Source organism: Eleutherodactylus coqui, chromosome 7 (assembly GCF_035609145.1).
Source record: "Eleutherodactylus coqui strain aEleCoq1 chromosome 7, aEleCoq1.hap1, whole genome shotgun sequence".
Classification (NCBI taxonomy): Eukaryota; Metazoa; Chordata; class Amphibia; order Anura; family Eleutherodactylidae; genus Eleutherodactylus; species Eleutherodactylus coqui.
Genome location: NC_089843.1, coordinates 213,050,057 through 213,122,145, shown reverse-complemented (window position 1 = coordinate 213,122,145; position 72,089 = coordinate 213,050,057). Strand labels below are relative to the sequence as shown.

The window sequence follows — 72,089 nt, the reverse complement described above, 5'->3', positions numbered from 1 at the left end:
CCCTTCTGAATGGGGCCGCTCGTGCCGGAGAGCTGCTCCTCGTAGCTCCGCCCCGTCACGTGTGCCGATTCCAGCCAATCAGCAGGCTGGAATCGGCAATGGAACGCACAGAGCCCACGGTGCACCATGGGAGAAGACCTGCGGTCCACCGTGGGTGAAGATCCCGGCGGCCATCTTTGCAAGGTAAGTAAGAAGTCACCGGAGCGGGGATTCGGGTAAGTACTATCCGTTTTTTTTTAAACCCCTGCATCGGGTTTGTCTCGCGCCGAACGGGGGGGCTATTGAAAAAAAAAAAAACGTTTCGGCGCGGGACAACCCCTTTAACATGTAATTCTACAATATTATCAATGAACAGTTTGACTAAATTCTTTACATTTGGAAGACGACATCGGCAACAACCTAAATTAGACTATTTTCTGCAAAACAAGGAAACTATGTAATGAAATTTATAAACAAATGCATCCAAAGTCTCTACAAAACTGGTAAAGGTAATAATTTCCTGTTCGGGCGATTCCAGAGAGACGTAGATCAAGCGCAAACATCACAAGCCTCAACATATTACTCAATATTGAAAAGACGGCCACCAGAACCTCCTATAGATCAGCATATTACTAGTGCCTGGGTGTCCAGGAAGAACCGAGTCACGTGTTTCTGGGATTAGTTGAAGACGCAACTCGACAGGTACAACAAAATTTCGCTTTTGGAAGAATACTGGAAGTAAGACTTTAAGTTTCCTCTTTCTGAGAATGAAGCACTAATCAAAGCACAGAAACCACTACCCCTTCTGCTAAAATAGGAACAGGTGGTTCTCCCGAAACCTGAGTACCAAAGCATCTAGAAAAAGCATCGTCTTTCACAACCTTAATATGTTGCAATAAACGTGAAGAGAAAAGACCACCGAGCAGAGACTTAACCCCTCCTTCCCCTAACTATGATGCTTTATTCATAGTACTGGTCTCCCTATACGGGGAAGAGGGGCCTTATGGGCCCCGTAAATCATCAAACAGTGACTCTCTTTTTTTTGGACACGTGATGCGCGCTAACTCACTGGAAACAGTATTGATGCTTGGCAAAGTCAATGGAAAGAGAAGATCAAGACGACAAAGAACAAGAGGGCTGGATACAATCAAGGCCACCACCAACATGGCAATCGCGGAACTGAAAGAAGCCGTGAAACATAGAAACGCACAGAGAACATTGATACATAGAGTGACCGAAGATCGGATGCGACTGAACGGATAATCATCCTTAGGCTCCCCTACATCCCCTATAGTTACGCCAGTGCAATCGAGCCTTCCTGGAGTTCAGTCTTGCTGATTCTAAGTAAATAAGATTCTTATGACAAGCAATCACCATAACTTTATGGTGAGCTTCCTCAAGGAAGTGTCTCCATTTCTCAAAGGCCTATTTTTTATAGCAAATAATATTTTTTGCCGATGTCATAGTTTTGTTCCAATCGTGCAAATATCCTACAAAAGAAGGCGCAAGAGTGTAAATTTGAAAGATTACTGGAACCCTGAGAAAACATCGCTCCCGCACCAATCTCAGAAGCATCCACTTCTAATAAAAAGGCTTGGAGACATCTGGTTGAATCAAAACTGGTACGGTTGAAAATCATTTTTACGGAGAAGTAAAAGCATCCTTAGCGTTGGGGAACCATTTCTTAGTAAGATCAGTGAGAGGATTGACTATCTCTGAAAAACCTAAATTTCCCTGTTATAACTGGCAAACCTTAGAAAAAATTCTAGAGCTTTGAGATTTTTTGGTCTGGAGTTATCAGAGCCCGAGGAGTAATGATATGAAGAGATTTCTTGAACCACTAACACAAACTTTTTTTTCTCGACAAACAGGGAATTAACTTAGGGCGTACTCACCTGGGCATATGGGGGTATACAGTTATATATGCATGTAACATGCGTATTTACTGTGTATTTTAAACCCCCGTAGGCTACGATGAGTGTATTGTTCACAAAAATAGGACATGCTGCTGTTTTTTTTCATATATGTTAAAAAAAAAAATATCTGAATGACCCAATGTAAATCAATGGGCTTTTAGGACTGCGTATTATGCATGTGAAAACTAGGCGCATAACACAGCTCCCATACAGTAAATCAGCTTGAAAAAGGCTTACAAAAAGCCGAAATGCGTTGCGATACCTATCCACTTGCCTTTGTATGTGTATAATAAATTGTTCTATGAAATACACCCCTGCATCGTTGGAATTTCCCTGCTCCTTTGGATATTGGGGTGCCAGGAGTCCAAGGCACCCCACATCAAGTAAGATTTTCACTTGTTGATACAGTTGGATGGAGCGCATCAAGTGAGTTTTTCTGTCTCTTTTAAAATTTACAGCTCCCATACACCCGTTTAAATGAACCCTTATGAAAAGGGACATCAGATGAGTAAATACGTATATTATCAAGGTAAAATAAAATTAAACAACCAATAAGATCACGAAGGATGTAATTTACAAATGACTGAAAGCAGCAGGCATAACTTAGTGTATGGTGCTGTGGGGACGTGACAGGTTTCCTTTAAGACCTACCTCCAGAACACAGAACTCAATGTGTCATTACGACAGTGGAGACAAGTCAGTAGTAGATATAGGAACATGATTAGTAAGAGGCACAATTCTTAAGCCTGAGTTAGAAGCGAACTGCAAGCCGGTATTATTGTATCTTGATGCCACCAGGAAGTACTGGTGGAGCCAAGATTGACAGGGGGGTGAAGCCCCCTGTACGTGATTAGCTGCACAGCTGGCTGGGCTGCAGGTCCTGGCAGCCCACTAGGATATATTTGAAAAGCCAGCGGCCCCTGCTGCAGCCACGCAGCCCCAGCTGCAAGGTCCTTCCAAGGTGGCGGCCCACAAGCCGGCCCCCCTCTCACCGATGTCAGTTTAACATCGCGGCCGGCAGCAGGGAGGCCACAGCGCAAACAACAGCCGGCGGCCGGGGCGGAGTCCTCATCCGCCGGGCGGCCGGGAAACATCACAGAGAAGCGGCACGGGACCAAGCGGTGAGAGTCTGAGGTGCAGCATGTGCATTGCTTTTTGTCTACCCTGCAGGCTTAGAGTGAGGGTTAGTTTTCTCCTTAGACTTAGATTATAAAATGTAAAGGCTGGCATGTTCCAGCTGTAACATGCCAGCATTTACTGCTCATAATCTACGCCTAAAAAGAAAAGGAACCCTCACCCTAAGCCTGTAGGGCCGGCAAAAAGCAATCCACATGCTACTAGGACCTTCAAGTCTTGAGCCAATCGGGAGCTAGGGGTGTCACAGGGGCATTCCTGCATCCAAGCCCTGTCAAACCCCTAGCTTCTGGTGGCATCAAGATACAATAATACCCTGAAAGTCAATTAGATTAATGCCAGAACCAAGATTCAAATAACAGTGACATGAATGTTGTAGTTATCAACTCAACAGGGAGGATAAGCTTGGACAATACCAGCCAAGCAACCTATAGGCCTAGAGCACTTTGCAATACATCTTATTAGATTAAAAAAACCCTCTTATCAACCACTTCTCCTCCTCCACTGTGAAGTAATCATTCACTCTGAAGTTCTGTCTTAAGATGATCAGCTCACTTGAGGGATCAGGGCACATGCAAACATATATGCAGAGAAGAAGGGAGGGGAGGAAGCAGCTGAAAAATGCCTATTTCTCAAGTTATCACCCACTTCTCCTCCCTCTGCATTGGCCATTAATTCTGAAATACAGCTAAATTCTGTCTTAAAGGGGTTGTCCCGCGAAAGCAAGTGGGGGTATACACTTCTGTATGGCCATATTAATGCACTTTGTAATATACATCGTGCATTAAATATGAGCCAAACAGAAGTTATTCACTTACCTGCTCCATTGCTAGCGTCCCCATCTCCATGGTGCCGTCTAATTTCAGCGTCTAATCTCCCGATTAGACGCGCTTGCGCAGTCCGGTCTTCTCCCTTCTGAATGGGGCCGCTCGTGCAGGAGAGCTGCTCCTCGTAGCTCCGCCCCGTCACGTGTGCCGATTCCAGCCAATCAGGAGGCTGGAATTGGCAATGGAATGCACAGAGCCCACGGTGCACCATGGGAGAAGACCTGCGGTCTACCGTGGGTGAAGATCCCGGCGGCCATCTTCGCAAGGTAAGTAAGAAGTCACCGGAGCGCGGGGATTCGGGTAAGTACTATCCGTTTTGTTTTTTTGTTAAACCCCTGCATCGGGTTTGTCTCGCGCCGAACGGGGGGGCTATTGAATAAAAAAAAAAACGTTTCGGCGCGGGACAACCCCTTTAAGACGAATCAGCTCACTGAAGGACCATGTTACATACTGCTCATAGAAGTCTATGGAGAGAGGAGAAGGAAGCAGCTGCAGAGTGAGAGGCTTCTGCTGAAGACTCTTCTATTTTCTTTCACCCAGTGCTGGATTCATAACTCCACTGTTTCAGCACTACTGTATGATGTTTTCCAAACTGTTACTGCCTCTGCAAGTGTGTGCTGTAGAGAGAAAGAGAGCAGGATCTCCTGTTTGTGTGCTGTGCATGGGAGACCGCATAGCAGCTAGCAATGGTGGTGAACAGTGCAAACAAAGGCTCCTGGAAGAACGTCTGCGCATGCGCAATCCACCTTCGGGGGTGCAGCTGCTGACGTACATGTACACACCCAACCGCGAGGGATTTTGGACTGCTTGACAGAATGGAGCATCTTTTTAACCCCTAATGACATGGCCTATTTTGGCGTTGAGGACCAAGTGATTTTTGGTATTTTTCCATCTCCATTTTTCAAAAGCCATAACTTTTTTATTTTTCCGTGGACGCGGCCGTATAAGGGCTTGTTTTTTGCGTGGCGAACTGTAGTTTTATCGTTGCCACTTTTGGGTACATAGACAATATCGTAAAACTTTTATTTTTTTTTATGATAACAGGGAGAGAAAACGCATCAATTCTGACATAGATTTTATTTTTTTATTTTTTTCTGCGGGTCGGTACGGTTACAATGATACCAAAATTGTTATATATTTTTTAGGTTTTTTACACTTTTTTGCAATAAAAAGCCTTTTTTTTGGAAATCTTTTTTTTTCTCTATAGCTGCATTCAAAGTCCTGTAACTTTTTTATTTTTCTATGTACGGAGCTCTATAAGGGCTTATTTTTTGCGAGATGAGCTGTAGTTTTTATTGGTACCATTTTGGGGAATGTACGGCTTTTGTGATTACTTTTATTGCATTTTTTGTGAGTCAAAATGCTATAAATTAGCATTTTGCCTCTGTTTTTTAGCGTTTTTTTAACTTATTAAAAGCGTGTTCAACTTTTTGTACACGTCGTTACGGACGCATCAATACACAATATGTGTGGTTTGAATTTTTTTTGACCTTTTTTATGCTAATATTAGAAAAAAGCATAAAAAAGGGGTCTTTTTACATTTTTTTTTACATTTTTCTTCTCTTTTTTTCACACTATTTGAGTCCCTCTGAGGGACTTGCAGCACTGTGCCTATGATCGCTGTCATAAGGCATGGCAGAGCTACTGCTCTGCCATGCCTTATCGCTTATACAGTGAGCATAGGCATAGGCAATACAGGACGCCAGTGTCTGGCGTCCTGTTGCCATGGTGACAGGCCGGGCTCTCGCGATAACATCGCGAGAGCCGGCCGGAGACACAGAGGGAGCGCAATCCCTCTGTGAACTCTTTCCCTGCCGCGATCTACTTAGATCGCGGCAGGGAGGGGGTTAACAGCGGGACGCCGGCTGTGACTGACAGCCGGCTCCCGCTGCGGGATAGCGCGAGATCAGTTCACAGCCGGCTCCCGCTGCGGGATAGCGCGAGATCAGTCATGATCTTGCGCTACCCCGATGACGTATCGGTACGTCATTTTGCGTGAAGTACCAGGCTCTCATGACGTACCGGTATGTCATATAGTGGGAAGGGGTTAATGGTAAGTAAAAAAAAATATTGGTCACTGTAATAGTTCCATTAATACCACATATGGGTATTGGCCAACGCCTTTAAAAGTCCTGTATATCAAGTTTAATAACTTATTGTAAAAAGTTGCTTTCAAGCCTGGCTTAAATAGATGAAGCCCGCTGTCTTTCAATTCATCCTCTACTGTTCTTGCTAAACTCATTTAATTTTTTAGCATTCCGAAAAGTTTTGCCGCAGGTTGGTTTCTGTAGATGTAGAAGTCTGCTCCACACAGATCATAGCTTACATCTCATGAACTATTGTAATGTGGATCCTGACAGCTTTTATTTATGCTTGATCTCAGTGGGGTGTGAGGGAGTAACTGAGCCATCTTTCCAGACTATTCAGGTTTAGCTCTTGTGCCGTGTTTATCCAAAACAAGATACGACACAATGACGTTTCCCAGCGTAGGAGAGAAGTTACATAGTTTACTGGCATGGCTTTGTTAGAAATGGATAAGTGAGATATACTTGGGGAATGTACGAGAATCGGTGCGAAGGAAAAGTGCAGTAATTGCCCGTGGCAACCAATCAACTTCCAGTTTTCATTTTCAAAAGGGCCTTTGAAAAATGAGAGGTGGAATGTAAATGATAAACAAAGGCCATAGGCAGGTCCACTTTACCTTTGCACGAGATTGATACATTGCTCTCACCAAAAATTGGTCTGATCTAATAATTTTTCTTGTTATAGCTAGGCTCTATATACTGCACATGGAATAGACAGCAAATTGTTCTTCCTGCCTGCAACACACACACACAAAGACATATCATCATGTAGGACGATGAAGAAGTACTGAGTAGTGGACATGTAATTTTAGTAGCTACAACACATAGCAAACAGTCACTTGCTATTGGCACCAGGCATGTATGGCTCTCCCTCCAGCAGCTCACTCCCCTCCCCTATGCATAGACTTCTATGGGGAGCATAAGTCATCTTCATCCTTCACTTCTTATCTCTGTTATTAATGACAACAGGCATTGACAAGCAAAATAGTAGAAAGGGACACACTGGCGAGAGCAATATCGGGATGTGATTGACGCCCCAATGTCGCTCTTACATTCTTTTTGAAGCCCTGGATGCGAGAGGTTTCCGCAGGGAAACAGCCTCCCATCCCTGCAGGGCTGAAAGAATCTCCTGCTGTGGCTTCTGATAGGGCCGGCAGCAGCAGCATGGGAGATGCTTGCAATCCTCTTCCACTGCTGCGACGAGGATTTTCAGGCAGGGGTGGGAGCTTGAAATATAAGCCCCCCCTGAAAATAATCAATAACTGTAGAAAAATAAAAATAAAAAAGAAGAATACAACACCTTAGCAGTGCTGTCATCTCCGGAGCATCTTCTTGCAGGTCCCAGCCCCATTGACATCAATGGGTGAGGATTGCAATTCTCTGCCACTGCAGGGGACTCTCCGCGACGAGGATTTTCGAGGGGTGCTTGAAATATGCCCCGCCCCGAAAATAATCAATATCTGAAGACAAAAAAAAAGAATGCATCACCTGGGAAGTGCCGTCATCTCTGGCATGTCTTCTTGCAGGTCCCGGCACTCTTCTTCTGCTGCTCTTCTGGCCGGGGATTGAAAAGCTCCGCCTCCTGAAGTGCTGCCTCTGATTGGGTAAGCACTATGACCAATCAGAGGCAGCACTGAGCTTTCATTCAATGACGGCTGGGCGTTGCCTCTGATTGGTCACAGCGCTTCAGGAGGCGGAGATTTTCAATCCCAGGCCAGAAGGGCAGCAGAAGAAGAGTGCCGTGACCCGCAAGAAGACATGCCAGAGATGATGGCACTTCCCAGGTGATGCAATCTTTTTTTTGTCTTCAGATATTGATTATTTTCGGGGAGTGGGGGGGGGGGCATATTTCAAGCACCACTCGAAAATCCTCGTCGCGGAGAATCCCCTGCAGTGGCAGAGAACTGCGATCCTCACCCATTGATGTCAATAGGGCTGGCGCTGCTGCCACCGGGCCCCATTGGAAGCAATAGGCGAAATCACAAAAATAATGGACATGCCATGATTTTCTGTTAAGGCTGCATCGCAAGCGTTAAAACATCACAAATGTGCATGGAGCCGCTGGAGGCCATTGGCTTCGTAATTTTGCGATTTCTCAGCACTGGGAAATCGTGCGATTCCCTCGCAAGTGTGAAGCCACCCTTAGTGGCCAGCACTAAATTGATGCGAAATGCTCTCTCGGTTGTATTCTAAATATTTATCCCTTGCTGGATTCCCGCTAAGCCAAGCAATGATCGGCCTGTGTAAGCCTCTATGAACGACTGCCTGTTTACTGTGAATGGAGGAGGATGGGCTGGACGGATTACTGGCCCGCTCCACTTACATGGGCGGATATACACTAAGTGAACCCTTTGGGATTACATGGATTTCTGTATTGATTGCTAATAAACAGTTGGACCATTTTTGTCTTTTACTGACCACGTTCGTAAACATACACTGAGCAAGGAGAAAAAGTACTTGGACCTCTGTGTTAGAGAGGTTGTTTCAAGACCAATACTCCTGTTCCCATGCCTTTTTAGGGCATATGAACATCATAAAGTGGTGTCCACCGCTCAGAACCACTCTTTATGACATGAAGCAGAGAGTAGCTCTGGCTGTTGCAAGAGAAATGCATGACCAGTGGTGACTTTTCCCCGCAAACTTGGTGGTTTGCTGGGAGTGGCAACTGGGGGTGTCAGCTGTTGCCCCTGGTGCCACATTCTAAAAGGGGTCATGTTTGATGGCATTGCCATTTTAATGATTTTTCCAAGAGCTAATTGGCAAAAGGTGTTTCAATTAAGAAAAGGAGATTGGAAGTGTGAGTTTCACAGGTGCTTTTCGCATTACATAAAGGCACACAAAGCCTGGTTACTGACAAATATATTCTTCTCAACAGAGATTGGTTAGTGTGAACCATGCCTCGATGCAAACCATTTTCAGAAAATGTGTTATAGAGATGCAAGAAGCTAAAAGAAAGTACTAAAACTTTGCTAATGACCTACGTGTGAACAAATGCACAGTTAGGCCAGGCTCACACGACCGTATGTTTACTGTAACTCACAGGCAATCAATTATATTGCCTTACGCACTTACACTCGCATTAGCGTGTCGGAATTGAGCAATGCGCGAGGGTAAAATAGAATGCAGTATGTCCTATTTTGCTGCGTATGTACACAAGTCCATTGTCTTCTATGGGCGTGTGTATACACGCGCCCATATGCAATTAAATTGCGTATAGGCAGCAGATATATGTGTCATTGCTAAGCAAAGGCATGGAAAATATAAACAAAAAAAACAGGTTACAGTACATAACTGCGTACATGAGTACACGGTCATGCGCAGTACAATTTCACCACCAAATGCGGACGCACACAGGGCCAGCTTCACAACTGTAAAACGCAGTACCCTCGCAGGGTTTTATCTGTGTGAGCTCGGCATAGACAAATTATCTACCAACAGAGAAAATTCAGGACTGTTGCTGTTCCTCCTAGGAGTAGGCGTCCTGTTAGGGGGCCTTAGCACCGCGAAGCGAGAGTGAGTAAAAAACCAGAATTATGAAACATTGATTTTCAATGTTTTCCTTCACATTTGCGATGTTTTCACTCTTGCGATGTTGCAAGAAAAAAAATGCGTTGTGCCCTATCTTTCTGCGATGTGCGATTTTTTTTTTCTTTACCTCTGATGTTTCCCAATGGAGCCTCCTTTTTATTGCATCGCAAAGCATGAACTTGCGATTTTCGTGCAATATGGAGAAAATTGGCTTCTACCTCATTGGGGTTTTTTGCCTTCCTCTGGGTCAACATTGGGAGGTAATAGGCTAAACTAGATGGACAGATGTCTTTTTTCAGCCTTACATACTATGTTAACCCTTTCCCATCCACTGTCTGACTTCTTCCTACATTCTGATTAAAGCTTGTACAGCTCCAATGTCAGAAGACGTCCGACGGGGTATTCTTACCGTCTATTGATAGCCACTTTGCTGTCGAAGCCTCTCTGGCGCACACACTGGCTTTAGCCAGCAGATGGCACCGTTGTAGAACAGCAAAATGAGAAAACCTTTTAGGAAACCCTGAATTCAAAATTGGATTGGAAAGGGTTCAAGAATGTTCTATTTTTCTGTGTATTTGCGCACGAAATATCCCCTTAAAAGTCAATGGGAGGGGGTTCGTAAATGCGCTTGTAATACACAAGGACATACGTGAAACACTGCGTAACTGTGCAGGAAAAGAACATATCTACCTCCTCTGGTCCCTCTCCCCAGTGGTCATCTCCCATCTCACCACTATATTCAACCTCTCTCTGACCTCTGGCATCTTTCCCTCTTCTTTCAAACACGCCATCATATCCCTACTGCTAAAGAAGCCGACTCTTGATGCGACTGATGCTGCCAACTACCGACCCATCTCTAATCTCCCTTTCATCTCCAAACTACTAGAACGCCTAGTTTACTCCCGTCTTGTAAGCTATCTATAAGAGAACTCTCTCCTCGACCCCCTACAGTCTGACTTCTGACCCCAACACTCGACAGAAACTGCCCTTACAAGGGTATCCAATGACCTACTGACAGCCAAATCGAGGGGCGATTACTCCCTACTGATCCTCCAAGACCTCTCGCAGCATTCGACACTGTTGACCACAAACTCCTCCTCAGTATGCTTTGCTCCATCGGCCTAAGGGCTCATGTCCACGGGCAAAAGAAGAATTAAAATCCGCAGCAGATTTTAACTCTTCTCCTGCCCGCGGATCCGCACCCCATAGGGATGCATTGACCACCCGCAGGTAGATAAATACCCGCGGATGGTCAATAAAAGGGATTTTTTTAAAAATGGAGCATGAAAAAATCTGGACCATGCTCCATTTTCGTGCGGGTCTCCTGCGGGGACGGCTCCCGCGGGCTTCTATTGAAGCCTATGGAAGCCGTCCGGATCCGCGGGAGACCTAAAATAGGAATTTAAAAGAATTTACCCATCCGGAGGGGGCGGGGAAGGTCTTCTCTTCCTCACGGCCGCATCTTTCTTGCTTCGGCTCGGCGGATGTGCCCGGCGCATGCGCGCGGCATGTCGGCGACTTGCCGGCGACGTGCCGCCGACGTGACAAGTTCATCCGCTGGCCGAAAAAGAAGATCCGGCCGCGAGGAAGAGAAGACCTTCCCCGCCCGCTCCGGATGGGTAAATTCTTTTAAATTCCTATTTTCAGCGCTCATGTCCGCGGGGCAGGAGGGACCCGCTGCAGATTCTCCATGTAGAATCCATGGCGGGCCTGATTTTCCCCGTGGACATGAGGCCTAAAGGACACTGCTCTCTCCCGGTTTTCCTCCTACCGTGTTTCCCCGAAAATATGACATTGTCTTATATTAATTTTTTTTCAAATAGGTTTAACTTTTTTTACATGTATAGCTGCCTGGACACTATTTAAATTGACTTTTTTAATTAACTGTTAGCAGGGCTTAATTTTGGAGTAGGGCTTAGATTTCAAGCATCCTCAAAAAGCCTGAAAAATCATTTTGCATCCTCAAAAATTCTGTAAAATCATGCTGTCTTATTTTCAGGGTATGTCTTATTTTCATGGAAACAGGGTACCTATTTGACCACTCATTTAGTGTTTCCTTTGCTGGCTCTACCTACCCTCCTCTTCCTCTTGCTGTTGGGGTCCCACAGGGCTCTGTCCTCGGCCCCCTCCTTTTCTCCATCTACACAGCCCCTATTGGACAAACCATCAGGAGATTTGGCCTGCAATACCACCTCTACGCTGACGACACCCAGCTATACACCTCTTCCCGTGACATCTCTGCACCTTTCCTCCAAAACATCACCGACTGTCTGTCCGCTGTCTCTAACGCCATGTCCTCTCTCTATCTAAAACTAAACCTCTCTAAAACTGACTTACTGGTATTTCCGCCCTCCACTAACCGACCTCCTCCTGACATCTCCATCTCAGTGTGTGGCGCCACCATAACTCCTAGACAACACGCCCGCTGCCTTGGGGTCATATATTCGACACCGAGCTCTTCTTTACCCCCCACATCCAATCTCTGGCCCGAACATGTCAGCTGCACCCCAAGAACATTGCAAGGATCCAATTTTTTTCTCACCGCAGACATGCTAAAACCGCTTACTGTTGCCCTCATCCACTCTCAGCTTGATTATTGCAACTCGTTGCTGATCGGCCTCCCCTGCACCAGACTCTACCCTCTCCAATCCATCCTGAATGCGGCAGCCAGGCTCATCTTCCTGTCCAGCCGCTACTCGGACGCCTCTGCCCTGTGCCGGTCACTGCACTGGCTGCCCGTTACATACAGAATTCAATTTAAACTCGCCACCTTCATCCACAAAGCCCTCCACAGTGCAGCGCCCCCCTATATTGCCTCCCTCATCTCAATCCATCACCCAGCCCGGGCTCTCCGCTCTGCTAACGAAACCTAGACTGCGCACCCCTCTAATTCGAACTTCTCATTCCCGCCTCCAAGACTTCTCCAGAGCAGCACCGGTCCTCTGGAACGCACTACCAAAGGCTACCCGAGCAATCCAGGACTCGCAGAACTTCAGACGTGCTCTAAAAACGCACCTCTTCAGGGAGGCATACCGCATTCCCTAAACAAACCCCTTTGTACTCCGCCTGATAACATGCTCCCTGACCTACTGACTGCAATCCCTGCTAGCCATTATAAACCGCTCCTGCAGTCATACCGATCCTGCCGTCACACGGCTAAATGTCTGACCATTGTCTGTGTGTATAGCATCCCTCACTCTCCACCTCCCCATACCGCGCACATCTCCAGCCCTTTACCTTCTGTATCACCCCATTACTTGTAGTATGTAAGCTCGTTGGAGCAGGACTCTCACCCCTATTGTTTCCATCAATTGATTGCTATGTAACCGCGGTTCTGTAATGTTTGTACTTTTGTCTTTCTGTATTCCCCCTGTCTATGTAAGCGCTGCGGAATATGTTGGCGCTATACAAATAAAGATTATTATTATATCTGGAACACATTAAGACAAATTAACATGATCAAGCAGTGTGTCTTTGTATGCCGTGTGCAAATGCACACGCAAAAAGGTTCACTAAAATACGCCGATACACATGCGAAAAGCATTGTTTGCAAAAACGCTATGCTCAGGCTTGCGCAAATATGCATACGCTCCTGTAAAGCCGGCCATAAACTACTAATGCACAATGTGCATCAGGTAGTCAGAGAAGCAGTTCGACCATCTTTGTTTTCCATGGCTGGAGAGTCGCTTTAAAAGGGTTGGCTACTACCGATTCCCCGAAAATGAGACACTGTCTTATATTAATTTTTGCCCCTAAAGAGGCGCAGTGTCTTATTTTCGGGGGGTGGGGGAGGGCTTATACTCACCTGGTCCGTGGCATCCCAGTGCCTTGTGCTGCTGGTCTCCGGCGGCAGTCTGCAGTGTCCTCTATGCTGATATCCTCTTCTTTCTGGTGACGGGGCTTTGAATACCCCGCCTCCAGCAAAGTGAGTGCTGTGATTGGATCAAGCGCCAGCCAATCAGAGCTGGCACTCGATCATTCACAGCCATTCAGTGAATGACATCGCTGAATGGCTGTGATTGGTTCATCGAGTGCCGGCACTAATTGGCTGGCACTCGACCCAATCACGGCGCTTGCTTTGCTGGAGGCGGGGTATTCAAAGCCCCCTCACCAGAAAGAAGAGGATATCTTAGCTCAGAGGACACGGCAGCTTGCCGCAGCACTGGGGACCATCGCGAAGGACTCAGACGCCGCGGGCCAGGTGAGTATTGATGCTTTTTTTCATGTACTTAAGCTAGGGCTTATTTTCAAGGGAGGGCTTATATTTTAAGCCTCCCCCAAAAACTAGGATAGGGCTTACTTTCAGGGAAAGCCAGTATATACATAAGATGGGCTAGACACTATTTAATGAGGCGCTCGCTAATATTCTCTTGTCCGCAGACGAGATGCCAGCGTGAGAAGCTCCTCCCCCTTGTTACAATTTACATTGCCTGCACAGTGTTACTGTCCTTACACATGGCCGCTGATGGAGGGGTCAGTCCCGCATGTCAACTGTTACTGTGGATTTTCATCACTGCTTTCACCCCTTTCAATGAGCGGGGTGACATCTGCAGTGAATATATATATATATTGACCCAAATTTTCCATGCATGTAACACAGATTTCTCGTTCCTCTGCGCCACCAATGGATTTTAGTCTGATTGAATGGCGCCAATCTGTGTGCAGTAAAACTTCATACGGCTATTTCTAATTAAAAAGTTATGGTGGCAAGGGGGGAAAAAATGGAAAAATGAGTTTGTCATTAAAGCGCGAACACCGAGGGCCGGCTCACACGAGCGTACGTGTAAAACATGGCGTCTTACTGCTGTGTGATCTGCATCTGCGTACTTCACGAACGTTATCACGTGCAGTTTGACTTAACTTTTTTCCCGCGGTCGCTTCGCGGCGTTGCATATAACCGCCCCCCCGTATGGTACAATAGAACGGGCTGCGTTCTTTTTTACGCACGTATTGTACGCAAAAAAAAAACCGCTAGCGTAAACGGGTCAATGCAAATGAACGCACTTCCCCGGACTCCATTCACACGCATAATACGTGCTGAAGTACCGCTGCTGTGCGCCGGCCTTAAAGGGTTAAGGATGCTGTATATATGGCCCTGTAGTACACAGTATATAGTAGGAGACGCGGTACCGCCTCCTCCCCGCACTGTGTACACTGCAGCTGCCCCCCTCTGCAGGGCGGGCCATGTTGGAGACATCATCTCCTCAGCGGCCGCCTCTTCCGCCCTCTCCTCCGCACACTGCCGCCTCCTGTGTAGGTCATGGCGGCCCCCATGTGCTGCCTGCGTACAGGTCAGTGACAGTTCTTCTGTAAGTCCGCGGTGGCAGTGAACGCCATGGCCTTGCGCTATACGATGCTGTCAGGGAGTTGTCTTGTAAATAAAGTTTATTGAAACGAGCGCCACACTAATTTGCCTGAGCTTATACCGGGGATGGGGGCTTCATGTATGGACGTGTATCGTGTCCCAGGGCAGGACTATAAGTGCTGTCGCGATAGTCATGATACTAGGTGGCTGAAAACTGGATAGGTCTTTGCATGTCAACAAAATAAGGGGGTGGGGGGGATTTATAAACGGTTGCCCCTAGCAACCAATCACAGCTCAGCTTCCATTACATATTTTGCTTTTGGAAAATGAAAGCTGCTCTGTGATTGGTTGTTAGGTGCAACAAACGGTTTTCATTGTGGTCTGCTTTAATCTGCACCAGTGCAATAAACATATTTGTGATGTCCCCTTCCTATGAGATGAGGAGGGTCCCGTGTCCCCAGTACTACCCCGATTGTAGGCTATGAGGGGGGGAAAGATGGCTGCCAGCGGATTGTCCCTTTAAGTACAAACCTAAAAGGAGTTTTTCCACTCATAACAACCTCTTTCCACAGGATAGGAAATACATCTGATCGCTGGGACCCCCAGCAAATTCTGACGTCTGCCCCCTGTTGATGAAGCGGTGGTGCACACACCGCCCGCCGGTCCATTGACTTCTATAGGGTGGAAGGAGGTCGATGTGCTTTGGCGATCTTCCTCCGTCCTATAGAAGTGGTCATTCCATTCAGGGTAGCTGGGGGTCCCGGTGGTTGGACCCCCAGAGATAAGATACTTATCCTCTGGATCTGTGGATGGGGGAATAAATGCCTTTCATCAGAAAACCCATTAAAGGCTCACAGGTTGTTGCATCATTAAATTCAGAAAACCGTAGTTTTTTATTTTTCCGTTGCCGCGGTCGTTTGAGGACTTGCATTCTGCAGGAAGGATAGTTTTTGTTTTTTTATTTTTGTGCAAAAACAGCCCATCGCCTGAGCTGTGCGTTTTTGCAGAAAAAGAGGCTTTTTTTGCACGTGCATTAACGTATTTTACTTTCGCAAGGCGTGTACATTTGCGCAAAGATGCATCGACTGAAATAGCTAATTAGTCTAAATGGGTTCCGAATGTGTTTTTTTCCCCCTTAGAATTATGCAGTGTTTCATGCATCTCCTTACGTGCGCATTTTCTTACCCCTCCCCATTGACCTCATGTCCACAACCGTGTTTTCACCGCGTATCACGCGTGTTTTGCATAGACGGGTGCCTGGAATCAATGGACTTTCATTGCTCCATGCACACTGGCATGTGGACACTGTGTATCAATATGCAAGAGAAATAGATCGCAGCATGCTCTATGTCTCCGTATATCACGCAGCGTGAGTCCTATACACTTGTATGGGCTGCGTACACAATATGGACAGCATTTCCATACGCTTCCCCGCTCTGAATAGAGCGGGAAATTACGCTAAGAAAATCACGCTGCTCATGTCTGTGAGCGTGTGCTTCGCGGGCATATGCAGCGCCATACACATTCTCTGGTGCAGAGTATATGGAAGCCGAATGTGTAAAACACTGTGGGGAAACCTACAGCGTTTTACGTCTACGGGCACGAAACCATAAACGCAGCCGTGGTGTGTCGATGCGTTGCCATAGCAACCAGAGGCTTGACAAAGGCCTCCAGGCCAGCCATGGCTGCACGTCCATTAGGCTAGTACAAATAAACATTATTATTATTAGGTCTCCAGACACGAACACGGCCGTCGTCAGCGCCCAAACTAAACCTAGATTAATCACCAAAGACAACCCGGTTCCACTCTGTAGCAGGCCAGTCGAGTCGTTCACTGCAAACGGAGGCGACCGTGGGTGGGTGTCAAAGACCACTACCCATAGTGGGTGCCTTGAAATCAAATATCCTTCAGCCAGGCGCGTGGAAATGGTTCCGGTAGATCCAGGGGGGTGTAACGATGGCGCCCGATGTCTCTGAATGGCGGGCAATGAAACAGTTGGAACTGCTCGTGCTATCGAACTATATCAGATGGTCCTTTGTATTGGTGGCCTGTAGGGGGCGTCCTGAGCCGGTCACCTTGTGTGCCCTCACACATCCACTGGTCCCAACACCCCCTAACAGTCTGGTCAGATGCTCCTCTCTACTGGTGGTCTGTAGGGGGGGTCCTGAGCCCGGTCACCTTGTGTGCCCTCACACATCCGCTGGTCCCAACACCACCTAACAGTCTGGTCAGATGCTCCTCTCTACTGGTGGTCTGTAGGGGGCGTCCTGAGCCCAGTCACCTTGTGTGCCCTCATGCATCCACTGGTCCCAACACCTCCAATTGGTCCATATGACCCTCCAGCTTCTCACATCCCAATAATGCGCCCCCTCTGGTAACGGGGTGAAATCTCTTCTCTGCATCGTAGAGGCGTCTAGTGGTCAACAAGCTCAACACAAGCAGAAGAAGGTCACTACACACAAGGAGCTCCGAGAGTCTCTTATAGGCCGAGGGGGGACCACTTTTAGCCTCTAGTGACAAGACCGTTCATCGAATCACCACAACTCTCATCATTGGCTTATCTAAGATGGAACTGCAGGCCGAGGTTTGCAGCACAACGCCAACCTCTTCCTATTGGCTAGATTTTTGCTGGCAAAGAGTTTTACTATAGAATGACTCTTTGAGAAATTTCCTTTTGTAAAAAAAAAAGAAAATCGAGATTAAAAAATGTAATATTGTCTAAAAAAAAAAAAATCAAGATTTGTGACTTTTTATTGGTGTTGATCTATCAATACCTGAGGTATTTTGTCTTCCCCTTTTGGACATGAATCATATATGGCGAAATGTACGGGATTCTCTAACTTGGATTATCTGTAATAAGTATTTTCCCTGTCTTGTTCTTCTTCAGTTATCCGCGGCTGCCAGAGGCACCTGGTGAAGCAGGCGGGCGTTATTAGTCCAGCTTCCACCATCATAAACAGAAGTTGGGTTGCTGTAAGATTCTACGCTGCTGAACCCGCTGTGAATAGGAAGTAGGTTCTCTCTCTGTGATTATCATGTGTGATGTTTCATCATTCATTATCTTCTGATCTGTTATGAGTAGAGATGAGCGAGCGTACTCGGAAAAGCACTACTCGCTCGAGTAATTTGCTTTATCCGAGTATCGCTGTGCTCGTCCCTGAAGATTCGGGTGCCGCTGCGGCTGACAGGTGAGTCGCAGCGGGGAGCAGGGGAGAGCGGGCGGGAGAGAGGGAGAGAAAGATCTCCCCTCCGTTCTTCCCCGCTCTCCCCTGCAGCTCCCCGCTCCGTGCCGGCACCCGAATCTTCAGGGACGAGCACAGCGATACTCGGATAAAGCAAATTACTCGAGCGAGTAGTGCTTTTCCGAGTACGCTCGCTCATCCCTAGTTATGATCATTGAATTGTAATATTCATGTATTTATGTCTGACCGGGCTCAGGCTGCCGCAATTCGCGGCGTGACGCACTAGAGAACGCAGGAAGTATGCGATGACGTGTGAACTTGCTGCGTGACGCCAATCGCCATGCACTATCCTGGCGTGCATGCATTCATTGCCTTCTTTCGAGGTTTCATCCACGCTTGTATGACTATGGAAGTGACCCGTTGGCTACAGCAGCAATATATCTTTCAAAGTGCCTTTACCGCTGCAGCCATTTATTGCTACATAGGAAAGTGTAGAAGAAATCTAGATTTAGCAGAGCCCAGAAAGCTTCAAATTTAAAATGCGAATATATTGTGTTTTTTTTATGCTGGCCATTTTGAACCTGCTGAGCTGTAAGAGTCTGAAACTTCTTAACCCCTGAAGAACCTATTCACAGGAGCGTATATTGGCCGCCATTTTTACGGCCAGCCGATATATGCTACCATCTGAGCTGTCTTCCCCCTCCCCTCCCCCTTGCCAGCTCTCTGCCTCTCTCCTCCCATCTGGCTGTCTGTAATGGTAGTGGGCGGAGCTTAGCTCCATTGCTGGCTGTGGACAAGGGGTGGGGATGGGGCAGGAGCTTAGCTTCACCTCTGTCCCGCCCCCTCCTATTGCAAACAGCCAGAGGGGAGGGAAGGGGTGGTGTATATCGGCCGGCCGTAAAAACGGTGGCCGATATAAGCTCCTGTGAATAAGCTCTTAGGATACGGTCCTTTTTTTTCTTTTCATTTTCGGTTTTTCCTCCCCACTTAAAAAAAAAAAAAATCATAACTCTTTTATCCATCGACATAACTGCCCGAGGGCTTGTGTTCTGCGGAACAAGTTGTATTTTTAATCGTACTACATAATCTGCTAGATAATGTACTGAAAAAACTTTAAAAAAATTCTAAGTGGAATGAAATGGGGAAATAAGGGCAATTCCCTCATCTTTGGGAGGATGGGGGTCTTCTTTCTACACCAAAAATAACATGATAACCTTATTCTATGGGGCAGAACAATTACTACGATACTAAATGTATATAGTTTTTTTTTACCGTACTACTTTTAAAAAAAATACAATATTAAAAAAAAAAAATTCTTTTCTGCGCCATCTTCTGACAGCCATAACTTTTTTATTTATTTTTCCATCGACATAGTTGTGTGAGGGCTCGTTTTTTTGCGGGACATCATGTAGTTTCTATTGCAATCATTCCAGAGTACAAACGACTTTTTGATCGCTTTGTATTAAATTCCGTCTTGGAGATGGGGTGATCAAAAAAGTGCAATTCTGACGTTGTGTATTTTTTTTTTTTTAAGATGTTCACCGTGCGGGGTAAATAATGCATTACTTCAATAGATCGTACTTTTGTGGACACAGAGATACCAAATATGTTTTTGTTTTTTTCATTTAGATTTCTTTATTTTAGGTATGTGAAACTGATTTTTAGTTCTTTTTTATGCCCTTGGGGACATGAACTTGCAATGGTTTGATCGCTCCTGCAGTATGATGTAACGCCATAGTATTACATCATACTGCGATCTGACAGGCAAGCTATCAAGCCACTCTACAGGCATGGCTTGATAGGTAATCTGCAATGGCAAACCTGGGGGCTTTTAAAAAGCCCCAGCTGCCATGGCAATTGAATGTCTCCCTGCGATGTCATTGCAGGGGCCATTCGAGACCCGCAAAATCTGATCGGAGCATTTAACCCCTTAGTGACAGCCCTATCGTAAAACTACGTCCTGCTGTTGCAGGACGTGTATGGAGGGAGATAGCGCCGCTATCTCCCTCCATGCAGCGCGGGCATCAGCTGTTTATTACAGCTGACACCCGCGGGCAATAGCTGCTCTCGGCCGTTCGGCCGATCGCGGCTGTTAACCCTTTAAATGCTATAGCATTACGTCATACTGCAGGAGCGATCAAAGCATCGCATGTTAAAGTCCCCCAGGGGGACTTCAAAGTAATGTAAAAAAAATAATCAATAAAGTTTTTTTAATTGTTAAAAAAAAAAAAAGTTAAAAAAGTTTAAATCACCCCCCTTTTGCCATATCCATTATTAAAAAATCAAAATCATAAAATAAAAATATGTATTTGATATCGCCGCGTCCGTAAAAGTCCGATCTATCAAAGTAACGCATTATTTTTCCAGCACGGTGAACGTCGTCTGAAAAAAAAAAAGAAAGAACGCCAGAAATACACTTTTTTAGTTACCCTGTCTCCCAGAAAAAACGCAATAAAAAGCGATCAAAAAGTCGTATGTATTCCAAATTGATTCTATCAGAAACTACAGGACATCCCGCAAAAAATGAGCTCAACTACGTCGCCGAAAAAATAAAAAAGGTATTGCGCGCACAAAATGACCGCAGAAAATAATTGAAAAAAATTAAATATCTTAAAAAAAATAAATAAAAGTACTACAGCAAAAAAAATACTATATAAGTTTGGTATCGTAGTAATCGTACTGACCCATAGAATAAAAATATCAGGTCGTTTATGTTGCAATTTGCGTGCTGTAGAAACAGGACGCACTGAAAGATGGTGAATGTCGTTTTTTTTCCATTTCTCTCCACTAAGAATTTTTTTTAAAGTTTTTCAGTAAATTATATGGTACAATAAATAGTACCATTGAAAAATACAACTCATCCCGCAAAAAACAAGCCTTCATACACCGACGTCGATGGATAAATAAAGGAACTACGATTTTTTAAAAGGGAGTAGGAAAAAACAAAATTGGAAAAAAGCAAAAAAGCTCCGTCACTAAGGGGTTAAATGCTGCTGTCAAAATTGCCAGCAACATTTGAAGGGTTGAAAGCCGCAATCAGCGGGAGTGCTGATTGCAGCTGCTGTGTGGGCCGGTGGGTGTCAGCTGTTAGAAATAGCAGCAACTGTATTGTATGGAGCGAGATCGACTCTCGATCCCCCTTCATATAAACCCCTAACCTCCATGATGTAACTGTAGATCCTGCAGCGTTAAGGGGTTAAAAGTCTGTCCAAAAATGACATGAGGCAATGCCAGGGAACACAATTTGCAATCTAATAAATATACGTTCTTCTTTGTCCTTCTGAATACTGGACTAGGACATTTTTAGTGACATTTATGGATTTGGTTCCACCCAGTTGTCCGTAGACTTAACAAAGTGACCTTCTTCTTTCCACTGTTTTCAGAGTTATAAAAGCAAAGAAAACCAGTAAAGAGTCAGGTACTAAGGGGCAGGCCGCAGAGAAAACAAAGGACACAAGCGGACGTAAAGGCCCTGGTTTCATAGCGTCGCAGCCCAGCGATGACGTCTATATTGTCCGCTACTACCCCAGACCAACGTTCGAACTAGAAACTGCAATTGAGATGCTTAAGACATTCCAAAAGTTGGATTTCACCAGCCCGGTGCAGGCTGTGTTCGCGGAACTCAAACTGGATATGAAGCTGGAGAAAAAGGTAAGTCGCTCCTGATATGGCGATGAGTGCGGCGATATGCCTGCCCTTGCAGTTTGCCTTTAGAGGTTGAAGCATGCCTAACATTTCTACTTGCAGACGTGATCTCGATTTTAGATGTTATGGTGTTGGCAAATTCCTAAATGCAACAGCTTGTTTCTGCATAAACACATAATGTATCCGCACGGCAGATTACAATGTTGTATGGTTTTCTTTTCTCTTATCTCTAATGCCAAATCTAAGAATATCTATAAATACCACTGTCATATAGAGCCACCTGGAATATGTGGCTACTCATATCTGCGAATACTGCATAAGCAGTAGCTGATGTGAGCTGTAACCACTGGGATTGGTCTTAATGCCGATCCCAGCCATCTAAAGCTATAGAGCCTGGTTCACACGAGTGTTGTTTTGCACGTGCGTGTATGAACACACTTATCCGCGTGTCCACGCACGTGCCAAAACACGTGTAAATAACCCTTCAGAGCAGTGCAGGGGGGCCAAGCGGCTAGACGTGCCTGAGCTCCGGCAGCTGCGGAGACGTGAGTATATATATTTTTTATTTTTTTACACATGCTAGGAATGATTTTCAGAGAAGGGCTTATATTTAAAGCCCTTCCCCGAAAATCACTGCAGGGCTTGCCGGCAGCTCATTGCTTTCAATGGGGCCGCTGGGAGCAGCAGCGGTCCCATTGAAAGCAATGGCAGAACATCGCGATCCTCTGCCACAGCTGGGGCAGGGTATTCTTTTCTCCCCGCAGGGAGTCCCCTTGTCACTGAACACTGTGACAGTGCTGTCAGTGTTCAGTGACAAGGGGACTCCCCGTGGGGAATATTGATGCAAAGCACGGACCTATGGGGAACGCATGTCCTATCTTTTGCAGGTACATGTGTTTGCGCGTCTGTAGAACACGGACATTTGAACACATTATAGGGAACCAATGGTTCCAGTATACGCGTGATATGCAGACGTATGTACACATATAAACACGCTCATGTGAACGAGGCCTTAGAAGCAACAATCTAAAGGGCCATTTACACTGGATGATTCGCTCAATATTCTTTCAGACGAAGGAAAATAAGCAATAATCGTCCTGTGGAAATTCAAAAATATTGTTTCCTATTCATTCACTGTTGGTTATCGCTGACTTGCAGTCAGCATAAAATACCTCATTGGATTGTGGGACTCTCGCTGCGTGTAAACGCTCCCCACTCAGCTATTCACATAGAAGGTGAAGCGTTGAGCGAGAAGCCCGCCATCCAGCGGTGAAGTCTGCCAGTCTAAATGCTCTGCACGAGCGCGAACGACCTTAGCGGGGATGTCCGCGCTGGTGCAGTCATTTACCCGACTGTCATCCCGTCATGGTCACCATTGTGGCAGACGGATCTTTATCAGTGAGAAGTGCAATAAAACAATCCTGACCGCATAGAAATTCAAACTGTATTGAGGCTGATCTGAAATACCAGACACATCACTTATAGGAAGGTGGTAATGTGTCTGGTGAAGTCTGCAGGTTTGCGCCATTTATATTTATTTGAGAAGCATGCTGAACAGTCTTCAGCCACATTGCAGTCACAACATGCGTAGGTGGCCTCCTTGCAAGGAAAGCTGCTAATTAGTAGGCAACTTCTCCCGTAAGCTGAGGCTAATTTCCCACTGGCGAGTGCGATACCAAGCCATGAAACTCGGCCCGACATCGCGCTCGCCTAATGCGATGTCAGCACGGATGCGAGCCGTTTTTGTGTTAAAACCGCCTCACATCACTCAATGGGAAACATCGCAATGCACTCGCGTGTGATACTTTGCCGGCCCCACTGAAAACAATGGGCGTGCGAGGCATTCCAAGGATAGAACATGCCGCAAATTTTTCCCACTCTGCGATGCACCAATCTTGCGCCATTTTCTCGGTCGAGTAAAAGCGGTCTGAGGATGCATTTACACAGGCGCGTCTGATATTGCACTTGAAAACCTGCAATTTCTAATGCAAGTTGGATGCGTTTTGCAAGAAAAACACATCGCTGCACTTGAGAATTTCACATGCGAAAATCAGATGTTCTTACAGGAGGGATAATAGAAAATCGCATTGCGCTCGCATGAAACGTACATTTACATGCATTTGCGATCCTTGAACAGAGTTACCCAGAAATAGGATATGCTGCAATTCTTCTATCTCACAGCATTGCCGCAAGACACAAATTGCACATGTAAATACACTCATTTAACCCTTTGCAATCCAATTTTGGATTCAGGGTTTCCTAGGGGGCTTTCTTTTTCTGCCATTATACAATGGCGACATCTGCTGGCTAGAGCCAGTACTGCGGTATGGCACATGCTGGAGAGGCCCCCGACAGCAGAGCGGCCAGTAATATACATTAAGAATACCCTGCCGGAGGTCTTCCGACATCGGAGCTGTACAGGCTTTAATCAGAATGTCTTCAGACGTCAGACAGTGGATTGGAAAGGGTTAAAATACTTGTATTTGTCACATGTGATTTCTATGCGTCTCACAGCGCACAGACATCTTGTATTAAAATCGCCCATGTAAATGCACATTGATGGGAGATAATGCTTGAGTAAAGTACTTCTGAGGAGAGTTTGCCCTGGCGGTGCAGATCCTCCTTCTTCTGTAACACTGGGAGTCTGCATTGTGGCCTAGGTACATACTGATGTCATGTGAGAACCAGTGCCGCTCCTAAATACCTCCAACTTATTTCTAAGGCCTCTGATTGGCCGCAGCAGTCACATGCTTCCGCCTTCTGACGACTCTAACTACGAGCGGCGACTGTCGGCTGCGTCTCGGGACTCCAGGAGAGGTGAGGATACCCTCTTTTTTTATTTTATGCAGGGCCCAGCTGGGGGACGGATCTTGTCCTGCAAGAAAAGCCTAAAATGATGGAAGCAAGCTCAGCTTAATGGAAAAAACCAAGCTACGCTGATAGAAAAATATAAATACTGTGGCTAGAGATGAGCGAGTATACTCGCTAAGGCACATTACTGGAGCGAGTAGTGCCTTAGCCGAGTATCTCCCCGCTCGTCTGTAAAGATTCGGGGGCCGGCGCCGGTGACAGGTGAGCTGCGGCGGGGAGCGGGGGGGGGAGAGAGGGAGAGAGAGATCTCCCCTCCGTTCCTCCCCGCTCTCCCCCGCTGCTCCCCGCCCCCTGCCGGCCCCAGAATCTTTACAGACGAGCGGGGAGATACCCGGCTAAGGCACTAGTCGCTCGAGTAATGTGCCCTAACGAGTATACTCGCTCATCTCTAGTTGTGGCTTTGGAATGCGACAACAAAAAGTTTTTTTTTCCTATGAAATGCGCTATTATTGTGCAAAAGTAATTACAAAAAAAGCCATTTTGACTGATAGAAAAATATAAGAGAAGTGCGAACACAAGTTCCCAACAACATGCAGAAAGGCAAAAAGTTATGTAGGGGTGGCCGTTCATCAGTATTTTGCACCTGCGCCCCTCCTTCATATAACATCTTGCCTGTCTGCATGCTGCCGGGAATTGATGGTTGTATCGGCCCTTATACCTCTGTATCAGTAAGAAGAGCATTTTCTGTGATTTGATCCCATTTTCTGTTACTGTGCATTTATAACACAGTGTTCAGGAAAAAAAAAACTATGCATATTGGGTATCACCCTAATGGTACTGACTCCTACAATAAAGGTAATATATCGCACACTGAAAAAAAAGTAACCAAGCATATTAAGTGTTGCTTTTCTGTATCTTACATTTCAGAGTAAGGTGGATCCATTTGTTGGCTACCTTCAGTTGCCGTTCCCTTTCGTGACAGAACTAAATAAGGTGTTAGTATTCACAGAGGTAAGTACAAATAATGTATGCATCATCTGACCCAATTCACACTAATTACACCTCCTAGAAAGGAGTAAACACAATTATGGAATGTGAATTCAATGAATGGTATAGACTAGAGATGAGCGAACGTACTCGTTTAGGGCGATTGTGCAATCGAGCATCGCTTTTTTCGAGTAACTGACTACTCAGGCGAACAGATTCGGGGGGGCGGCGTGGTGGAGCGGGGGGTAGCAGTGGGGGACAGGGGGGAGCTCTCTCTCTCTCCTCCCCCCCACTCCTCTCTGCAACCCCCCGTTCACCCCTGGCGCCCCCGAATCTTTTCGCCCGAGTAGGCAGTTACTCGAAAAAAGCGATGCTCGATTGCGAAATCGCCCTAAACGAGTTTGTTCGCTCATCTCTAGTATGGACCAAAAAAGAAAAATAATCCACAAAATCTATGCTAGAAAATGTAACTTTTATTAGTACAAAATGGATAAAAATATTAAAGTTAAAAGGCGAGGACAAAATCATGATGACTGAGCTTTTCGTAAAATTTGAGCTTTTTTTGGGGGTTCTCACTCTCTCTCTGAACCCGTCATGTCGGAACAGCACCATAAACTAAGGTATGGTGCTGTTCCTGTGGGTGACGGGGAGTTGGGGGATGTCATTTTTATACTCACCCGCCGCCCTGTGTCCACCAGTGAAAATCGTGCTGGTCACGAAGATATGACTTCTTGCGGAGTCATGTGCGAGCACGCACTTGAATCAGAAGAGTCATATCTCCGTACCCAGGGTGATCTTCACCGGTGGACACAGGGCGGCGGGTGAGTATAAAAATGACATCCCCCAACTCCCCGTCACATACAAGGCCGGCACCATAGCTTTTTAGTTTATGGCGCTGTTCCGACATGATGTGTTCCCTTTAAAAGGTGACTATCACATTCAGTGAGTGAGTAGCACGCTCATTGTGGCAAGAAGGGTGGGATCTACTCCGCTATTGAAGGCCAAGCACAGCTGCCACTGGGAATGTTATCTGCCACTTCCTCAGTTGATGTTCTTCTGTTGAAGTCTGAATGTTGGCACGAGGAATGCTTTTAGGAGGGCAATATGGCAAATGGAAGTTAAATACTCGTATGTTTGCAATTACTGAAAAAGCAAAAAAAAAATGCATTACCTGTTTCAGTCCATGTATGTTTCAGAAATTCTGACCCAATTTGTGTCTTGATCCAATGTATTATTTCTCTCTGCAGAATGCAGAAGCCGCTGAGACTGCAAAACAGAACGGCGCTGCGATTGTTGGAGGGATTGAGCTCATCCCTCAGGTATCCCATTTCATTCTTTTAATTCATTGCTTGTATGAATACCATTCTGCCCAGCGGCTTCCACACGACGTACATTAAGCACACAGGAAATAGCCAAATCCTATTTTGTTGGATTGCTAGCCAGTTTGCTTCTGGGCCTTGCAGACAGGATCTGCTCCTTTGTCGTTATCTGCGGTATGGACGCACCATTGTGTATCCACCTGAGGCTGGTGAGCAGAGTAAATGTATCTCTTATGCGAAAAACATGGTCTTGCAAAACATTAAAGGGGGGTTTCTAGAATTAAAAAAGAATTTCTGGCCAGAGAGTGGACTAAAAAAATTAGCAATACTCAGCTGTTAGATGTCCGCTACAAGAGTCCTGGTCCCCGATCCTGGAACGAGCTCTAGCCGTCACGTGCCATCTATTCTACAAAGCTCCTGCTCTGACACTGGGATGCCTCTAACCACGGAGTATTACTTTTCTTTTTCTATTTTAGCCTGTTCCTGGTCCAGAAATTTTTTTTTCACTCTGTGAACCATTTTAACCCCTTAAGGACCAGGCTGTTTTGTGCCTTAAGGACTAGACACTTTTTAGGGATTTTGCCCACGTGGTGGTTTAACTGCCCTATTTTTTTTTTCCTTTAGCTACCAAAATTATTTTTGCCTTTTTTTTCCCATGACCTATAGGGCGATTTTTTTTTTTTCTAAATATCTTTTTCACTGACTCTTTTTTTCTTTACTTTTATTAGGGGTAAAAAGCTAAAAAAAAATATTTTTTTTTTTAACATTTATAGTTATTTTTTTTAATTACTTTATTTTAGTATAAATATACTATGGGAACGGGTTCCTCTATTTGTTTCGGACGTTTGGATATATAATATGTATCGTTTTGGATTACAGGGCGCATACGGTGACTGTTTTGGTTGGCATCGGTTTTGGGTTATTTTCTTTTTTTTTATGTATATATTGTTGTTTTATTCGGTAATTTTGTTTTATTTGTGTATGTATTTATGTTTTGTACTATCTGTAGTGACATTATTCACTGGCAGAGCTGGCAAGGGTCTGGTATGACCCTGCAGCTCTGCTGTAGCAGAGAACCCCAGCGGTCACATGACACCCCCCCCCGGGCTCCTGTAGTGGAAGTTACACTTCCGCTTTCCCTTTCTAGTACACAGCACTCATTGAGCGCTGTGTACTTGGGGAAGGAAAAGGCAGAAAGGGTTAAAAACCCCTCCTGCCTTCTCCGAGTTATCAGCTGTCACTAACAGCTGACAACCCATTCCTGGAGGCTTAAATCCCCGCTGTAATTTTACTATCAGCGGGGCTTTAAGCCGAGGACCAGGCGCCATATTTACCGCGCTTGGTCCTTAATGGCTTAATGAAGAGTATGACTTGCTAAATTGTTAGTCATTTTCTTTGAGTTGGCCCAGTGAGTGTTACCAAAGCCTTGAGAACGATTACTTGATGGGATCACTAGCTGGGAAGATTGTTTTTTTTAGTGCATACAAAATACAATAGATTGTCTCATAGTTCTTGGTGGCAAATCTCTAGGACTTTCGCATACCGGAGCAACTTGATTGGACAATCTCTTGCCATTCACACATTCATGGCACCCCCAGTAATATGCCACCAAAGTCTATGATAAGGCAATCCCCTTAATGAGAGTATTCTAGGAAATAGGTTGGCCAACTGAAAAGTTACCTTCTTAATATAATGCTTAAATCGTCTATATGAAAGTGTCTGAAGAGTGTGATTATAGACTTGCTATAATGGCTGATACACAGTCCCGTTTCGTTCTATATGCTCCTGTATTTCAAATTTGTCTTTGAACCATCTTGTTGGTCCACAATAACTTTCCACGTACCGTATATACCGGCGTATAAGACGACTTTTGAACCCCGAAAAATCTGCTCTGCAGTCGGGGGTCGTCTTATGCGCCGGTAATACAAAAAAAAAAAAAGTGTAAAAAAAAAAAATTTTATTACTCACCTCCCACGGCGTCCTGTCGCGCTCCGGCAGGATGTCGCTCGCTCCGGCAGGCTGTCGCTCGCTCCTCGTCCCCGCCGCAGCATAGCTTTCTGAATGCGGGGCTTGAAATCCCCGCTTCCAGAAAGCTAATACACACGCCGGCAGCCATGACAGCATTGAATGGCTGTGATTGGCTAAAGCACACGTGGCTTCAGCCAATCACACTATTCAATGACATCATTGAATGGCTGTGATTGGCTGAAGGCGCACGTGTTAGCAATCACACCCATTCAATGATGTCATTGAATAGTGTGATTGGCTGAAGCCACGTGTGCTTTAGCCAATCACAGCCATTCAATGATGTCATGGCTGCCGGCGTGTGTATTAGCTTTCTGGAAGCGGGGATTTCAAGCCCCACATTCAGAAAGCTATGCTGCGCCGGGGACGAGGAGCGAGCGACAGCCTGCCGGAGCGAGCGACATCCTGCCGGAGCGCGACAGAACGCCGTGGGAGGTGAGTAATAAAATTTTTTTTTTTTCTCCACTGAATACCGGCGTATAAGGTGACAGTTGGGGGGTCGTCTTATACGCCCCGTCGCCTTATACGCCGGTATATACGGTACTATTTTTTACCATTCTGTTAGTATCAAATAACCATCCTCATACCCTCACTGCCCAGATTTAAAAATGAGACTCACAGCCATGGGACAACTGATGGCAATGGGCTTTCAACAACTTCATATTATAGAAATCTGGAGTACAGGAGATGCAGAGCAACAATCAACCACATTATTAACACACCCTTAAAGGAGTTTTTCAGCTCCTCAGAACTGATGTCCTATCCATAGAATAGGTAATTAATATGTGATCGGTGGGGTTCCACTCTCCTGGACCCCAATCAATCAGCTCTTCCCTGGGCCAGCTGTTAGCCAGTATTGGGCAGGGAGGAGATGGCTCTGTAAATGAAAATGAATTGGAGATAAAGCTTTAATACCACACCAGGCCACTATGCAATGTATGGAGCTATCAGTTTTCTGTTCCATGCACAGTGACAGTTGGTCTGGCAATCATCTGATTGGCTGGGGTCCTGGATGATGGACCACCGCCGATCAGCTATTGATGACTTTTCCTATGGATAAGCCTTCAGTTTTGAAGAGCTGGAAAACCCCTAACACCTGTTCCCAGGATAGGTGATAAGTCTGATTGGTGGAGGTCCTTCTCTCTTCCTCACTGCCCTTCCGTAGTGAGGATAAGCTTGAATGGTCCAGCAGCCGAGCATGAGTACTGCCACTCCGTTCAACTCTCAGACTGCCAGAGATTGCAGAGTGTTTGCTACCTTTGGCAATCCCATTGAAATTAATGCTTGGCCACCGCTCCATTCAAGCTTTTCCTTACTATGAGTGTCCATTGAAGAAGAGAGGAGTACACAGGACCCCATTCTCATGGTGGGGCATACCCCCACTAATCAGACTTTTATCACCTATCCAGTGGATTGTGGCATAACCCCTTTAAGAAGCTTTGATATGAGTGAATTGCTTGTCTTACGGTAGTAGCTTTACCTCTTGGCAGGCTTATTTACTGTTAAAGAGGACCTATTATGTCCTTTTGTCAGCGGGACCGGCTTCTTAGCTTTGTAGCCACAGCCCTGTTGTCTCCGATGTCTCTCTCTTCCCTCTACTCCCTTCCGTTTTCCCGTAAAGACTCTTCTTCTTCTCCGTTCCCAGAGCGTGTTGGGTGGGCGATCCTAACCACTCACTGTCAATGGTTGCTGTCGGACTTGGTTGACCGTGAGTAGTGGGGATCTCCCACCTGACACATTCACACTGAAACTCAGAAGAGCTTGTACTTGAGAATGGGAGGGAGAAGAGGGAAAAGAGATACATTGTTGAAATCATGAGAACATGACGGAATCTCTTTAATAATTCACAACGGTCTATGCCACCAGTATAGATTTTAGAAAAGGCTAACAGAATCCAAGCCATTATACAAATGCTCATATTGACTTTAACATTGATGTTTCGATTTGACATTATTTATAATATATGACTTTATCTAATTGCTTTGCTAATTGGTGTACTTACGGGTTTGACTCCTAGTTCACCTTCTCGCAGTGATTAACATTAAAGGGGTTGTCTCGCGAAAGCAAGTGGGGATATACACTTCTGTATGGCCATATTAATGCACTTTGTAATGTACATCGTGCATTAATTATGAGCCATACAGAAGTTATTCACTTACCTGCTCCGTTGCTAGCGTCCTCGTCGCCATGGATCCGTCTAATTCTGATGTCGTCTTGCTTTTTTAGACGCGCTTGCACTGTGCGGTCTTCTCCCCTTCTGCTCGGTCCTGGCACGAGCGGCGTTCTGGCTCCGCCCCCTTCTACGCGTCATTGCGTAGCTCCGCCCCATCACGTGTGCCGATTCCAGCCAATCAGGAGGCTGGAATCGGCAATGGAACGCACAGAGCCCATGGTGCACCACGGGAGAAGACCCGCGGTGCACCATGGGAGAAAGCCGCAGTGCATCCCTGGGAAAGGACCGGCGGCCATCTTGGGAGAAGATTTTTTAAAGTCCTTATTTCGTCGGATCGGTAAGTAGCAAGCGGCTTAAAAACCGCTTTACTTTGCTATTTTATGCCAGGGGGGTGACAGGGGGAATCCGGTAAGGTACAATTTTGAGGTTTGCCGCGAGACAACCCCTTTAACCAGTTTTAAGGTGTAGATATGTCTTAACTAATGTAAAAATGTTGGCATTGCAGGTTCTGAACGATGAAGTAAATGCAGATTTCTACATAGCAACGCCTGACATTATCGCCAAACTGAATGTCCTGAAAAATAAGCTGAGGAAAAAATTCCCAAAATCCAAACGAGGTAAAATCCATGTAAAGTTTCCATAATTTGGTGTCTGCACTTTTACTACGGCACACTATTGGTTAAAACCTTTCCTCTTGGCGGTCATTGGAGGATACCTTCTACTTGTGCCGGTAATCAGTTCTAATAGTGTAAGGAATTAGCAAAATCATCTTTGGAACTGTAAGTCAAGAAAAATGTTCACGATCTCTAGATGTTCTGCGTAGAGGAATACAAGTATGTGTCTGTTGTTCGTTATCATCATACAGATTGAAGCGGAGGTGCCAGAGCTGAGTTCATTTCCATTGAAATCAATGGGAGCAGAAGCAGCTATTACACTTCCAGCACTTCACCCTTCAACACCGGGATCAGGCATAGAAAGTGTGTAATAGTCTCTTCAGCACCTATTGATTTTAATGAGAATGAAGCCAGCCATGGTGGCTCCGCTGCTGTCCGCTACGATGACGTCCGGTTGCAGCGAACAGCTCACCAGGGATCCCGAGTAGCTGGTCCCCAACGACTACCTAATAATGATCTATCCTAAGCATGCGTCATGAATAGGCTTTACCCCGAAAAACCCTTTAAAAATTTGCCATGACCATTTGCCTATAAAAGATGGGGCAAGTCTTTACTAGCCAGGCAGTTAAAACACAGTATAATGCAATACCATAGTATTGCATTCTACTGTACAAACACAGGTTCAAGTTCCCTAATGGGACTTTATAAAAAAAAAAAAAGCAGCAAAATAGAGACTTTTGTTTTAATGATAAAAAGTAAAAGTGAAATAAAAACCCTTAAGCTATTCGTCACATCTAAAAAAAAAAAATGTTTTTTAAAAAATCTAAAAATTCCCCAAAAAATTTGAAGTGATAGAATTGCACTTTTTTGGTCATTCCTCTCCAAGAAAAAATGGAGGAAAAATGTATCAAAAATTGTGTCAAAATGGTAATAATACAAACTACGAATGACTTTGCAAAAAAATGAGCCCTCACATGGAAAAATAAAAAAAGTTATAGTGGTCAAAAGATGGCGTCCGATAGCAATCCTTAACTTTTCTTTCTTTTTTTCTTATACTTATTTTATGTTAGTGTTACTATATATTAACAAAAGTATATAAATTTGGTATTTGGTAAAATGCAGTAAAATTTGTATAAAAAAAAAAAATATGATTTTTTTTTTAAGTGATAATACCAGAACTGCAGAAAGTGACCTGGTGACAGGAACATCAATGACCCTTGGTCATGAAAGGGTTAAGGTGGAGGCCCAAAAGACACATGCATGCTTGAAAATATCACAGATAAATATTCCATGTATTGCGAAGGTGCATGCGTAAAAACAGCATATCGCCATGTTTATCCTACCGTATATACCGGCGTATAAGACGACTTTTGAACTCCGAAAAATCTGCTCTGAAGTCGGGGGTCGTCTTATGCGCCGGTAATACCAAAAAAAAGTGTAAAAAAAAAAATCCTTACTCACCTCCCCCGGCATTCTGTCGCGCTCCGGCAGGATGTCGCTCGCTCCCCGTCGCAGGATTGCTTTCTGAATGCGGGGCTTGGAATCCCCGCCTCCAGAAAGCTAATACACACGCCGTCAGCCAGTTACAGCCATTCAATGACAGCATTGAATGGCTGTGATTGGCTGAAGGCGCACGTGGCTTCAGCCAATCACACCCATTCAATGATGTCATTGAATAGTGTGATTGGCTGAAGCCACGTGCGCCTTCAGCCAATCACAGCCATTCAATGCTGTCATTGAATGGCTGTAACTGGCTGACGGCGTGTGTATTAGCTTTCTGGAGGCGGGGATTCCAAGCCCCGCATTCAGAAAGCAATGCTGCGCCGGGGACGAGGAGCGAGCGACATCCTGCCGGAGCGCAACAGAACGCCGGGGGAGGTGAGTAATGATTTTTTTTTTTACACTATATTACCGGCGTATAAAGTGAAAGTTGGGGGGTCGTCTTATACGCCCCGTCGCCTTATACGCCGGTATATACGGTATTCCTGCTATAGGACGTACATTTACGTCCTGCAGTGTCACGGTATGTATGAAGAGAGATCATGGGGCGATCTCTCTTCATACACCACACGCGCTGGCTGTTGATTACAGCCGAGACCCGGCGGCAACAGCTCCATTAAGCCACACAACTGATCGGAGCTGTTAACCCTTTAAATACAGCTGTCAATTCTGACAACGGCATTTAAATCCCCTGAACGATGTTCGGTGATCCCGTACGGCCCCTCCACGAAGAGATCGCAGGGAGCCGTCGGGTGTCATGGCAGCTGGGGACCTTCTAAAAAGGCCCCAAGGCTGTCATGGCTTGATAGAATGCCTGCCTGATAGCAGTACGATGTGATGCTATGGCATTACATCATACTGCTGAGGCAAAAAAAAGTAAAAATCAGATCAATAAAGTTTACTAATTGTTAAAAAAAAAGTAATAAAAGTTCAAAAAAATCCCCTTTTGCCATATTTACTATAAAAGAATCTAAATAATAAAACAGAAATACATATTTGGTAGCGCTGTGTCCGTAAAAGTCCAATCTATCAAAGTAATGCATTATTTACCCCGAACTGTAATTGTCGTTTCGAAGGAAAAAACCTCCAAAAACGCACTTTTTTGGTCAACTTGTCTCCAAGAAAAATAAAAAGCGATCAAAAAGTTGTATGTTCCAAAATGGTACAACGCAAACTACAGGACGTCCCGCAAAAAATGAGCCCTCGCACAACTACGTCGATGGATCCACGCAGAAGATGGCGGCAGAAAATAATTTTAAAGAATTAAATGTCTTTGAAAAAAAATTTAAGTAGTACAGCAAAAAAACCTATATATATTTGGTATGGTAGTAATCATACTGTCCCTTAGAATAAAGTTATCGTGTCATTTTTGGTGCAGTATGGGCGCCGTAGAAGTAAGACGCACCCATAGATATCGGAATATTTTTTTTTTTCCATTTAACTCCATTTAGAATTTTTAAAAAGTTTTGAGTACATTATATGGTACATTAAAGGGGTTGTCCCGCGCCGAAACGTTTTGTTTTTTTTTCAATAGCCCCCCCGTTCGGCGCGAGACAAACCTGATGCAGGGGTAAAAAAAAAAAACGTCCAGTACTTACCCGAATCCCCGCGCTCCCGCGACTTCTTACTTACCTTAGTAAGATGGCCGCCGGGATCTTCACCCACGATGCACCGCTGGTCTTCTCCCATGGTGCACCGTCGGCTCTGTGTGCTCCATTGCCGATTCTAGCCTCCTGATTGGCTGGAATCGGCACACGTGACGGGGCGGAGCTACGAGGAGCAGCTCTCCGGCATGAGCGGCCCCATTCGGAAGGGAGAAGACCGGACTGCACAAGCGCGTCTAATCGGACGATTAGACGCTGAAATTAGACGGCACCATGGAGACGAGGACGCCAGCAACGGAACAGGTAAGTGAATAACTTCTGTATGGCTCATAATTAATGCACAATGTACATTACAAAGTGCATTAATATGGCCATACAGAAGTGCTGAACCCCACTTGCTTTCGCGGGACAACCCCTTTAAATAATACCATCGTAGAATACAACTCGTCCAGCTATAAACAAGCCCTCATACAGGGACGTCGATGGATGAATAAAGGAGGTATGATATTTTTTAAAGTGGGCAGGTAAAAGCAAATATGGGGGGGGGGGGGGGAGAGCTGTGTCATTAAGGGGTTAAAAAGGAAATTTTCATCCATAGTGCAATAAATACTAATGCTAGATTGCCTGATAACCATGGAAACTAATAATATGAATGACTCCTAATAACATATAAACCCGCCTCACAACATACAGGTGTGAAAGAAAAATATCCCATATATTAAAAAAACCTGTATACTTGTGAATAACACAGCGCCATATTTACCCGGAAAATGTAAGCCATAAAGAAAAAGATGATTCCTAATAAAAAATATTGTGCTCATGCAATATTATCCAATCCCCATAAATATTAATAATGACATGAACACGACTGCAGGTAGTAAAATAACTGCGCCGGAGGAGGCTGAACATTGACCTCCATAAATGGGATCTCCTGTTGGCGAGATTCCGGACCGCAGCGTGGACCGTCCAGAGCAATACAAAATCGCATTGGAAAGTCAAACACACTGACCTGTGCGGGATATCCCGAGGATATCTGCCCCTCATGCACACACGAGGATTGCGGATTCCGCATTTGCTGTCTGCACGGACAATACGCGGGGATTGAAAGGCATGGACTGCTCGCTCACATGTGTGGATAGAGAGGGAGAGGGAAAAAACAAAGAGAATGAGAATGGCCTGCTCAGTCGACTGTGCGATGTTATGCTGCTTTCTGATGTCATTCCCTGCTTGCGAGCTTTCTTCCATGCGGACGATACGCTGTCCATACACGGCCATACGCAATTCGTTTCCACTGTCATTCACAGGTCTTCCACTGTGGATATCCGCTCACGCAATCCGACCCGTTCGTGTGAGCCCGGCCTGGATTCTTGTTTAGATCTATGTTTTTAATTTACAAAAATTTGTATCTTTTTGTTTATTCTGGACAGAACGTTTATATTGTTTGTGTTGCTTTTTTAAAGTCTACATACATAGTTTTATTTTTTTGTAACTTTTTTAGGGTTTGTGACTTACACAATTTTTTTTTTTTAAGTGAAAGCGGTGTAAAGCGGTCTTGTAGGTCAATGTATTACTTTACTGGAGGTACAAATACTTCAAAGATAGACGCTCCCACCTTTAGGCCGCCTGCACATGGGCGGAAATCCCGCGGCAGTATTTCCCGCGGGATTTCCGCCACTGAAAGTTTGCATAGGAGTGCATTACAACACGCACTCCTATGCAGACGGCCGCGGTTTGGCCGCGCGAAATCTCGCGCGGCAAACAAACCGCGGCATGTCCTATTTTTGTGCGGGGCACGCACTCACCCGGCCGCCGGCTCCGGTCTGCGCATGCGCCGGCTGCGCGGCAGCCGGCACATGAAAGAGCCGGGGCCGCCAGGCGCGGGTGAGTACGCGCTCGTCCCTGCAGGCTCTCGGGTTGGGTCCCGCGGCGAGAATTCTCCCTGCCGGATCCGACCCGCTCGTCTGCAGGCGGCCTTATTCTAGTTTTTTTTTGCCAATTTTTATCTTTGACTGTCTTAAGGCCCATTTACACACAACGATTATCACTCAATAATAGCCAGACGCTCCGAGCGGGGTATGGAGAACGCAGCTGGACCGCTCTGTTCTTCATACCCCGCCTGTCGTCAGGGAGCGGGATACAGCTGAAACAATAGTGTAGACAACGATGAGCGATGGTTTAACAAAAACTGCACGATGTCAGGGCAGTTACACACAGCGATTATCGCTCAAAATATGGATTCTGATCGATAACCGTTGTGTTTAAATGGGCCTTTAGGTGGCTTCACGTGGAACAAGCTTTGTCCGAATAATCGCTGAATGGAGTTAAAGTAAGCGATAGTTGTTACGTGTAAACACGGCCGCCGGCAGTGATGGCAACAATTTGTTCACTAGTTGCTAGTTCCTGCTATTCAGCTCACCTAAAAATAGTTGATTAACCATTCTCTGTTCTAACTTTGCTGTACTACTTTAAATTTTTTTCGGAGGACATTCACTGCACGCGGTAAATAATGCATTACTTTGATAGAACGGACTTTTACGGACGTGGCGATACCAATTATGTATTTTATTATTTAAATTTTTTATTGTAAATATGGCAAAAGGGTTTTTTTTTAAACTTTTATTACTTAAAAAAAAATTATAAAAATAATTACTAAAACTTTATTGTTCTTATTTGTACTTTTTCTTTCAGTCCCCCTGGGGGACCACAACTAGTGATGCTTAGATCTCTTATGCAGTATGATGTAATGCCATAGCATTACATCATACTGCATTCTGACAGGCAGCCTATCAAGCCACCTCACGGGGATGGCTTGATAGGCATTCTGCCATGACAGCCCTAGGGCCTTTTCAGAAGGACCCCGTCTGCCATGACACCCGTAACGGCTTCCCCGAGATCACCGCGATGTTCTGGGGATTTAAATGCCACTGTCAGATTTGACAGCAGCATTTAAAGGGTTAACAGTCCCGATCGGCCGTGCGGCCAAACGGGGCTGTTGCCCGCAGGTGTCAGTTGTAATAAACAGCTGACACCTGCCGTGTATGGAAGGAGATAGCAGCTCTATCTCCCTCCATACACATCCTGCAACGGCAGGACGTAAAAACAGAATAGCGTGGTCACTAAGGGGTTGAAATAATAAAATCTGCTTTCTTATTGGCTGCCTAAGAGAAACATGTTTAAAGAAGTAAGTCCATACACTCTACGGAATGAAATAGAGCAAATAATACAAGATTTCCTGCTCTGATTAATCTCATCCTGTTACTTATTCAAGGTTTAAATTGCAAATAAGGTAACAATGGCAACAAGACTAAACAGGTTTCTGGCTGGATTGAAGGCTTACGTAACATGAGGGCTGCAGAGCATTACCAGATTTGTATTACAAGGAAGCAGCTAAGGAACTCGGATGTGTTGGTGTAACACTGACATTATATATATATATATATATATATATATATATATATATTTATCAGATCTGGACGCATTAAAAGTTCATCTACAGTAAAAAAAATGCCTGTCACCCCTCCTGACAAATTCTTGCATTTCCACATAAAATAAAAAAAATTTTCTTATCAATCTACACAGTTTTGTTACTGTTTTATGAATACATTGAAAAATGGATGTCCCCATTTCCCTTGTTAGCAGGATGTATCTTTACATAGTCCGACACAATCAGCACTGACTGGACGATGTCTAAAGCCTCATTTACACGCAACAATTATCGCTTAAAATTTTGTTCAAACCATGTCTTTTGGGCAATAATTGTTGTAAATGCTACCATTGTTTACTTTTCGGCCGAACAATGATTTTTAGTTGAGCTTAAAATCCATAGTTCAGCTGGAGAGATGATAGCACACTGTTTCTCCAGTGCTGATAATGTATTTAGCTGCTGTCCCATGGGAGGACAATGGAGCTGTATGCAGATAACAGACCACCTGCTGTTCTCTGCATACAGCTCAGGGAGGCTCATTTACATGCAAAGGAAGCTAAGGAGCTACTAATGAGCAATATTTCCCATTAGCAGCTTATGCAAAATGATCGCTCAGACTGTCAACCATTTTATCTTTTGAACGAATTTTGAGCGTTCATCTTTGCGTGTAAATGGGGCTTAACTGTGTAGAGAACCCCCCCCTCCCAATCGGTAACGCCTAGTTGTCAATTTATTCATACATTTCTAGGAGGAATAACAAAAAACTTTATTAGTAATTAACAGTGAACAGTTAAGAAAACTTAAGCTGTCTGTTCTGCACTGTAACTCCAGTTCACCCATGTGAGCTATGGGATCGGCATAATACAGCCAGCTTGGCGGCTTCTATGATCACAGCCGTCTGTTGCCCTGGCAAGAGCCCTGAGTGACTATTAGTCCTCTGAGACGATTCTCATTTGAACCAGCGAGTGACATCACCGTTAGCTCATTCGCTCTCATGCAGTCTATTTAGACAGGCAGATACAGCGTTGGCTCGCTCCAACAAGAACCGTTCAGTCGCTGTATAAGCGGATACAGGGACTGAACAATTGCTGTTTAAACGGAACAATAGAGCCGACAGAGACCACGTAGGACAGAGACACGAGGCACTGCACAGGCCCGCTTATCACACGCACACGGACATGCGCTCTGTTTCAGAGCCAGGGATGCGTATAAAAACGCTGCCCATATGGATAGCATTTCATATGCAGCCTATATAAATGTATAGGGCTCAAGCTGCGTGGTACCCAGAGCAATAGAGCATGTTGCGATGTATATCTCATACGTATCAATACACAGTGTCTACACGCACATGTGCATGGATCAATGAAAGTCCATTAACTGTCATTGACTCCATACTTCGTATCACGTGTCCTTGCAACGCACGCATAATATATGGTGAGAACACAGTTGTAAACATGAACCCTATCAGACACAGTCTTAATGCTGAGATTTCTGCTTTCACTATTCTACTCTATCAATCCCATGATGCATCAGCACAATATCATATGAGTAGCTGGAGGCTGTACCATCTCAGCTACCAGGAAAACACCACCATTACATTCTGTCTTCACCTAAATAAGCTACAGAGCATAATTACACAGTCAGAAGGATGAGCCGTGATCTCCTCTATTATGACTATATGACAGGAACCATGTTACTATCAGTAACTGTGATAGGAGTGACTCACTCCCCCTCTGAAGAGCATGTGTGGTACACGCCATGTAATATCATCACACACAGATTATGCTGACGAGGAACTCACTAGTTGGGAATACATAAACCAGAGTAAATCTGAGCAGATTGAGATCACATGACCATCTGAGAAGGATCCCAGAAGTTTGTTAGAAAGTTATATAAATGTGATCCATTGCATTTGCTGCATCCCAGAGTAGTGTTCAATAAATCTAGACCCGAAAACCTCTATTGTGTCACACCTGATTGCTGATCCTTTGTTCTAGGTTCTGTCGGTAACGACGTTGCCAACATGATCAAGATATTTGAAACCAGCCATGAGTATATGGTGGAAAGAGAATGCTTGGTGCAGACTAAAATAGCTAGGGTAAGTACAATGGGACTCGGATTCTCTCCTGCCACATGCTCTTTTCCTGAAAGACAATCTCTCCACATGGGACGGCGGCAGCTGTTTCCTGCACAAGCGCTTATGATCCCGACATCCGTGCCAAATACTTGTGCTGATCAGATATGTGGGGGATTACTAGGCCGACCACACTGGTAACATCTTGGTTTTTGCAATTGATATATAAATTTTTTTGTGTGAATACTTTTTCCCTGTCTGAGCATATATGTAACATTCATACAGTTAGGCTGGGGGCACATGGGCGTATTCCCGGGGGAAATTTCACGGTTTTGCCGCAGCGAAAAACTACGAGATGTCCACCAGGAAAGCGCTGCTTTAAAACCCGCGGCACTTAGCTGCTGGTTTTGGAGCTGCTTGGCTGCACGCTTTTCCGTTGCGGACGGCGCTGCTATAGAGGAGAGCGTGGCCGCAACGTAAAATAAAATTGGCATGTTGCGGTCGGGGAATGTGCGCCACAGCGCTGGCTTTGCCACGATGGATTTGCCGTCCCCTGTGGACGAGATTTTTCACAAATCTCGTCCACATGGCTGGCTAATACCGGGATTTGCCGCAGCAAAATTCCGGACGGAATTTCCGCGGCACATCTGCCCTGTGTGAACGCAGCCTTATGGTTGTTTTCTTTTCATTTTCTTAAAGACATGTTTTGCAACCGATGTTCAGATATTCACCTGTAATACGACCCACGTTCTACACGTGTTCTGTTATTTTAAGCGGTATCTAGGCCGGGTATTTCCTTTTTTGTGTTGCAATGTTCTTATTGAGAAAAGTAAACGCTAAGTTCTTTCATGTCTGGAAATTGAAAAAAGAAGTTCTAAATATCAAAACCACAGATTATTTCTTCATTGGGGGATTCTTAGCTGGTCTTTGGGTTCTACCATCCAGTGAAGACCTAATCCGCTCATGAATCGGTAGCTATAATGGGGGGGTTTTACAACAGCAACCCCTTTCCAGTGCCGTATTAGGGCACATTGACACCATGGACTTCCACCAAGAGCTATTATGTAAGTATGCCTCTACTTTGGTGGACTTGGTCCATCCGTATATTATACGGTTGGTCATTCATTTAAATGGCGTCTCTGTAATGTTAGGTTTCCTTTGCAGTGTCGTTCTGCAACTTCTCCTTTAATATGGCCACATACACAGTTGACTCCATCTTTCCCATCCACCTTTATTTTGAAGGTGAACAGAACCAATCCCCCCCTCCATCCTCGCGTCTAAATGATGTGAACTCACCCCAAGTTTGGATAGTCTTCGTTTGGCTATGCAACCAGGATTCCAGTTGATGACCAGTGATTCAGCTTTTGACTCCCAGGCCAGTCGTGTGGTTGGGGGTTGGAGACCGTAATACAGTATTTAACATCAGGAGCACATAAGATGGTAGGGCATGGCACGAAGACTCGAAAAGTAATAACTCAACAAACCAGTTACCTTTTACTTGTGAAGGTTAAAGTTATACGTTGACCTAGATTTTTCATTTCTGTCACTTTGTGGTGAGGCACAGGAGATCTGAGGTCATGCGATTTTCAACAGCTTTGTGCCACAGAGTCCTCATATGGGTGCCATATCCAGAAGTTGGGTAATTGCAAAGGAACCGTAAACTATTGCTAGTGTTGCTACTATTCTTTCTCTTGAGACAGAACACAATTTTTAATTCAAAAATACAGAGTAAATAATTAATCCCCAGTAGGAACAATAACTCTGGCTATACACTTTAGATAATAGAAGGACTCATTGATCTGTTATTCAAGGGTGGAAGAGAAGGATCGGGCATGTTTGGATTTCCTGAAGTGCTGGCAGTGGGTTGTTCCCATGTGTGCCTAAGATACTGGGTACCCTTTTTATAGTTAATGTTCTTTGACTGTTCCTAAATTTAAAAATAGAGGTAATTGGAAATCTATAGTGTTGTCAGTCCTGCTCTTGGGACTGGTAGGAGCAGCTCTGCAGGGATTCCATCGATGCCCGATGCTTTGCTGTTTGACAGTTGTCTCATCACCCGCTCCACTTCACTTTCCAGCAGGTCTGGTTCCAGATCCTCTTGGCCCCCCATGTTCCTCTAAGTGGTGACTGCTGGCACCAGCGTATAGTTCTTCTGTATATTGTTTCCATCTCTTCTTGATGTCCTGCTGGTCATTACCATTCCCATCATTGTCCTTGATGGCTGCTTGGCGGGTGGAGAAAGGTTTCTTCACTTGTTTCTCAGGGACAAATAATTCTTATAGGCTAATTGAAGACTCGTGCATCGGGCGTTCAGGGAGTTGTTCTTGTCTTTCCTGGCTTCTCTTTGGAATTTGGCATTGAGTCACCATGTCTCGTCCAGCCTTACTCTAGCTTCTCTCCTCTTATCAGCAATCTGGATGGTGGTTGCAATTAGCCAACTCGCATTATCAACTGGCTTCTTGTATGGTCCATGCTCTTGAGCGATTTCATTGATGTTTCCCTTTATCTCTGCCCACAGTTTGGTTGGGTCCCCACTTTCCTGCCTGAGCAAGTCAAACCTGTTCCGCACCTCGACTGCGTATTGTGCAGGGATCTTGCCGACATCAAATTTCCTCTATATGTCAGGACGCTGGAGCTTGCATAATGTATAAAGGTAGATCAGCACTTCGAGGTTTTCTTTAAAATAGAGACCTCTTTATTCCTCAGTAAAATATCGTCGTTTCGATCCTTACTCAGCTCGCATAGTCTGACCCCCGACTTTGGCTTTAAGGGGTTGGTGATTGGACCCGCAGAGGGTATAGTCGGTTTGGTTGTGATGCTGCCATTTGGGGGATGTCCAGGTGTAGAGGAAATGTATGAGGATATATTCAGTGCCCTCGTGTTTTTCTTTAGTCAGGGACCCATTGCTCACATATTTAATCCACAATCAGATTTGTAATTAGACACCCAAGTAAATCCTCTGAGGAGGCAAGTAATTGGGCAAAAATTCTTGGACTTCCTTTTGTTCTAGCGGACGGCAGAAACAATACGGTAGAGCTAAAAATAATTGGGGAGAATATTAATTCTGCCTGCTGTCTTGCCGCTATTTGCCCCTATTGGCAATGTGCAAGTAAATTTTTTGGCGGCATTTTGAGAAAACAATCTAATTAAGGCCTCCTTCCCACGAGCGTGACGGGCTCCGCAGCGTAATATTCCGCTGTGAAGCCCGTCACGGCGCCCCCCAGAGCCCCTATACTTACCTGCGGGAGATAGCGTGAAATCGCTTCCCCGCCCACCACCGCCGCGTCACCGCTCGTCACCGCTCGTCACCGCCCACCGCTCTCGCGTCACCAGCCGTGTCACGTGACGCGGCCGGACCGCGTCATTTGGCGTCATATGACGCTCGGCGGTGGGCGGGAAAGCGTTTTTTCACGCTATCTCCCGCTGGTTACAGCGGGAGATAGCGTGAATGGACGGCTTCCATTGACTGCAATGGAAGCCGTCAGTGCGTACAGCCCGTCCTCACCCGCAGAAAATAGAGCATGCTGCGGGTGAGGACGGGAGAAATCGCGGTGCGTAATTCCGCGGTGGAATTACGCATCGTGAGCATGGAGCTATTAGGTTCAATAGAACCTAATAGCTGCGTGCAACGCAGCGGATTTTCGCCGCGAATTACGCGGCGGAAATCCGTTCGTGGGAAGGAGGCCTAAGAGTATGATGCAAACAATTATACGGAAATATGAGGCTCTGTAGCTGTGTCATATAATTATGGTGCGTGGTAACCTTGTAAATTAGAAGAATATCTAGATAGCATATTGTCTTATTTATGAAAGAGGAGATTCCTGTACATGTTGCAGTTTCAATAAAAAAATTAATTATACATTTTGGCCCAATGCACATGGGCGTATTTGCACTGTGGGATTTGGAGCTCCGGGTGTCCCCGCTTGCCTTCTGCATCCAGCTGTTCTCTGCTCAGAGCACCTGGCTGTTATACAGCTGAGCGCTCCGAACGGGGTATGAAGAACACAGCTGGATCGCTCTGTTCTTCATACCCAGCCTGTCTTCAGGGAGCGGGATACAGATGAAACCCACTGTATCCCGCTGTGAATTCCTGATCGCTGATCTTTCAGGACGCTGAAAGACAACAATGAGCGACGGCTTAACAAAGACTGCACGATGTCAGTGCAGTTACACAACGATTATTGCTTAAAAGACGGCTTTGAGCGATTTTTTTTGAGCGAAAATTGTTGTGCTTAAAAGGGCCTTTAGCTTATGGGCTGAAAGTAGGTGACCTGCTAAATCGGGGGGGCGTAAGTAATCTGCCTGTTCTAATTTTTTGTAGTGCTGCTCAATGCATTTAGCGGTGCCTTTCAGCGCTCACATCGGGGAATGACAGGGGAGAGAAGTATAACACTTACATCCCTGGACTCCACCTGTCACCTAGTTAATAAAGCACTGTGATCACTGCAGCATCGGCACTGATTCCAGTAGGCAATTCTTTCTGTCTGTTGTGTGAGAGGGCATAAGGTGGGGGAAGTATTTGAAGTAGCAGACTTGTAATCAGAGTGACTGACTGGCTGATGCTCCACTCTATTTGTAACATGGCAGACAGTGATAAAGGCCCATTTAGACAAAACGATTATCATTGAATAGCCATGTTTTGAGCGATAATCATTGAGTAAATGCGCCCATCTTTCAGTTTTCTGCCGAGCTATGGAATTCAGTCCTGCCTTAAATCCGTCGTTCAGCAGAAGAGCTGATAAGACGGACCGCACTCTGTGTTCTGCCAAGAAAGAGCTGATAACAGCTGATTGCATTGTCTCAGCTGTTCTCAGCTGTCAGCCCTGCTGGTAAAACAAAGCGAAAGTATTTAGCAAAAACGGGTGGTCTGTTCCCTGAATACAACTCCCAGCGGCTCATACGCTGCTAATTGGTACTAATAGGCATTAGTACCAATTAATACTTTATGCAAAATGATTGCTCAAAAGGCATCTTTTGAGCAATGATCTTTGTGTCTAAATGGGCCTTAACTCTTTGTTAATTAGGTAGTTGTAAAGTTTTGCAACTCAACAGCTGAATTTGGAAAGGAATTTTTGCAAGAGGTTTTAAGTTTTCATTGGAAAGTATAGCTTGTGGACTTTTAAAAAAGCTTAAAGGAGTATTCCTGTAAGATGAAATTTTCTCCTATCCATGGGAAATAGGATAACTAGCTAATTGGTGGGGGTCTGACTACTGGGACCCCACCGAACACAAGAGAGGGGGGTCCATATCTTCCCCATATGAATGGAGTGGAGGTCGAGCATGCACACCGTCGCTCTATTCAGTTCAATGAGAGCACCAGAGATGGCCAAGCTCTTGAACTCGGCAAGTTTTGGCGCTGTAGTTGAAATGAATGGAACGGCGGCGCACACACACAACCTCCGCTTCATTCATTTCATCACCGACCGGTTTCTCCTTCTCAAGATTGGTGGCGGTTGCAGTGGTCACCTAGTTGTCCTCTATCCTGTGGAGAGGGAATAACTTGAAGGGGTAGTTCCACTTCTAGCTATTATGCTGCAGGAAGCAGTATAACTCTGTTTATGGCGCAGTGGCCTAAGTTGATACTGCAGATGAGTCCTATTGAAGTGAAAAATTAACTGGAATACCCACTTAATCCTCTCCCCCTGTTTGGAATACCTGACACTCTTCATTAAAAATTCACTTCAGGTTACATATCTTTCTAAGCTGTGCGGTGTGTATCAAGCTGTAAGTTACAGGAAATATGGATTTTCTGGCATCATAAATGATATACCCGATGTGGACTGGCCACGTTCCTCTGCATCTGAACCCTATATTTGACATATATAGTAACATAGTATGTAAGGCCCAAGAAAGACATATGTCCATCCAGATCAGCCTACTACCCCCCAATGTTGATCCAGAGGAAGGCAAAAAAAAAGTAGTAGCAGCCAATTTTCCTCATTTAAAGGGGTTGTCTCGCGAAATCAAGTGGGGGTATACACTTCTGTATGGCCATATTAATGCACTTTGTAATGTACATCGTGCATTAAATATGAGCCATACAGAAGTTATTCACTTACCTGTTCCGTTGCTGGCGTCCCCATCGCCATGGTGCCGTCTAACTTCGGTGTCTTCTTGCTTTTTTAGACGCGCTTGCGCAGATGGATCTTCTCCCTTCGGCTGGTCTCGGAAGCATCGGCGTTTTGGCTCCGCCCCCCTTGTACGCATCATCGCGTAGCTCCGCCCCATGACGTGTGCCGGTTCCAGCCTCCTGATTGGCTGGAATTGGCACGTGACGGGGGCGGAGCTACGCGATGATGCGTACAAGGGGGCGGAGCCAAAACGCCGATGCTTCCGAGACCAGCCGAAGGGAGAAGATCCATGTGCGCAAGCGCGTCTAAAAAAGCAAGAAGACACCGAAGTTAGACGGCACCATGGCGATGGGGACGCCAGCAACGGAACAGGTAAGTGAATAACTTCTGTATGGCTCATATTTAATGCACGATGTATATTACAAAGTGCATTAATATGGCCATACAGAAGTACTTAACCCCACTTGCTGCCGCGAGACAACCCCTTTAAGGAAAAACAAAATTTCTTCCAGAATCCAGTCTGGCAATCTGAATAATCCCCGGATCACGATCCTTCTGAAGTTATTGGTGATTTCATGCTTGGAAAAGCTTCTGGCGTTTACAGTAAAGGTGTTCTGTGGTTCAAGTTGAAAATTAACAGGGCATGAGTTAATATAACCATAGAGAGCATACATGCCTGTCTTTTACCCCTCACTTGGGGAGGCACAACTGACCATCTCCCACGTCCCCATTCCCTGCCGAGGACGGCCACCCGGAAGTCAGGTGACTCCTGCAGCCAATTAGAGGCCACAGTGTCAACTTCTGAGCTCCTGTTATCAGCGCTCACATCCTTAGCGCCATGATGCCAGGAATTTGGGATGGTGACGCTACGGCGTCACCTGACTTCCAGTGGCCATCTCGGGTGGGGCAGCAGAAGACAGCTGTGCCCAAGGAGCCAAAGACAGGCCCAGCCGTTAAAAATGTTCAACTTGAAACCACACCACTCCTTTAAATAAGCTTCCATATACCTGATGAAGGCCCAAAGATTGTACCTTTCACCTTCATCGGGCCGGTCTACCGTGTTTAGCTACTTTATAGGAGTGTGCAGCAGACTGCGCTCTCTTGCACAGTTGGCCACCAGAAAAAAAAACGTATACCGCGCGGTGTCGCAACTGGAGGTGACGTACGTTATTTAACGTCTATGTAGGGATCTATACAGGGAGATCTTGTTCTGTAACTCAGATAGAAGGCTCGAACTCAGCGTGCCTGTTTGTGCATGGCATCACGTTCATTCATCTTGTTCACATTTCGACATCATCGTTTGCACGTTATTTCATTCCCCTTGTAATATTTTCATCCATCTCGGAGACATTTAATTATACTTGAGACTACAGTATGTGTTTGCTAACATAGCTTGTTTGTTTTGGCTACCTGGCATCTTCCGCCGTCTTCTTCTCCCCCTCCTACGGCGCTCGACTTTCATTACCTGCTGAGCCAGGAAGATGAGTGCAAGCGGCTCCTGACAGCATGGAAGGGGGATCGATCTGCATGGCTGTTCTAGGAACTCTAGTGTGGTTTATTGTAGGACTGTATTTCATTACTTGCTTGGCTCTTCTCTACTCCCTCTGCTGTAAGGCAAGAAGTTACGAAACCAAAGTCATGCACTCCTCACAACTATCTGATAGTATTTGTAATGAAGCAGAACTGGACTGAACATCCACCTCGAAATGATTTCAAATGGCCTTCTCAATGCTAAAAACTAAGTATTGCAACTAGTAAGTATCTGTGCCTCAAAAAAAGATGTTGTTTAAATACTATGGAAGTGAAAAATATAAACCACGGGGAGCGTTTTGTTACAAGCTTTTCGCATTGAAAGCTGTGTATATAAAGCATATTGGATCCATGCTGCCTCCGGGAACGAGGGTGAATCCGGAGAAGCTGTGAGTATGGATTGTATGCATTGCGACTATCCTAACCACGGATGATACATATGCTATATGCTTTTGGTATTTTTTGCTATTACAGTAACTATACAGTATTTGCACTAGTTGTAGTCTTTGTTTCAGGGGTTGTGAGTTCCTCAACCACTATCTGAAGTATGAGTGGATGTTGGGTTATTCGGGGGCTGTTTTGCCATTACGGTAAAGAGGTCCCTAAGAACTTACTACAATGACAATATATGTCTCTTAGTAACTCTGTAGCCATTTTGGCTAAATTGAGACCATATTATGTTATTTACTTGCAAAGAGTTTCTAACTGTGTAAGACCGGGCAAATGCGTATCATGTGCTCGATGTACGCACTTAGGCCTTAGTCACACGGGCGTTTTTTCACGCGATTTGCGGATCGCATGACGGATGCGCATCCGCAAATCGCGTGACCGGTGCGCGCAAGTCACCCGCAAATCGCCCGAAAATCTGCTCCTAGCCGTGTTTCATTAGAAACGGGCCGGAGCTGTCCAGCGCATTGCATTCAATGGAGACGGCAATAGAGCCGGCTCCATTTAAAGCAATGCGCTGCGGGCGAGCCCGGGACGAATTGTCGGGAAGGGCTTAAATATATAAGCCCTTCCCTGCAATTCATCCTAAAATGTGTAAAAATAAAAAATATATATATACTCACCTTCTCCCGGCAGCCGGAGCTCCGCGCGGCCGTCCTGCAGTGGGTGTGAAGGGGGTGTGAGTCAGACCTGCCCCCTGATTGGCTCAGCGCTGAGAGGCAGCAGTCACTCACCCATTCATGAATTCATGAATGGATGTGAGTCAGACCTGCCCCTGATTGGCTCAGCGCTGAGAGGCAGCAGTCACTCACCCATTCATGAATTCATGAATGGGTGTGTGAGTGAAACCTGCCTCTGATTGGTCAGGGCTGTGACCAATCAGAAGCAGATCATTCATTCAGTGCCGAGAAGCAGTTCAGGAGAACTGACAGCGGCCGCTGCTGGACTCCGGCTGCAGTGGAAAGGTGAGTATACAATTTTTTTTTATTTTAACACATTTTAGGATGAATTGCAGGGAAGGGCTTATATATTTAACCCCTTCCCGACAATTCACCCCGCGCACGCCGGCAGCCCATTGCTTTCAATGGAGCGGCTGTATTGCCGGCTCCATTGAATTCAATGGGCAAACATCGTTCTTCTCTGCCACAGCTGTTACAGCTGTGGCAGAGAAGAATGATTTGTCTTCTATATGTTCTCAATGGGGTCGGCGCTGCTGCTGCCGGCCCCATTGAGCGCATATAGAGAAGAGAACAGGAATCGCAGATCGCAGATAGGTGCGATCTGCGATTTCTGTTCTATAATTTATCGGACGAGCGCATAAAAAGCGCTCATGTGTCCGATACCATTGCAAAGCAATGGTTTTAAAAAATCGCCGGACGCATGCGCATGCGCAAATCGCGCGAAAAAACGCCTGTCTGACTAAGGCCTTATAATACACTGTAAATCGGGGCAATTCAAATGCATTGACTTTCACCGTTCCACTCACACTTGCGTATGATACACGCGTAAAAAAGAACGCCGCATGTTCTGTTTTACCAAGTATTACACGCGATAGAGCCCTATTGTACGAAAACACTGTGCATACGCAATTACATTGTCTGTGTGCGACGGTTTCACGCAATGTTGCTAAGTGACTATTGAAGGAAAGTTTAAAAAAGGAAGCCAACTTATGACCCCATGCGTGAGATACGCGATCAAAGACGCGGGGATATGCAGTTACACACGCTGGTAAGACGCCCGTCTAATGCTGCCTTCACATCTGCGCTAGAACCTCTCTATGCAGCGCTTTTTATTCCAGCTGAGCGGAAACCGAACAGATCCCATTCTAGTCTCCTCGGTCTTTAGTGGAAATAGTTGACAAAAACATTTCTCACTGCTTGGTGATGTTCCAAAAATAAGCGTGGAAGAGCTGGTTTTCCCCTACAGGTCACTGCAGTGTCCGTGCAAAGCTCGCTATACACATACGATTCGCCAAAATGTGATCAGTCATCCGTGAGATGATTCGTACGAATGATCTGACCATCAACATACAGGACTAAAGCGGCAAATCAGGAGGACTATTCTTTTTAATGAGTGGACTTGTGTAAAGTGGTTCATGTTTGGCCGTATTCGCCCATCATGCCATACACATGCAGTTTCAGCTGAAGACCACAGGGGGAAAAAATCTTATTATGGTGGATCACATTTTTGGTATTTAACCCCTTAATGGCACAGCCTATTTTGGGCTTAAGGACGCAACAATTTTTGGCGGATTTTCTTCTCCGTTTATCAAAAGCCATAACTTTTTGATTTTTCCGTCGACGCGGCCGTATGAGGGCTTGTTTTTTGCGTGGCGAACTGTAGTTTTTATCGGTGCCACTTTTGGGTACATAGACTATATTGTAAAACTTTTTTTATTTTTTTTTATGATAGCAGGGAGAGAAAACGCATCAATTCTGCCATCGATTTTTTGATTTCTTTTTTTTACAGCGTTACTCATGCAGCATAAATGAGACATTCCATTTTTTCTGCGGACCGGTACGGTTACAACGATACCAAAATTCTTACATTTTTTTTAGGTTTTCCCACTTTTCTGCAATAAAAACCCTTTTTTGGAAATCTTTTTTCTATTCTAAATCGCTGCATTCAAAGTCCTGTAACTTTTTTATTTTTCGATGTACGGAGCTCTATGGGGGCTTATTTTTTGCAAGACGAGCTGTAGTTTTTACTGGTACCATTTTGGGGTACATACAGCTTTTTTGATCACTTTTATTGCGTTTTTAGTGAGGCTAAATGCTAAAAATTAGCCTCAGTTTTTTAGCGTTTTTTTCCGTGCACAGTCAAAAGCATGTGCAACTTATTGTATGCATCGTTACGGACGCGACAATACCAAGTATGTGGGGTTTTATCTTTTTTTTTACCCTTTTTTTATGCTAATCTGAGAAAAAGCATTAAAAAATTTTTTTAACTCTTTTTTTACATTTTTTTAAATTCATTTTTTTATCTTTGTTTTTTTACACTGTTTGTGTCCCTCTGAGGGACTTTAACCACTGCCCTGATGATCGCTGTCATCAGGCATGGCAGAGCTACTGCTTTGCCATGCCTTATCGCTTATACAGCGATCATAGGCAATACAGGACGCCAGTGTCTGGCGTCCTGTTGCCATGGTGACAGGCCGGGCTCTCACGATGACATCGCGAGTTCCGGCCGGAGACACAGAGGGAGTCCACTCCTTCTGTGAACTCTTTCCCTGCCACGATCTACTTAGATCGCGGCAGGGAAGGGGTTAACAGCGGGACGCCGGCTATGACTGACAGCCGGCTCCCGCTGCGGGATAGCGCGGGATCATATGTGATCCCGCGCTATCTCCAGGACGTAAGTTTACGTCCTGTTGCGGGAAGTACCAGGCTGCCAGGACGTAAACTTACGCCCTGCAGCGGGAACGGGTTAAAGAAAAACAATTGAATCTGAATCACCGAATTCTAAGCCCGATATCATTTTTATTTTTCCAGCAGCGGAGCTCTGTGAGGTCTTGTTGTATATGGGGAGAGCTGTAGTTTTTATCGGTTAGTCTGAGGTTCGTGGGACTTTTGGATTGCTTTTTATTACGATTTATTGGAGGCTGATAAAAAAAACATCAACAATTCTGGTGAGAGTTGTTTAAAATTATTTTTATGACATTCACCCTGTGCGATAAATAACAAAATATTTCCATTGTCCGGGCCGTTACAAACGCAGCAATACCGATTTTTAATAATATTTATTGGCATTTTACCATTTGAAAAGGGTTTTGCGGGAAATAATGTGTATTTTTTCGAAACTGAATTTTTTTAATTTAATTTTCTTAAACTTTGTTTTATGCTATTTTTTTTTGTCTCTCTCTTTAGGATGCAATAGGTCGATTGCTATGATAATACACTGCATTACCTATGTAGTGCATTTTACTAAACCTATGACAGCAACCTACCGTGTTTTACCCGGAAATAAGACAGTGTCTTATATTAATTTTTGTTCAAAAAGGTTTAACTTTTTTACATGTATAGCTGCCTGGACACTATTTAAATTGACTTTTTTAATTAACTGTTAGCAGGGCTTAATTTTGGAGTAGGGCTTATATTTCAAGCATCCTCAAAAAGCCTGAAAAGTCATTTTGCATCCTCAAAAATTCTGGACAGTCATGCTATGTCTTATTTTCAGGGTATGTCTTATTTTCAGGGAAACAGGGTACTAGACTCCGTCGGAGGCAGGGTCTAAGAGGATGAGTTACATGACAGATATGGAGGCCTCTGTCAGGCTTCTAGCTGCCATGGGAACCCATTGGTACCTTGTGATTGCACTGCGGGGTGCTGATATCTGACAGCAAGGGTCCCCTCTCCTTGTCATCTGCTTACATGCTGCAGTTGTTATTGATTGTGGCAGGTTAGAGGTTAAACTGCCAGGATCTGATGTTTCTCCTCTCCTGGCTGTTAGAGCAGGAGCCTGGCTGTCAGTAGCCAGCCAAGCCACCACCTTTAAAAAGATGTATGTGCCAATTAAAAGTCCATTAGTGAGGTCAGTTAAAAAGGTGCATTGGCCGTCACTTCCCAGGATGCTTACCTCCAGAGTTTTGCAGGCATTGACTGAGCAAGAAATACTGTAAGATTTCTGCTGTGAAGTCTTGAGCATTCCGAATGCAGCCTGTAAAACTATAATAATAGAATACAGCCTGTAAAACTATGTAGGTCAGCTGCTTATATAAATAGGAAAACGGCGTTCAAAGGTGAATTTACATTTTAAGACACTGATAGGGTTTGAACAGGATATGATGAGAATTTGCTGACGCAGGAGATACACTTGCAACTTACATTTGCAAGAAAAAGTAAGTGAACCCTTACTAGGATTTCTGCATCGATTGCTAAGTCACAATTATAGACAAATGCAATTTGAACTTATCACACACAAACAGCTGTACAGTTCATGTCTTTTATTGAGCACATTGAGAAAATATCCACGATACAGGGAGAAAAGTAAGTGAACCTCTGTGTTACTAGAAGTTACCAAAGGAACATCAATAAATTTTAGTGCTCATAGCAGGTGTAGATTTCTCAGTCTGGTGCACGGACTGGCCAGATATAGTAAAATGCATATGCCTCTTAATACATTTGGTGCACATCACTCCAGGACAGTCTTTACTGAGACCGGCCTATAAAATATCACTAAGTAAATTTCCCCCTTTCGGCCTCCTTCACATGGGTGACACGGCATCGCCGCGAGAAAAACGCAGCGGTATCGCATCGCTGCACCGTGTGATATCGCTGCGTATTCTCACAGCAATACTGCGATTTTGTAGCACTACAAGGTCGCATGTGACGCTACCAAGTCGCGTGACTTTGTAGCATCACATGCAAGGATTTTCAGGGGGGTTGTTGAAGTATAAGCCCTACCCCGAAAATAAGTTGTAGCTGAAGAAACTAAAAAGTATACATCACCTCTCCCGCGCTGTCTGGGGCACCGCTGCAGCTTCTCCTCGGGTCCCAGCACTGATCATCTTCTTCATCTTGTGGCTGGAAATTGAAAAATCCCCGGCTGCTAGAAGCGCTGGCTGTGATTGGCTGGCGCTGAGCCAATCACAGCCATTGCTCGATGAACGGCTGTGATTGGTTCAATCACAGCTATTCATCGAGCACTAGCTGTGATTGGCTAAGCGTCAGCCAATCACAGCCAGCGCTTCCAGAAGACGGGGATTTTTCAATCCCCAGCCAGATGATGAAGAGGAGAAACAGTGTCGGGACCCAAGGAGAAGCTGTGGCTGCGAGCGTTTCTAAGGTGATGTATCTGTTTTTTTTTAATTTTCCCTGCAGTTAGGGCTTAGATATGGCTTTGACGGTAGGATTTCTTACTGTCAAAGTTGCATCGCACCGCACAATAATCGTGTTTTCATGCGATGCAACAGAGAGGAAGGCTCCATAGAGAAACATGGGCTACACAAAACCTCAAGAGTCGCAGGCATATCGCCGGTTGCAGAATTACAGTCTTACCTATGTTTTCATTGAATAAACGTTATGTCACAAGTTACCCATTTGTCAGCAGTTGCCTCCATTGAAAATTTCCTCTAGCTGCAAATACGATTTTCACAATGCAGAGAAGGAATGTGCTGTTGCTTCCAGCAAATGTATTGAAATTCATTAATATTTCTGGAATGCCTTGTCTGCACAGCCTTCATCAGGGCGATGCCACAGCATCTCGATAGGGTTAAGATCCAGGACTCTTTGGTCTTTTTAAATTACAAATTTTCTTTTTCAACCATTCTTTAGTTGATTTACATGCATACTTTGGGTTATTTTCTTGTTGCATCACCCAAAGTCTCTTCCGCTTGAGGTCATGGACTGCTGAACTTACCTCCTCTTGTAAAATGTTTTCATACACCTTCATTGTCCCTTAAGTGCTGGCAAGGCGTCTGGGTGCTGAGGCAGGCAAAAAAGGCCCCAAACCATCATGCTTCTTCCGCCATGATTCACAGTTGGGATGAGGTTTTCATGTTGGTGTGCGGTGGTGTTCTTCCTTTAACCATAGTATTGTACATTTGTGCTAAAAAATTCCACTTTTGTTTCATCTGTCCATAGATCATTTTCTTAGAAGCATTGTGGAACATCCAGGTGGTCTCCAGTAAACTTGAGATGGATCTTAAAAATTTTTCTTTTAGAAGTAGCTGCTTTCTTCATGATGTCCTTCAATAATCACCATTGTTATTCAGTGTTTCTCTAATAGTGAACACATGAACAGAGGTTTTTTACAGTCTACTCTAGGTCTTATGCTGTTGCCATTGGGATCTTTCTCATCTCTTTCATGATTGCCTGTCCTACTCTTGGAGAGATCTTAACAGGACATCCAAGCATAGGGAGAGTAGCAACAGTCCTAAACCTTTTCCATTTGTAGATAATTTGATGTACTCCCAGGTCTTTGGCAATACTTTTGTGGCCCTTTCCAGCTTCATGTCCCTTTATAACACATTATCAGTAGTTGTTTTTGAAAGTTGCTTGCATCAAACCATGGTTCACACTAACCAAACCTATGAAGACCAGATTTGTCAGTAACCAGGCTTTGGGTGACTTTTATTTAATGGGCAAAGCACCTGTGAATACCACACTTCAAAAATCATCATCTTAATTGTAAGTAGGTATTGTTATTAATACAGAGGTTCACTTTTTTTCCTGGGCTGCAGATGTTTAGTTAGATTTTTATCCCAGTCACAATTTTAGACAAATACAATCAGACCACATTTTATTAGTAGTCAATACAGATAATAATATTGCCCCGTGTCCATATACGCTTTTGTGAGAAAAAACTCATTTCATGCACTATTTTGATGTAATTTGCAGATAAAACTTGCCCATTTAATTCAATCCCAAAATGGACAGCATTCTGATGCCATCCACCCATGTGTCTCCATATTTCATAACAGATTTTTTTTCTTTGCGGACTTGAAAAACGGATAACAAAAGCAGACGCACAGACTGCATACAGAACCGCACACAAGGGAAGAAATGTCCATTTTTTGGAGATACAACACAGACTAAGATAAAGAACATATATAATCCAATAAACAAACATTGCGGAACATTGGGCACACACTGGAATAAACATCGCCATGGTGTCAAAGAATTCTTGGTTGTGTCAACAGCGTTTACAGTAATTAGGGCTAAAATAAGTGATTGAGTAGACAAAGAACTGACCGGAATTTAAGGAGTGCCAATAGAATATCAAAGATTACCTAGAAGTGGGATAAGAGGTGGATCAGTGGACCTTCTAGAAGAGTGCAAGACGCAACCTTGGGGGACAGTAATTTGTTTCTGCTCAGGCGCCCACAAATACTATACGTTCGTGTGAACACGGCCTAATGTGTATTTTAATCACCTAAATCCCCGATCTTTTTAGGCTTAGAAGTCCGGTGCGCCGTCCTACAGAGTGACTGGTAGCCTTCCTGTATGACTCTGTATATATGTAGCTGGTAGTCACTGATAAGGCTGCCCGCTGGACTCCTCAGCCCACAAGGAGCGGATATTATAAGTAAAAGGGTTGTCCCGCGCCGAAACGGGTTTTTTTTTAATTCAATAGGCCCCCCGTTCGGCGCAAGACAAACCCAAGGGATGGGTTAAAAAAAAAAAAAGGTTTAGTACTTACCCGAATCCCCGCGCTGCGGCGACTTCTTACTTACCTTACCAAGATGGCCGCCGGGATCTTCACCCACGATGCACCGCGGGTCTTCTCCCATGGTGCACAGTGGGCTCTGTGCGGTCCATTGCCGATTCCAGCCTCCTGATTGTCTGGAATCGGCACACGTGATGGGGCGGAGCTACGAGGACCAGCTCTCCGGCACGAGTGGCCCCATTCACCAGGGAGAAGACCGGACTGCGCAAGCGCGTCTAATCGGGCGATTAGACGCTGAAATTAGACGGCACCATGGAGACGAGGACGCTAGCAACGGAGCAGGTAAGTGAATAACTTCTGTATGGCTCATAATTAATGCACGATGTACATTACAAAGTGCATTAATATGGCCATACAGAAGTGTATACCCCCACTTGCTTTCGCGGGACAACCCCTTTAATAATTTACCTGTTTTAATTAATGTTTTCACACAAAACTACGGTCTCTATCAATCCGCTCTGCACCACACTGCAGGTTCAACTTTCTAGGTTCCCTTTAATACTTCTCGTTTTAATTCTAGTGCTAACATATATACATTGCACCGCTGTTGTACAGAGCTCCTAGAATATTCTGGCAACAGTTATCTATAAACACTTGCTGCTTGATCTTAAAGGGGCCTTCCGGGATTATAACCATTGATGGCCTATTTTTAGGATAGAGCATCAATCTTTGGGGTTTGACTGCCCACATCCCTTTTGATTAGTTGCTTGAAGGGGTTCTCTTTATTGATTACGAAGCAAGAGCTCCGTACATTATATGGTTGCAGTACCTGGTACTGCAGCTCTCAAGTGAATGGGAATGAGCTGCTATGCCGGAAACAGGCGCCACGAAATATATGCAAAACCGGCTAATAAAACTATTAATGAAAGCAGCGATATTTGCCGAGAAGTTTCAATTTTTCGCTTTAATATTCCACTTCTAGCTAAATCTAATGTTTATCAGGTTACAAAATAATGTGACATCAGAGGTATAAGATAGATAGATGGATATGAGATAGATAGATAGATGGATATGAGATAGATAGATGGATATGAGATAGATAGATGGATATGAGATAGATAGATGGATATGAGATAGATAGATGGATATGAGATAGATAGATAGATGGATATGAGATAGATAGATGGATATGAGATAGATAGATGGATATGAGATAGATAGATGGATATGAGATAGATAGATGGATATGAGATAGATAGATGGATATGAGATAGATAGATATGAGATAGAAAGATAGATAGATATGAGATAGATAGATAGATAGATAGATATGAGCTAGAAAGATAGATATGAGATATAGATGGATATGAGATAGATAAATAGATAGATATGAAAGAGAGATGAGAGAAAAGAGATAGATAGATATGAGATAGATAGATAGATAGATAGATAGATAGATAGGAGATACATACATAGATAGATTTGAGATAGATATGGGATAGATAGATAGATAGATAGATAGATAGATAGATTAGATATTAGATGGATAGATATCAGATGGATAGATAGATATGAGATAGATAGATATGAGATAGATAGATTGATAAATAGATAGGAGATACACAGATAGATAGATTTGAGATAGATATGGGATGGATAGATGGATGGATAGATAGGAGATGGATAGATAGGAGATGGATAGATATCAGATGGATAGATAGATAGATATGAGAGATAGATATGAGATAGATAGGGCCTGGTACCTGTTCAGTAACAATTCTTGCACATACATATGGATATGGTGGAGAAATAGGTCTGACATCATTACCAAGTTGTGCCAAATTTATCACGCCATGTCCATCATTTTCATACCTCTGGTGCGGTACGCGCTATTGTTTCCTGCCATATGAGTGCATGCATCCTACCACACTATAGATAAGCGGCCGCCATTGTCTGTATGGCAATTCTGCACTGAGATCTTCATTAGGGAGAATTATTAGTAATACTAGCTCTGCTGAGTATTGATGTGGCAATATTAGTGATTTTGTTTTTCCGCTTCCTCTGCAGCCATCATCACCGTTTGTTCTTTATATGGCTGTTGTATTAATAGCGCTTATTAATCAGGACAATTGATTAGCATGTCCTGGACATCTGCTCATATTTATCAATTAGATATGTTGGCAATATCCCTGCAGTCAATTTTATCTTGGTTGTCAGGGTGGAAAGAAACACAGCTGGAAATATGAATGTATTTGGTCATGCCTTTTATCCCTGCCAATTAGCATTTTTCGGTAGAGCTACCTGCTTAAAGGGAATCTGTCACCTACTTATAGTCCTATACACGAAGTTTATGGGCTGACAGTATGTGACCCGCTGAGTCCGGGGATGTAAGTGTTATATTTACCTCCCCCATTGTTCCCCGGCTGTCAGCGCTGAAACCTGTTGAGGGGCGTGCTAAGTAGTCCGCCAGTTCTAATTTCATAATTGGCGGACTACTTGGCAGTGTTTCTCAATACACTAAGCGGCGACTTTCAGCACGGACGCCTGACGACTGGAGGAGGGAGTATGACACTGATATCCATGGACTCAGCGGGTCGCCTACTTTCAGCTCATACGGCTAAAAGTAGGTGACGGAGTCTCTTTAAACAAACACTGTTCTAAAGAGTATGGGAAGTTCTTATTGCTCTGCACTATATAATTAGATCTTGCTAGAACCAGATCAACTTTGATATAAGCAGATTTTCTGTATTAATGGCTCAGAGGTCTTTGGCGACACACTGTTAGGCCACTTTTTGGTGTCGAAGTTGCAACGTGCCCTACGGATACAGTACTAAGGTTGAAATAAATTGGAAATCCACAGCAAAATTTGCATTTGTTTGCTTATTAATTTCCTAACCAGGTTAATGTTTAAAAGAAAAGTACCGATTAATAAGAATAGTACGGACAGAATCTGTGTGGCTTCTAGTCAGTAATCCAGCCCCAAGCAGCCAATAATCCTTTAGGCAATCACATGCCCGTCTGTTTTTGGTGAAATTAGAGAAAGACTAATATGTGTGGGGAAAGAAATATATTGTATCTAAGAAAGTAAAAGGGGCATTTAGTGACCACTCAAAGCAGAAGGGAGCTGCAGCCATAAGATAAAGGGAGGAGTTGGGTCATGAAACCCAGGACCGGTCTGCGCCGAGAGGAATGCCTATCAGCCGGTCTAGCGCTCATTTGCATAGGATGTGCGAGGCAAAAAAAGGCTGAGTTCTCTAACATGGAAGCAATAGCAAGAGAAATAAAGGCATCCTGTCATTTACTGATTTAATGGTGTAACCTAATAGGGTTATCATCCATAATAGCGTGTATTGTAATCCAGAGCTGCATTCATAAATATGCTCGTTGGAAACAGCCAATGAGGTTATGGCCAAATGCACATGGCCGGGTCGGATACCGCAGCGGAGTCCGACCCTGTGCCCAGTTAGTGACCCCTGCATACCTTTCTGGATTCTTCTTCACTGTGCTGCGCATGCGCTGGCCAGCACACATGCGCAGTGCAGATAATGCCCCGCCTTTGCTAGGCCGTGACACAGATCCCACGGTCTTTCCGCAATGATGATTGCAGAAGGGCCTTGGGTCACACAGCTTCCATTGCCTTCGATGGAAGCCGTCCACACGGAATCCACTGTAAAATAGAGCATGCTACGTTTTTGCCCATGCACGGGGCAAATCACAATTGATTTCCGCTCGTGGGCATGAAAACCCGCTTTTGCATTGCATGCTTATGGCAGGTGTTTGCTGCGGAATCAGGAGGCGGACGCCCGTTCTAGATTCCACAATGCAAATCCGGCCGTGTGCATTCAACCTATAGTGGAGAGATTTCTAACGTCATGGCTGAGATTAGGTAAGGCATTCTCTGTGCAGCACTGCATTGTGGGAGAGTTTGTTTCTGCATCGGATTGTGTATACCTCCCAGACAACATCACCAGAGAAAATTGCACAACTTCATCCCGATTATATGGACACATAAAACGGTTTCTTCACAGGAGATGTATGTCATAGATGAGTCAACAGGCAGGGAGGAGTAGTCCAGTAACAGCTGGTAAGCCTCAGGTTGTGTCCAGATCCCTACCTACTGCATTCTTTAATGATCTGCCAAGCCTCGTGTGACCCTGCCAAAAAAGATGTATCCATGTACTTCCTCCTGTTTCAAAGGAGCTGACCTACTGAGCCTCCTTTCACCATTATGACCCGAGTGCCAGCTGGCAGGCGACGGGCTGGTTATGGTAGGCTTCAGCCTAGTAAAGCATGGCCGATAACAATCTACAAATAAGTTTCAGCAAATATCTCAGGTAAATGTAGTTTATTTTCAGGGTGAAAATGCTGCAATCTTCTGAGCTCTCTACTTCAAAGTGGAAGGGGAATGCTGTCAGAAGTTTACTTTTATTCTGTACAGTCGAAAAGTGTGCTTGTGCTCTTGCCCATTTCTCTTGCCGTAAGCCTACTGATATTTTCTTCCTTTCCAGCTGAATATGCCTAGTGAGCACATAGCTGCCAATCTCGAAGCCCTTGTAAAGGATGTTTGCAAATATAAGCCATTAAGCTTTGGTGAGTATTAGTCTTTGTTTTGCTTGGGTATTTTGCTTCGAGGGGTTTTGTCATTAGGACAGAACTCCGTTCCCCTGCTGGGCCCTGCGGAAAATAAAAAATGAGAGTTTACTCACTTCTCCTGGAGTTTTCTGGGATGTAGCTTACAGTCACCGCTGGTATTCGAATGTGACTTTCCAGTAGTCGATGGCAGAAGCACGTGATCTCTACAGCCAATCAGAGGCAGCAGTGTCACGTCGCCAAACTCCCGCCATCATAGCGCCCATACCAGGGGTGACTGTCAGCTGCGTCCCAGGACTCCAGGAGAGATGAGTATACTCTCATTTTTTATTTTACGCAAGGCCCAGCTGGTGGACGGAGTTTTGTCCTAATGACAAAACCTCTTTAATGTAGGAAAACTGCTTTGAGGCTGTGTGTACATGTAGCATATTTTCCGCAATGGATTTTGGTAAAGATTTTGATATGGATTTCACCACCTCGTTTAAAGAAATAAAACCTCCGCCTAATAATGTCACACGATACAGATTTTCAATCTGCAGCATATATCAATTCAGTGCAGTTTTTTTCTGCACCACATCGATGACATTTGTTAAAATGAGTTCAGTGGTATCAGTGCCTGCAGTACCCCTGTTGGCCACTGCGCTCCTGGTCGGTGGACCCTTGCCGGTCAACTGTTGACGAACTACCCTGTGGATAGGTCATCAAAGCCTCTTTAAACGCTGCTACAACCAAGAGAGCCTGTGAAACCTACTTCCTCTGCCCATCAAGAGTAATTGACAGATCTCGGTATGCAAACCTTTACAGGCAAATATGTAGATCACTTTGTGTGGGTGGGCAGAGTTCACAAACTTTCTCTTATAAGTCCTGGTAGCATGTAAAGCGCAGCTGTCACAAACATTTGCCATGCTAAACCACCACCACCACATTAGTCCTGTCTATTAGAGCATTACAGACATGTTTCTCTATATGCTGTCTCAAAAAGCACAATATAAAAAACTCCCATTTTAATATCTCGCATAGAATATGCTAATTAGCAACAAGTAGGAAGGCTCCAAAAGAGAATAATCGCACTACATTTGTGGTGCGTTGTTCCTTTTTTTTGGGGGGGGGGGGGGAATTGTCTGAGTTTGTGACACCTTGAGGCAGTAAAGGTCCACACTCGCACACAGCAACACTTTTTGTATCATCTACACTAGGGACTGGTCCGACCTGCAATTAATTAGCTGCAAGTAGTCATCTGGGTGGCCCGTTACTGTAATCACAGTGTCTGGTCAGGTGCAGCAAACCAAGGTACACATGACTATGCTTCATCAGCACACTATGCATGTATCAAATCTCCAGCGCACACAAAGCTTATTTTTGTTTTCCTCTCCCTCCTCCACCTTAAGTGCTGCTCTTACCATGGATATAGGGATATTTTTCACCATCCATGTAATAACAGCCTTAGACCATTCTCGGCCTAAAAGATGGAAACCCAATACAGAACAAACGCTGGATGAAAAAACGCTAGGTGAAAGTAGCCTTGCATATACGTACTTTTATATCATGTACTATATAGTCTCACATGCAGAAAATGTATATGTAAGAGAGCCACAATGCAGGCTGTTTATCCTCCCATGGCAGCTAGAATTCAGCACTGTGGCCCCACTGTGGTCTCGGTGGTTGTTGTCATCGCTAACCCAGTAATTCTTTTACATTAATGAGGCTGTTTCAGTCGGTATGTAGTGATTGTCTCCTAGAAGACCGCTATTTCTTATACTTATGGACACTATTGAGACCAGGGTTCTACCACTGGATTGGCGCATTGCCAATGTGGTTCCAATATACAAAAAGGGGTCTAAAAGAGAGCCTGGTAACTTCAGGCCGGTAAGTCTCACTTCAATAATTGGAAAAATATTCAAGGGGTTTCTGAGAGACGCCATCCTAGAATACCTCAAGGAGAACAACAGCATAGCTTCTCACCAGCATGGGTTCATAAGCGGTCGATCATGTCAGACCAACCTGATCAGCTTCTACAATGAAGTAAGTACTAGGCTGGACCTGGGAGAGTCTATTGATCTCGTATATCTGGACTTCTCTAAAGCATTTGACATCGTGCCACATAATAGGCTGATATATAAAATGAGACAGCTCAGACTGGGTGAAAACGTGTGTATCTGGGTAAGGAACTGGCTCGGAGATAGAAAGCAGAGGGTGGTAATAAATGGTTCGTACTCTGATTGGGCCACCGTTACTAACGAGGTGCCACAGGGTTCAGTATTGGGCCTCATTCTGTTCAATATATTTATCAATGACCTGATAGAGGGGCTGCACAGTAATTATTAATGACCTGATAGAGGGGCTGCACAGTAATTATTAATGACCTGATAGAGGGGCTGCACAGTAATTATTAATGACCTGATAGAGGGACTGCACAGTAATTATTAATGACCTGATAGAGGACTGCACAGTAAAATATCAATATTTGCAGGTGATACAAAGTTATATAAGATAATTAATGCAACGGAGGACAATGTGCGGCTACAAACGGACCTAGATAAGTTGGAAGATTAGGTAGAAAAATGACAAATGAAGTTCAGTGTTGATAAATTTAAGGTTCTGCACATGGGCAGGAAGCATAATAAAGAACAGGAAGAACTGAGCAGATTGATATATAATTTATGAGAAAACATTCAGCATAACTTGTCGTCTTCATTTATATCTCTACTTATTCTGAGTCTTAACAGTCCAGTGGGCGGTCCTATCTGTGATCGACAGCTACCTGTGTGTGACTGAGGTATCTGTTAGTCACTGATAAGACCGCCCACTGGACTCTTCAGCTCAAAAAGAACAAAGGTTTAAAGGAATGAAGTACAAGTTCTACTGCATCTTTCCTGATAAAACTATATATCAATCTGCTCGGCTCCTCCTGCTCTATAACATCCTGCAAAATGGATTTCACTTTCAATATGACAAGTTCCCATTAATCTGTGCTATGAAAAGCAGGAGGTTTGGAGCCCTGAAATAGAAAAATGGGAGCTCCAGCCTCTATAAAAAAAATTATAAAAAGAATGATTTTGGACCTAAAAACAAAATGATAAAGTTGCAAGATATTGTGCTAAAACTTGTATTCTATTGTTATGGCATATAATACAGGCATGTATATACCAATTAATTTATTTATGCATGGTATATTATTTTTGTAGTATTGTACACTCATTTTTATGTTTTTGCTAAATCCTTAATTTAAAAAAACACAATCAGGCTTCATTATAGTATATAAATGCTAGACATGGTGATCTTTGTGTAGGTGTCACCACTGATGGAACTACAAATTTTGTTACTTTGTCACTGAAAAATATTTTGGTTTTTTTAGGTCCTTTTGTGGAAAGTGTTCTCATCAGTAGTGCTACAAGTGAAGCCCTTTACATCAACTGCCAGAAATTCTTCCCAGAAGTGGTTGAAAACATTAATGAGGAATGAAGACAAAAGTCAAAGGATTAACTTCTCCTCCACCAAGCTGTGACGTTACATGGCATCTGCCAGTAGCATTGCTGCGCAGCCTGTTATATGCAATGACAATACTTGGACCTAAATGAACTCCCCTTATCAGCAGTGGAATAGACGTTTGTTTGGGGATGGGAGTGGAGCTCGTTTTTTGTTTTGTATTAAACATATTTCTGAATAGGCTTCTTTTTTTGTGAAGAGGGTTCTTAAAGTATAAAATGCCATGTCGTATAGCGCACATGATAGTACGATTAGTAGAAAGCCCGTTCCAGGACAGCGACTGCAGTCTGTATATATAAATATGCATGCTCAGGCAATGAGGAGTCATAGTTATAATGCAAAGGCGTCCGCTATTTCAAATACATGAAACACACATGGGAAACCAACGTGGAGCTCCCTTCATTGTCTTATTCTCTCCGTTTGCGTAACTCGGCACTCCTCTTCGCTGTTATATATTTGAGGACGTACCACTATTTCACATGTGTTAAAATCAAGATTTTGCCACTTCATGAAATCATTATTGTAGAACCTCAGCAGATGATTGATTAAAAAAAAAGTGTACATTTTAAGATGCAGGCTTGCATGTTTGATTGGGAAAGGCAACTTCACGCTAATAATGTAAGGCATGAAGTTTGTTATAGATGCTATGGTGATGATGAGTGAGTGGGAGGCGTAGCATGTAGTGGTACATAATGTATACACATGAGGGTAGAGATGTTAACCGCACCACTTCAGGCTAAGATGTGTATAAGAGTGTAAATCTGAAAAAGGACATATGCCCACCCAGTTCAGCCTATTATCTTGCAGTGTTGATCCAGAAGAAGGCAAAAAAAAAAACCACGAGGTAGACGCTAATTTTTCTCATTTGAGGAGATAAAAATTCCTTCCCAACTCCAAATGTGGTAATCGGAATAATCCCCGGATCACCGACCAATCTGAAGTAATCAGTGACTATAACATGTAATATTGTAACTCTCAAAAAAGACGTTCAGGCTCTTGTTAAACTCTCTTATTGAGTTCGCCATCCTCACATCCTCAGGCAGAGAGTTCTATAGTCTTACTGCTCTTACAGTAAAGAACCCCCTCCTATGTAAGTGTAGAAACGACAATCAGCTCAGGCAGTACCCCAGGGATAAGGTGAAGAAGAAGACTATAAGGTGATTTAAATGCTGGGTGTGGTGGTGAAAAATGACCGGACCTGCTATGCAAGATGGTCCGGCACGCCTCCAATCCTAGTACGCAGAGTAATCACTAGGGTTCCACTGAGTTCGTCCACCCTGGTCCACCAGACATTCAATCGATTGGAGAGGGCCAATGGGGATTCCGAATATATAAATCGAACAACATGTAAAGAAAATGGGCAATGGTCAGAGCATAAAAAGCCCCCAGCGCTCCAAGGGTTAACCAATCAGAAGGGATAAAGTGAAGTAAATATATTAAATAATTGAAATTAAATACTAGATCATATTTTATCTACCTGCTGCACTACTGGATGCTAATTTCAATTATTAGATATAATATATTAGACTGCTTCCATGGATTTAGGGGTGTTCTCTGCTGAGACACCCCTGTGAAGTAAGTGCTTCACTTTATTCCTTCTGATTGGTTAACCGTTGGAGCGCTGGGGGCTTTTTATGGTCTGACCATTGCCCATTTTCTTCACATGTTGGTGTACAAACCTTCTTTTCTCTAGACGTACAGGGCGCCCCCTTGTTACATCACAGTCCTGGGTATAAGTAGATGACGGGAGAGATCTCTGTATTGTCCCCTGATATATCTACCGTGTTCCCCCGAAAATAAGACAGTGTCTTATATTAATTTTTGTTCAAAAAGGTTTAACTTTTTTACATGTATAGCTGCCTGGACACTATTTAAATTGACTTTTTTAATTAACTGTTAGCAGGGCTTAATTTTGGAGTGGGGCTTATATTTCAAGCATCCTCAAAAAGCCTGAAAAATCATTTTGCATCCTCAAAAATTCTGGAAAATCATGCTATGTCTTATTTTCAGGGAAACAGGGTATACATAGACATTAGGTCGCCCCTTCAACTTCCTTTTTCTAAAAATAACCACAATTTTGTTACTATATCTGGGTATTGTAGTCGCCCATTCCTTCTATTACTTTAGTTGCCTGTCTTTGAACCCGCTCAAGCTCTGATATCTCCTTTTTGAGTACCAGTGCCAAAACTGTGCACAATATTCAATGTACCCCATGGTGGCTCAGTTTTTAGCAGTTTCCTTGCAGCACTGGGGTCTCTGGTTTCCCCCCACACTCTAAAAACATATTAATATGTGAACATACGAATAGACTTTGAGCCCCAATGGGAACATCAAGTGATGTATGGCGCTACAGAATAAATGTGTTATATAAATGTGTAAAATATGTTATCTGCTATTTGTAAAGAGGAAGAACAATGTTCTCCTCATGTGCCCATAGACCTGTTTTGATGCACCCCATGATCCTATTTGCCTTGGCAGCAGCTGCCTGACACTGGTTGCTGCAGTTAAGCTTATAGTTAACTGAAACCCTCAAGTCCTTTTCCATGTCCGTGTTCCCCAGTGGTTTCCCATTTAGTGTGTAATGATGACATGTATTTCACCTGCCCATGTGCAGAACTTTACATTTATCAGTGTTAATCCTCGTTTACACGTGCACAAAACTGCACGTCAATTAGAACCATTTGTTTCCTTTGATGTGTTCACATGTCCATATTTTACAGGCGTGCAAACACATACACCTGCAAAAGATAGGACACGCATGCACCATAGGTCTGTGTTGCGCATCAATATTCCCTGCGGGGAGTCCCAGTGATCTGAGACAAGGGGACTGCCCACGGGGAATAAAGAATCCCGTTCCATAGCTGTGGCAGAGGATCGCGATGTTCTGCCGTTGCTTTCAATGGGCTGCCGGCAACCACTGCAGTGATTTTCGGAGAAGGGCTTTAAATATAAGCGCCTCCCTGAAAATCAGCCCTAGCATGTGTAAAAAAAAATATATACTTACTCTCCGCCGCTGCCAGGGTTCAGGCACGTCTGGGCGCTTGTTTCCCTGCACTGCTCCTAAGGTCTTTCAGCAGGCAGGGATTTTAAATCCCCGCCTACTGAAATGGCTGCATCTGATTGGCTTAGCATTCAGTCATTCATTGAATGACAGCTGAGCGCTGCCTGTGTTGGTCACAGTGCTCAACCATTCATTGAATTAAATCCCCACTTGCTGAAAGAACTTCATTACAATGCCAGAGACCAAGCGGCTAGACGTGCCTGAGCCCCGAGAGCGGCGAAGAGGTAAGAAAATATATTTTTTTATTTTTTTACTACAGCTAGGAATGATTTTTCAGGGAAGGGCTTATTTTTAATGCCCCTCCCCGAAAATGACTGCGGGGGGGTGCTGGCAGCAGCGACAGCCCCTATGACCGCAATAAGCACACAGCTTCGTTTACGCGTGTTTTGGTATTTTCATGGACGTGCGGATTTGTGTGCACAAACACGTGCTAAACAATGCTCGTGTGAACGAGGCCTTAACCCTCATTTGCCACTTCTCTCAAAGCCCCCCATTTGCAACCGCCTTCTGTCCTCTCTTGTGTTAATTACTTTACATAGTTTTGTATCATCTGCAAATATTGATATCTTCGCTTGTAATCCACCTACAATGTCATTAAATGCCCTCCTAAGCCCCAAAGAACAGGCCTCACGTGTTGGATCTCAGTGCTAGAGAACTAGCTGCCTATTTCAAAGACAAAAAATCGACAACATCCGAAAATGAATCTCCAAAAACTGCACAGCTAGCCCCTATCCCGGTCTCTTTAGCACTGCATCCATCACCCACTCACTTTCTACACTAGAACCAACGACAGAGGAAGAAGTCTCCAGACTGCTTCCCGCTGCTCACCCCACCACCTGCGCTAGAGACCCTTTTCCTTCTCACCTCCTCCGGTCCCTTTCCCGGCTGTCATTACCCACCTCACCACCATTTTCAATCTCTTTCTGACCTCTGGCATTTTCCCCTTCTTATTCAAACACGCCATCATATCCCCTCTGCTAAAGAAACCGACCCTTGACCCAACAGACGCTGTCAACTACCAACCCATCTCTAACCTCCCCTTCATCTCCAAATTATTAGAATGCCTAGTCTATTCCCATCTCACATGCTTTCTCTCTGACCATTCTCTCATCGTCCCTCTCCAGTCCGGTTTCTGCCCCATACACTCGACTGAAACCGCCCTCACAAAAGTATCAAATGACCTGATAACGACAAAGTCGAGGGGCGTCTACTGATCCTCCTTGACCTCTCTGCTGCATTTGACACTGTTAACCAAGACCTCCTTCTCACTATTCTTCTCTCATTTGGCCTAAAGGACATTGCTCTCTTCTTGTTCTCCTCCTACCTCTCTGACCGCTCTTTCAGCGTCTCCTTAGCTGGCTCTACCTCCTCTCAACTTCCTCTTGCTGTCAGGGTCTCCCAGGGCTTGGTTCTTGGTCCCCTTCTCTTCTCTATCTACACAGCCCCAATGCAAAAAACTTCAGATGAGCCCTAAAAACGCACCTCTTCAGGGAGGCATACCAAATCTCCTGACCTAGTCCTCCGCCCCTCCCCATGGCTCCCCCCACCTTCCACCCTGCCTATCGCATATGACCTATACCCCTGTAGTTCCTTACTGCCCCCACCCCGTTTGCTTCCTAATAACTGATTTCCACATGTAATTCACATACTGCCTGTGTTTCCCCGTGCCTCATTTCCCCCTTCCCCTGTACCTCCTATATCACCCCCACCCCTTCATTTCAAACTGCTTGTATACCACGTGATTTGTTATATTGTCTGTGTTCTCCCGTGCTTGAAAGTGCTGCAAACAAGTTGGCGCTATACAAATAAAGATTTTTATTATATTAAAAATAGTGCCCACTAGTAACGGTGACCCAATCAGAGTATGTACCATTAATAACCCCCTCTGCTTTCTATCACTGACCAGTTGCTTACACACATTCTCACCCAGACCAGGCATTCTCATTATATATACACTACCGTTCAAAAGTTTGGGGTCACATTGAAATGTCCTTATTTTTGAAGGAAAAGCACTGTACTTTTCAATGAAGATAACTTTAAACTAGTCCTAACTTTAAACAAATGCACTCTATACATTGCTAATGTGGTAAATGACTATTCTAGCTGCAAATGCCTGTTTTTTTGTGCAATATCTACAAAGGTGTATAGAGGCCCATTTCCAGCAACTATCACTCCAGTGTTCTAATGGTACAATGTGTTTGCTCATTGGCTCAGAAGGCTAATTGATGATTAGAAAACCCTTGTGCAATCATGTTCACACATCTGAAAACAGTCTAGCTCGTTACAGAAGCTACAAAACTGACCTTCCTGTGAGCAGATTGAGTTTCTGGAGCATCACATTTGTGGGGTCAATTAAACGCTCAAAATGGCCAGAAAAAGAGAACTTTCATCTGAAACTCGACAGTCTATTCTTGTTCTTAGAAATGAAGGCTATTCCATGCGAGAAATTGCTAAGAAATTGAAGATTTCCTACAACGGTGTGTACTACTCCCTTCAGAGGACAGCACAAACAGGCTCTAACCAGAGTAGAAAAAGAAGTGGGAGGCCGCGTTGCACAACTAAGCAAGAAGATAAGCACATTAGAGTCTCTAGTTTGAGAAACAGACGCCTCACAGGTACCCAACTGGCATCTTCATTAAATAGTACCCGCAAAACACCAGTGTCAACATCTACAGTGAAGAGGCGGCTGCGGGATTTTGGGCTTCAGGGCAGAGTGGCAAAGAAAAAGCCATATCTGAGACTGGCCAATAAAAGAAAAAGATTAAGATGGGCAAAAGAACACAGACATTGGACAGAGGAAGACTGGAAAAAAGTGTTGTGGACGGATGAATCCAAGTTTGAGGTGTTTGGATCACAAAGAAGAATGTTTGTGAGACGCAGAACAAATGAAAAGATGCTGGAAGAATGCCTGACGCCATCTGTTAAGCATGGTGGAGGTAATGTGATGGTCTGGGGTTGCTTTGGTGCTGGTAAGGTGGGAGATTTGTACAGGGTAAAAGGGATTCTGAATAAGGAAGGCTATCACTCCATTTTGCAACGCCATGCCATACCCAGTGGACAGCGCTTGATTGGAACCAATTTCATCCTACAACAGGACAATGACCCTAAACACACCTCCAAATTGTGCAAGAACTATTTACAGCAGAAGCAGGCAGCTGGTATTCTATCGGTAATGGAGTGGCCAGCGCAGTCACCAGATCTGAACCCCATTGAGCTGTTGTGGGAGCAGCTTGACCGTATGGTATGCCAGAAGTGCCCATTCAACCAATCCAACTTGTGGGAGATGCTTCTAGAAGCGTGGGGTGCAATTTCACAAGCTTACCTCAACAAATTAACAGCTAGAATGTCAAAGGTGTGCAATGCTGTAATTGCTGCAAAAGGAGGATTCTTTGACGAAAGCAAAGTTTGATGTAAAAACAATGTTATTTCAAATACAAATCATTATTTCTAACCTTGTCAATGTCTTGACTCTATTTTCTATTCATTTCACAACGCATGGTGGTGAATAAGTGTGACTTTTCATGGAAAACACAAAATTGTTTGGGTGACCCCAAACTTTTGAACGGTAGTGTATATATATATATATATATATATATATATATATACCAACCTTTCATGCGACACAGTATCAAACGCTTTTGAAAAATCGAGATATATAAGATTCAAGGATTCTCCATGCTCCAGTATAGAACTTACCTCTTTATAGATGCTGATCAGAGCAATTGAGCTATTTTCCTTAAAGTACTCCACCATGGCATCTCCTAAAAACCCTTCAAACATTTTACCCACAATAGAAGATAGATGTACTGGCCTATAGTTTCCGGGTTTACATTTTGACCCCTTTTCAACCCCTAATGACGCGGCTCCCTTTTTTTTCCCATTTTTGTTTTTTCCTCTCCCCTTTTAAAAAATTGTAACTCCTTTATTTATCCATCGACGTCGCTGTATGAGGGCTTGTTTTTTGTGGGACGAGTTGTATTTTTCAATGATGCTATTTAATGTACCATATAATGCACTGAAAAACTTTCAAAAAATTCTAAGTAGAGTAAAATGTAAAAAGAAAACGACATTTCGCCATCTTTTAGTGCGTCTTGTTTCTACGGCGCACAAACTGCAATAAAAACGGCATGATAACTTTATTCTATGGGTCAGTACGATTGCAACAATACCAAAAATATATATATTTTTTTGCTGTACTGCTTGTATTTTTTTTCAAAGACAGTTAATTTTTTAAAATTATTTTCAGCCACCATCTTCTGCGCACAATAACTTTTTTATTTTTCCACTGACAAGGGCTCATTTTTTGCAAGACGTCCTGTAGTTTACATTCGTACCATTTTGGAATACATATACAACTTTTTGATCGCTTTTTATTGCATTTTCCTGGGAGACTGGGTGACCAAAAAAGTGCATTTTTGGCATTTTTTTTTTTTGTCAGACGATGTTCACCGTGTGGGATAAATAATGCGTTACTTTGATAGATTGGACTTTTACGGACGCGGCAATACCAAATATGTATTTTTGTTTTATGATTTAGATTATTTTATTATAGATAAGGCAAAAGAGGGGTGATTTAAACATTTTTTTTTTTACAATTAATAAAACTTTATTGATCCTATTTTTACTTTCTTTTTTTAGTCCTCCTAAGGGACCACAACATGCGATG

At 44.3% G+C, this 72,089-nt stretch overlaps 1 protein-coding gene across 1 annotated transcript; it reads left to right on the top strand.

Moving 5' to 3' along the window:
• The first annotated feature begins 14,667 nt into the window (after positions 1-14,667).
• Positions 14,668-64,540, top strand: MRPL1 (mitochondrial ribosomal protein L1). The gene is made up of 9 exons (XM_066574331.1): positions 14,668-14,759; positions 17,662-17,785; positions 21,340-21,607; positions 25,340-25,423; positions 26,647-26,718; positions 31,422-31,533; positions 40,056-40,156; positions 60,795-60,876; positions 64,232-64,540. The coding sequence occupies exons 1-9, from the start codon at positions 14,729-14,731 to the stop codon at positions 64,336-64,338; spliced, it is 981 nt and encodes a 326-aa protein (XP_066430428.1). The 5' UTR covers positions 14,668-14,728; the 3' UTR covers positions 64,339-64,540.
• Positions 64,541-72,089: the final 7,549 nt, after the last annotated feature.

Excerpts from the sequence above, each read along its gene's own strand:
- MRPL1 (XM_066574331.1), top strand. The coding sequence starts at position 14,729 with ATGGCGGCCCCCATGTGCTGCCTGCGTACAG. Across the intron at positions 21,608-25,339 it reads ATATGAAGCTGGAGAAAAAG|AGTAAGGTGGATCCATTTGT; the intron begins GTAAGTCGCTCC and ends CTTACATTTCAG. Across the intron at positions 60,877-64,231 it reads ATATAAGCCATTAAGCTTTG|GTCCTTTTGTGGAAAGTGTT; the intron begins GTGAGTATTAGT and ends TGGTTTTTTTAG.